Consider the following 71,678-nt stretch of genomic DNA (forward strand, 5'->3'; position numbering starts at 1 on the left):
AGGCATGACGCAAGAGGAGAGAGTGATGAGGAGGGAAGAGGAAAAGTGGATCAACTCAGTTCTTAAAAGTTAAGTACTGCTTCCAGTGATCAGCTGGAGTGGAAAAGGTGGCTTGTGTAGCCTACTATGTAAGTGCTATGTCTTTCCGAAGGAAGGGCCATTTAACACACCTTTCCAAAAAGCCGGTGAGTTATTTATTTCTCGCGGCCAACGTCAGTGGACGGGCAACGAAATAAATGCCCAGTTCCATAACGATGACGAGGTGGGGTTATATGGAGTCTTAGATCAGGGGAGGGGAACTTGCAGGCCTCCAGATGTTGGATCCAAACTCCCATCAACCTTGACCAGTGATGGGAGAAGAAGCTGCAGGGAGTTTGCTTTACTCCTCCAGCCAACAGTTCCTCCCTGGGACTGCAGACACTGGGCTCATCCATTGGCCAGAGAACCAAGGGATTTTTGGAGGCTGCTTCCCAGGATACAAAACACGGTGAGGGGGACCCCCATACATCAATCCTGAGTTTGGCGGCTTCTTTCCTCCTCCCTCCCAATTCCTTTTCCTTTTGTGTCATGCCTTTTAGATTTTAAGCCTTGAGACCTTCATGATTAATCTTTGTAAGCCACCCTGGGAGTCTATTTTGACAGAACAGCGGAGTCACCACACTGTGAAGAAATACAATACAATGAAATAAAAGATGGAGTCCAGCCACACCTGCAGGCCACCAGGTTCCCTGTCTTAGGTAGGGACGCCCATCATTTAGGGTGGATTCCTGCATTGAACAGGGGGTTGGACTCGATGGCCTTATAGGGCCCTTCCAACTCTACTATTCTATGATTGGGAAATCCAGCCCTTCTGGGGCTCACTGGATTTCCATAGCGCCAGCTTGCCTTGCATTTGCGAGCTGAGCCACACACACACCTCCGAAATCCGGGGACATTTTCAGGGTGCTGTCTTCTTTTATTGGCGTAAATAAACATTTGCACAAATTGCAGCGGTGATCTCGAGTTATTGTAGCTGTGATCCCCTCCTCCAATCAGAGAGTGCTCGTGGTCGGATTCGCGTGTGCCATGAGCGTTGTACCAGGAAAAGATGTGTTGAGGTTTCTGTAATGGGTGAACCTATAGCCCTTTCCCCACAAATGCTCTGTGCTGGGAATGCACACAGGGCCATGCACCTCTTGGATTTAAAAATGAGAATCAGGAGGTTTGTGGCTCACAGGGAAGGATCAATGCGTTTACAGATGTGCATAGAATCATAGAGTTGGAAGGGGCCTATAAGGCCATTGAGTCCAACCCCCTGCTCAATGCAGGAATCCACCTTAAAGCATTCCTGACAGGTGTCTGTCCAGCTGCCTCAAATGGAGTGTGGGGCGAAAGAGCCGGCAAGCGTGATTCTTCACACTGCCGCTCTGCGCGGCATATTCAGGAGAAGGGGCCTTAAGCAGAAAGGGAGTTCTTCAAGGTGGGAAGTTTGTAGTCCAGCACGAGGGAGACCTGACTCTACATAACTAGGGTCCCGGGTTCAATTCCCGACTTCTCCGGGTAGGCCTGCGAAAGAGTCCTGCCTGAAACCCGGCCACCGCACTTTGGAAGGATATTGTGGAGTTGGGGGGAAAAAATTCCTGGAGCAACTCCCGTGTGAGGAAAGGATGCAACAGCTTAGAGAAAAGGCAAGTGGGGAAACACGATAGAGGTGCACCACGCAAGGCAAGGGGTGGAGAACGTGGACAGGGAGACATTTTTTTCTCCCTTTTTCCGTAGCGCTAGAAGCCACGGGGGTCATCCCAGGAAGCCGAACGGTGGGAGATTCAGGGACAGATCAAAGGAAGGACTTCTAAACGCGACACAGTTAAACCTAGGGGAATCGCCGCCACAAGATGCAGCGATGGCCACCGATTTGGATGGTTTTAAAAGGGGGGTGGACAAATTCCTGGAGGCTCTGTGGTACCTCCAGTATCAGAGGCAGTAAGCCTGTGTGCACCAGTTGCTGGGGAACATGGGTGAGAGGGTGCTGTTGCACTCATGTCCTGCTTGTGGGTTTTTCCATGGGTAATAATAATAATAATAATAATAATAATAATAATAATAATAATATAATTTATTTCTTACCCGCCTTTCCAATTGGATTGAGGTAGGGAACAGCAGCAAACATACAATACATAAAAGACTGATTACAAACGTCGTATCCACAGTTAAAAACATCCTAAAAGCATACTAAAAGCATCCTAAAATTCCGCTGGCTAGGCCTGCCGGAAGAGATCAGTCTCGATAGCTTTCTTGAATGCTAAAAGACTGTCAAACCTGACGAGTCTCCTCCGGCAGGCCGTTCCACAGTCAGGGAGCGGCCGAAGAGAAGGTCCTCTGGGTAATAGTTGTTAGCCTAATTTTGGCAGACTGAAGCAGATTCTTCCCAGAGGACCAGAGTGTGCGGAGCAGATTGTACGGGAGAAGGCGATCCCGCAGGTAGCCTGGACCCGAACCATGTAGGGCTTTAAAGGTGATAACCAACTCTTTGTACTTCGCCCGGAAACTAATTGGCAGCCAGTCAAAAGATTTTAAGACTGATAGCTTTTTGGCCAGTGGGTGAACAGAGTGTTGAACTAATTGGACCCTTGGTCTTGATCCAGCAGGGCAATTCTTATGTTCTAAAACCCCAGAGAGCTACTGCTAGCCAGGGCGTAGACGATTCTGAAGCACTGGGAGCAATGGACCGACTCCATATACGACAGCTTCCTAGATTCCTATTAAATCTGCACTTCATTGGGAATCGTGAGGACTGAGGTTTTACTTTCTGGTTTAGGGGAAGGATTAGCTCACAGGTAGCGCCCAAGGGCTTCAAGAAACCCATCCATCCATCCATCCAAAGGTTGGCTAAAGGAGATCCAATTGAATCAACCGATAATTCTTTTAAATGGCTAATAGCTCCAGCTAAAACTCAAACCTTGCTAGAGTTATTAAATAGTTAACAGTCTCTCTCTCTCTCTCTCCCCCCCCCCCAGCCTCTCCGCCCTGCCAACCCCTTACTAAATAACTATCTTGCATTCCTCGAAAACTATGTAGCAGCCCATACTTTGTTAATAATATTTAACTTGCTTCGGCGTCTACTCGTACTTTACGTCCCTGTTCAGGTTAGCTGCAGACTGGCTGAGATTCTGTAAGTGTACTTGATGACATGTTAATAGCAAAATCTGTCATATCGCAGCTCAACAGCCCAGACAGTACCGCAGACGGTGGCGGGGTTCGGGGTTCTTGATGCTGCGCGTCCCCCCCTCTCTGGCACCCACCCATACGCCTACCTGTCTTGCATCTCTCCACCACTGGGAATCTGTGTACGGCCTTCCCTTCTGCGGGTCCAGAGCTGAACGCGTGCGTATTTCGGCACCGAAACATAGAATCATAGAATAGCAGTGTTGGAAGGGGCCTACAAGGCCATCGAGTCCAACCCCCTGCTCAATGCAGGAATCCACCCTAAAGCATCCCTGACAGAGGGTTGTCCAGCTGCCTCTTGAAGGCCTCTAGTGGGGGAGAGCCCACCACCTCCCTAGGTAACTGGTTCCATTGTCGCACTGCTCTAACAATCAGGACGTTTTTCCTGCTGTCCAGCTGGAATCTGGCTTCCTTTAACTTCAGCCCGTTATTCCGTGTCCTGCCCTCTGGGAGGATCGAGAAGAGATCCTGGCCCTCCTCTGTGTGACAACCTTTTAAGTATTTGAAGAGTGCTCTCATGTCTCCCCTCTATCTTCTCTTCTCCAGGCTAAACATGCCCAGTTCTTTCAGTCTCTCTTCATAGGGCTTTGTTTCCAGACCCCTGATCATCCTGGTTGCCCTCCTCTGAACACGCTCCAGCTTGTCTGCGTCCTTCTTGAATTGTGGAGCCCAGAACTGGACGCAATACTCTAGATGAGGCCTAACCAGGGCTCAAATTGCCCTTCTTGGTGTCAATTTAACATCACGGCAACTAATGACAGTGGAAACCAAAATATTTAGGCCTAAATGTATTTAGAAATTGTTATTAGTCTATTATTATTATTATTATTATTATTATTATTATTATTATTATTGTTGTTGTTGTTGTTGCTCTTTCCAGGCTTTGCCAAGTCATGCTGTTTTTTACTGGTTCAGGAATTTCCTGACAATTGAGCCTGTGTTAAGTATGACGCCTTTCTGGGTGTCGGAGTGGATGTATTTTGGTAGGCCCCATTTCTGAAGGTTTTCCGTACAGTTTTTTGATGTCACGTCTGTGACTGATACGATTAATGAAATAATTGTGGTGTTTTCCTATTGCCATGGCTCTTTGACTTCCATGGGCAGTTATCATTATTAATAATTGTTTATTATTATTGATTATTTATTAAATTTATGCATTGCTTTCCACTTTAAAAAGCAGTCTCAAAACAACTTATACACATAATACGGAAACGCATGATGAATTTAACAGAGAAAAACAAAAAACAAAATCAATTTAAACCATAATCAGCAGGAATAAATAAAAATAAATACCATAAATACGTACCCTAAAAGCAACGCAATACGAGAAGTCACAAAATCTTCCTCTGTTCACAGCCTAGAACAAGCAGCACAGTATTCTTATTTAAGAGACACTGTGGTGCAATGGTTAGAGTGTTTGACTGGGCCTCAGGAGATCTTGGCCATGAAGGTCGCTGGGTGACCAGATGCAAAAGAGGGCAGGGCTCCTGCAGCTTTAACTGTGATGATGAAGGAATTTCAGCAGGGGCTGCATGCATACAAATGGCACCTGCTGAAATCCCCTTTACTATGCAGCTAGTTAAGATACAGGAGCCCGGTCCTCCTTTCCAAAGGGCCACCCTACAGACGCCGAACCAGAGATGGGCAATCTATGGTTCTATCTTTAAACCACAACTGGACAGGACAGCCCTTTAAATAGAGGATGGTCTTCCAGAAAAGAGCACTCATGGCCGCCCTAGGAGTGGGCAGGCTTGAGGCTTAATTCGTTGTTGCTTCCACAAGATCCACTCATGGGATCCGGGGTGGGTGGGTGGATGATTGGCTTTGGGGCACCCTGCAAATTAAGAAACAGGCGATCTTTGAGCACCGGAACTGAGCTCAGTACTCTCTCTCTTTCACACACCCACTCCCAATGCTGGGTCTAGGTTTTGAGGGCCCTTCGTCAAGACACCCTCAATGGACTCCCTCCTTAAAGCCACCAGTGCTCCCTCCTCATCCTCCTCTTCCTCCTCATTGCCAATGCTTGCTTGCTTGACCGGCAGAGAGCCAGGGATCAAGGAGGCCACAGTGTCCCTTGCTCCTCCTCCTCACCACTGCCATTGTCTGGGCCAGAGGGAGAGGCAGGCGGCCATTGGCGACGAGGAGGAACAAGTCAGGTCCACAGGTTCTTGCCAGTGAGGATGGTAGGAGCTGTTCAACAATGGAACAGACTATCTTGGGCTCTCCTACCGTAGGCGTTTTTCAGCAGAGGATGAATGGCCGCCAATCAGGGATGCTGTAGCGAAAGATGGACACGTCAGTCAGCTTGTGCTCTGTGTCAGTTACACATCTCCATTCATAAATCCATTCCATCCCATTTTCACATCAATCGTCAACTAAAAAAAGGGCATGGAAATTTGTATGGTTTTTATGTGCATTTTATCCCAAACTGCACTCTTTTTTTTCTGTATTCATTGTATCCTGAACTGCACATTTTTTCCTGTATGCATTTTATCCCAAACTACACATTTCCCCCCCGGTATGCATTCACATTTTTTTCTGTATGTACTTTATCCGAAACTTCACATTTTTTTCTGTGTGCACTTTATCTCAAACTGCACATTTTTTCTCTATGCACTTTATCGCAAACTGCACATTTTTTTCTGTATGGATTTTGTCCCAAACTGCCATGCTTTCTCATTCAAAACGTGCAGTTTAGAATAAAATGCACACACAAAATGTGCATTTTGGGATAAAATGCATGCAGAAGTGTGTATCCAGGGATAAAATTGTTATACCCCCCCCCCAAAAAAAAAGTTATCCCAAATTACACATTGCCCCTTCCCCAAACTGCACATTTGCACATACTTTGAATGGTTTTAACTTTTGTGAACCGCCCAGAGAACTCCGGCTATTGGGTGGTATAGAAATGTAATAAATAAATAAGTAATTTTTTGTACACATTTTGAGCCAAGAAGTGTGTCACGAAAGGGCAAAAGCTGGAGAATAACTGCATTATGATTTATGCATTGGTTTGGGTAGCTTAAAAAAAAATACAGACTTTGAGAAATCCCCCCTAGCTGAAGCAGTAGATTTTTTGCACAGGGTGGGCGCATGGGTTGGACTACTTGACCTCTGAGGCCCATTCCAACTTTAATTCAAGCATAGCTTTGGAAGAAGGCTATTAATTCATGGCTAGATAAACTGATGGATATTATTACTATTTATTTATTTATTTATTTATTTTATTTTATTTAAGGATTTTTATGCCGCCATTCAGCCAAAAAAGGCTCTCACGGCGGCTTACAAAAGTATTTCTTGACAGTCCCTGCCCACAGGCTTACAATCTAAAAAATTATTTATTACATTTCTATACCATCCCATAGCCAAAGCTCTCTGGGTAGTTTACAAAAGATTAGGATAGGTGTATAAGTGGCAATTCGCCCTGGAACCTCTGTGGGCCAGTGCTACAGGGAAACTCAAGAAGACTTTATACCTTGTCCGAATCCAGAGGGATTTGCCAGGCCAAAGTTGGAAACAGGATACAGGGGCCTCACTTCTGATTCAGCGCAGCTGAAAGGAAAGCGTGCATCCCCCCTCCTCACACACGCACACACTTTTCGCAACAAATCTATGGGACTCCCTGCCATAGGATATTAGGATTACTGCAGACTTAGATGGCTTTAAGAGGGCGTTAGCCATAGGTGACCCTATGGAAAGGAGGACAGAGCTCCTGCATCTTTTGTATAGGAAAGGCAATTTCAGCAGGTGTCCTTTGTATGCACGCAGCACCTGGTGAAACCCCCCTCTTCATCCCAACAGTTAAAGCTGCAGGAGCCCTGCCCTCTTTTGTAGCTGGTCAGCTTCAACGGTCGGAATGAAGAGGGGATTTCACCAGGTGCTGCGTGCATTAAACGACACCTGCTGAAATCTCCTTTCCTATACAGCTGTTAAAGATACAGGAGCCCGGTCCTCCTTTCCGTATGGTCACCCCACCCCTGCTGGATGTCGGCCCTCGGCAGGCGCCCGACCGTGCCTCCCCTTGACCCTGGTGCCGTTAGCCAACTTCGTGGAAGAAGACAGCTCTGTCGAAACACTCGCAAACCAAGCTTGAATGGCTCCCCGGGAAAAGCGCTTGGTTGCCTTGTCTCCAGCCCAGCCCCAGAGGACCGGCGCCCCTCCACTGGGAAGCCCGGAGGCCAAGGAATGTACGTCTCTTACGGCACCGTTCGTAGAGAATCCGTCGAACAATTCACAATGCATCCGTAAGGCCTTTGGAAAGAGGGATCTAGGAGGGATGGAAAGACCGAGAGAGGAAAGGCAGGAGAGAGAGTTAATTTTTTTTTAAAATTTAAATCTCTTTGGCACAGGGAAAAGATTCTATTTCGCCACCAGTCTCCCCTTAATAGGAGTGTGAAAAGACTAGTTTTGACAGCTCATTAGAATGTGGTCCCACCCTCTCCAGACGCCCCCCTTCTCCTTTCCTCCTCCTTCTCTTCCTCCCTCACGTCCTGCCTCCCACCCCTTTCAAGTTGATGGAAAACTCTCCCGCGAAACCAGTATTTATTTGCCGAGGGACCAGCCGTCGAGGCTTCTGCCAACCTGTGGCCCGAGGGAAAGCAACCGGAGCGACACCCCACCCCGGAGGCCATCGGAGCAAATAAGAAAGAATTCCAGAAAGACCTCCGAGAGGAAAGGTGAGAACGAGGAATCTGACCACTTGGCCAGAACAGCAGGGAGAAAAAGAGAGAGGATCCCAAATTGAACGTTCGGTTCAGGCGTGCCGGAGAAATTCGAGCTGCCGGCCGAAACCGGGGAGTTGGTTCGGAGCGCTCCGGCGTGTGGCCTGTCATTCGGTTGGCGTTTCTTCACACATCCATGGAGGCGACGTTTGGCTTGTAGGAAGGAAGGCATCTTTTTCTGAGCTCCAGGCGGGCTTGAGTGGACAACCTCGGAGTTTTGTGTCTGGGTGCGTGGAGAGGAGGCGAACTTTGTCACGGAAACTAAGCAGTGCATCTTGCAACAGCTGGGTTTGTGTGTCTTCTTCTTCTTCTTCTTCTTCTTCTTCTTCTTCTTCTTCTTCTTCTTCTTCTTCTTCTTCTTCTTCTTCTTCTTCTTCTTCTTCTTCTTCTTCTTCTCCTCCTCCTCCTCCTCCTCCTCCTCCTTCTCCTCCTTCTCCTTTCCATCCCTGCTGTCAGTTCCTTGACAGGTTTTCTTTCCTTGATTCCTCATTTTCTGCCACTTTGACACTTGATGCTTGAACACCGTTTTTCCCCTTAACCTGAGATGCTGGCCGGCTGGCCATTCACACCACCTGAAGGGTTCGATTTTGGATTTTCACCTTGAGCTGCAAGCGACCAGGAGAAATCCCTCCGAGCACGCATGGCTTTGGGGCGTCTTGCCTGATCGGACACCCACCCAGGGACGAGACACCGAAGAAGCTCATGATGGTTGGTCGTTGTCTGCAGACGCGACTCTGACGGCGCGGACGGGAATAAATCCTCCCCGCTTCCAGAGAATAAGGAAGTAAACAAGATCTCTCAGAGACTTTGTAAACATTTGATTTCCATCCCTGGAGGGCGTTTTGCTTTTCTCCGCTGCCTCGTCTTTCTGTCCAGAAGATGTCCAATAAAGCCAAAATACGATGTTGGAGTTGGGTTGTCTTGGCAGCGTTGGTGTGCCACGAGTTTTCTCATTTCCGAGTCGCGTTGGCGAAGAAAGAGCGAAAGAAGTTGAAAGAGCCCAACCAGTACACTGAACCGCTCAACACGACGCTTTCCAACAGTGAAGAACTCCATGGCCACTCCAAGGTTGGTGGCAAAATAAGTGCATTTATGTGGGTCCCCCCCCCGCCCGCCCCCGATTCCATCCCCTAACTATCCCCAAGGCTCAGGCCAAGCGGTAACCCTTCCACTTCTCTTTCATGGCAGCCTTGTCGGGTCGCTTGCTGGGTTTCCCATTTCACAGGTGGGGAAAACTGAGGTGAAGGGAAAGAGATTTGCCAGGGTTTGAACACAGAGCCTAAAAAGCAGACTACTCCCAGGCCTGTTGGATGAGCTCTTTCAACAAACCCTGGGCAAGTTTGGGTTTTAGGAGGTCTGGATTTATGGAATTTAGGAACTTACGTTGAGTCGGACCACGTAGCCCAGTATTGTCAGCACTGACTGGCAGCAACGGCTCTCTTGGAATTCAGGCAAGAATGTTTCATGCCTTACCTGGAGATGCCGAGGATCGAAGCTGGGACCTTCTGAATGCCAAACGGGGGCTTTCCCCACTGAGCTACAGTCCCTCCCACTGTTGCAGCATGATGGTTGTCTGGGTTAGATAGCTTTACAAGGAAAGAATGAGAGGACAGAGGCACAGGTGACTTGCAGCCAGGCGACCTTCCATTTTCAGAGACAGTATACTGGGCATTGGAGACCATCTCCATGATGTCCTGTTTGTGCTTTTCCCAGGGGCCGGCCATAATGGGACTGCTGGAGCAAAACGGGCCAATGAGCAAAGCCACAATCAAATTCCTAGGGTTCGAACGCCGTGGGTCAGGAGAGCGTTGTCTGCTTCTTGTACCGCGCGATGCCTTCTCAAGTTCTATTCTCCCAACTTTGGGGTCTGTGTGCTTTTCTTAAAGAGGAATAGCTAGCCCAAGGAGGATTGGGGGTGGGGGGAGGAGGCTACAACTCCCATCATCCCTGATCATTGGCCATGCTGGCTGGGACTAGAGCAGTGCGACGGTGGAGTCAGTTACCTAGGGAGGTCATGGGCTCTCCCACACTAGAGGCATTCAAGAGGCAGCTGGACAACCCTCTGTCGGGGATGCTTTAGGGTGGATTCCTGCATTGAGCAGGGGGTTGGACTCGATGGCCTTGTAGGCCCCTTCCAACTCTGCTATTCTATGATTCTATGATTCTATGACTCATGGGAGTTGTAGTCCGGCAACACGTGGGCTGGAAAACATTACAATTGGAAGAGGAAGCTGGGTTCAGAAGCTCTCAGCTTCTGGGAACCTACCTTGACGGATCGGATCAGGCATAAATCCAGAATAGCGCCACTGGTTCCCTACCCCTTGGGTTTTTCCAGATGACTTGGACTCCAATTCCTATCAGTGGGAGGTGCTCAGTGACCCCACCCCGGCCCACTCCATCGCATTCCCAGTGGCCTATTCCGGCAGCCCACCGCACCTGCAATGGAATGTCCACTGTACCCCCTGTAGCAGGGATGTTGTTACATCTAGGCCTTACAGGGCCGGGGCCCTGGTTCTATTCCACAGAGCCCCAAGTGTCCTTTGGTGGCAAGTGGTTTTATTTTCTCAGCTTAGTTGCCATGCAAGGCAGGGCGGGGGTCATCTGCAAAGGGTTAACTCCCCCTTCCCCATGTGATGTTACACCCCCCACTCCGCAAAACGTCCCCCTGCAAGGCGATTAAGCAAAGTAGAAGATGTTTTCTATCGGTTTGGGATGATCTGGGGTGGAGTGCAAATTAGCTGAAGGATTGAGGAATGAGAAATGAATCGCTTGTGAACTTTATATAAATCCTTGTGAGTTCTTTCTCACTTTGCGCCTGCAGATAGAAATTAGCACGTGCCGTTCTCAAGCAGATTTATGACCTATGGGCCTGCCCCCCCCCTCAGCAATCTTTTAAGGGCCTGCACAACACCCCTGCAGGGTAGGCTCCTCACAAGATTGAGAACACTGCGCAGTCCCTGCCATTGGGTTGACTTGAGGTTTTTTTTTGAGATGGAACGAGAGAGACGAAATCCTGTACCCCTTTTTGTCTTTTTTTTTTCCTTCACTGAAATCATTTATCACCTGGCTTTCTTCTTAAAACGTCCAATGGGCCAGAGAAATTTTAAACACCGTAAAGCGATTGAAGGAAAGCAACACAAGGCAGCAAGCAATGACCCCCTCCTATCCCGGAAAAAAAAGAGAATTAAGAACAGGAGCTTGAGTTGTTTAAAACGTTGTGTAGTTGTTTGAAGTATGCTGCTCCTTAGCCGAAAAAGCCCCTGGAGCTGATAGCATATAGGCTCCATTCAGAAGTCAACTTAAACCATCGCTTTAAACACAGTGAACAAGGTTTTTTGCTTTATTCACTATGGTTAAAGCCATGGTTTAAGGTGTCTTCTGAACACAGCCCAGCTTTCTGCCTAAACCCCCGTGGTTAAAGCCATGGTTTAAGGCAGTGGTTCCCAAACTTTTTCAGGTCACCGCCCCCTTGGTTCCACAAACTCATGCCCAGTGCCCCCCTACCCTACCCTATAAAAATCATTATTCAGAATTGCGGCTTTCAACAACCCACTAAGGAAGAGAATAACAATAAAATGCAAAACAGTAACAATTAATTTAATATTTATTCAAAATCCAAAGCACCTGCTGCAGGCTTGCCGAGGGAGGGAGGGAAAAGAGAGCGAATGCCTCTGTTTTGCAGCCGGCGTGGCAGGGCACACCAAGCAGGGTATGTCTCTTCATTATGGTTTTGGTGCCCCCTGCGCATGGCCCCTTTAAATGGGAAGCACCCGCCACAGGTTTGCTGAGGGAAGGAGGGAAAAGAGAGCCAACACCTCTGTTTTGCAGCCGGCGTGGCAGGGCACACCAAGCAGGGTATATCTCTTCAGTAGTGTTTTGGTGCTTTTGAAACATTTCAATTCACCGTTAAAAGGACTCTTCTTAAACGGTATTAAAACATGTGTGGATTCTTCCCCTATATGGCTTGGGACCAAACTACCTTCTCCCATAAAAATGTCGCTGGGTTTTCAGACCTTCTGGAGAGGCGCTTCTCGGAAAAGACCACCTCGAGCGCCCCCCTGCTGCCCCCTTGCCTCTTAATGCCCCCCTATGCAATCCCACCGCCCCCAAGGGGGCGGTACCGCCCCCTTTGGAAACCACTGGTTTAAGGTGTCTTCTGAACACAGCCCAGCTTTCTGACTTAACCCCGTGGTTAAAGCCATGGTTTAAGGTGTCTTCTGAACAGGGCCACGTAAGGAAAAAGGGAGTTTCAGGACAGAGAAAAGGAAGGACTCTTTCACACAGTGCATACCAAACGAAGTAGTGGTATTTGGATGGCTTGGATTAATTCCTGGAGGAGAAGGCTATCAAGGCTTACTAGTCCTGAGGGTTATGTGCTACCTCCAGTATCAGAGGCAGTAAGCCTGTGTGCACCAGTTGCTGGGGAACATGGGTGGGAGAGTGCTGTTGCAGCATGTCCTGCTTGAAGGTCCCTGGTCAACAGCTGGTTGGCCACCATGAGAACAGAGCGCTGGAGTAGTGGGACCCTTGGTCTGATCCAGCAGGGCTCATCTATCTATCATCTATCTATCAATCAATCAATCAATCACATTTATATCCCACCTTTTTTCCTACAAGGAACCCAAGGCGGCGTACATAATCCTCCTCCTCCTCTCCCTTTTATCCTCACAACAACCCTGTGAGGTAGGCTGGCCTGAGAGTCTGCGACTGGCCCAAAGTCACCCAGTCAGCTTCCATGACCGAGTGGGGGCTAGAACCCGGATCTCCCGACTCCCAGTCCAACCCCCTAACCACTGGCGGGCTTGGGGAATTTTAAGACTCTGGATACAGGGGTGTTGCTAGGGCTGGTCCGTTGGGGGCACGAGCCCCGAATGTATTTCCCCAGAGCCCTGCGTGTTTCCACATCTCTTGGGCAACCTGGCCTACTTAATAAGGATTGATGGGCAATACTTATTAAGGTTCTTAAATTTAACATGGAATTGGATGGGATGTCTTTGAGCAGAGGACTGTTCCCTGTAAAAAAAAGAAAGGTGTGGGGTTAAGACACTTGACCAGCCTGCTTATTTTTCTCATGCACAGTTCACCCAATAGAATCATAGAATAGTAGAGTTGAAAGGGGCCTATAAGGCAATTGAGTCCAACCCCCTGCTCAGTGTAGGAATCCACCTTAAAGCATCCCTGACAGCTGCCTCTTGAAGGCCTCTGGTGTGGGATAGCCCACCACCTCCCTAGGTCATGGGTTACATTGTCGTACTGCTCTAACAGGCAGGAAGTTTTTCCTGATGTCCCGCCAGAATCTGGCTTCCTGTAACTTGAGCCCGTTATTCCGTGTCCTGCACTCTGGGAGGATCGAGAAGAGATCCTGGCCTTATGACTGGCCATGCTTGCAAGGACTTCTGGGAACTGAAGTCCAACCATCTGGAACTCTACCTTCTGTCCACCCTTGTTGTAGGGCATCTAATACACACACACACACGCACACACACACACGCACACGATACAGTTGTGGCCATCTACCCCAAATATCCATGCCTGCAAGGTGAACGGAACCACAGCCAGTACTGTCTCCTCCATCCATTGGACCGCACCGCCTCTTCCTGCAGAAGCAATCTCCCTTCCAGTAAGCAAATTACTCAGACAAAAAGAAAAAAAGAAAAAGAAAAATTTCCCCTGGCAGATTTAGACAAAAGCAGTGTTTATTCCGTCATAAAACCGTGGCCTTCCCAGCTAATTGACACGCACTCCTAATTGCAGAGGTAGAGAGCAGCAATTGTCTTTCGCCACTGTCTGCAGGGAAAATCTGTCTCTCCTTCCCCCCGCCGGGGAAAGGTAATTAGCCCCTGTTAGGTAATTAACCACTCCGGGGTAATTACCCGCTCCTAAGCTGCTGTGCAGACAGCCACAGATTAAAGAAAATGACACTTTGAAATATTTTAAGTCTCTAATAGGAGCAAAACGCCGAAGGGGGATTAGGGATTGTGCCGTCGTGGTCACGCCCCTATTCACTGTGGATTACCAATTCCACTTGCCTCCCCCCCCCAACCTGGAGGCAATCATGCCCCAAGCTGCTGCATCCATCCTCACATTGCATGCTCGTGCGCTTTGTAATTAAAGACGGCAGTGGCAGCGTTTGCAAAAGGGGGGCAGCGGAAAATGCAGGAGCCTCTCCCTTCCTGGAGGGATAGGTGCTCAGTGGGCAGAGCGGCCGCGTCGCGTGCCCAAGGTTGCAGGTTCGAATCCTGACAGCTCCAGTTAGAAAAGGCGCGCCGGGGGGGGGTGCGGAGGCAGAAAGACCCCTCTCTCTGCTAGTCAGAATAAACCACACGGTGCTAATCTCCTGTTTGATAGTTTGATGGTTTTGTATTTCAATCTTCTATGGGTGCTGTCAGCCACCCAGAGAGCATTTGTATTGGGCCAGGATCTCTTCTCGATCCTCCCAGAGTGCAGGACACGGAATCACGGGCTCAAGTTACAGGAAGCCAGATTCCGGCTGGGCATCAGGAAAAACTTCCTGACTGTTAGAGCAGTACGACAATGGAATCAGTTACCTAGGGAGGTTGTGGGCTCTCCCACACTAGAGGTCTTCAAGAGGCAGCTGGACAACCCTCTGTCAGGGATGCTTTAGGGTGGATTCCTGCATTGAGCAGGGGGTTGGACTCGATGGCCTTAGAGGCCCCTTCCAACTCTACTAATCTATGATTCTATGAATGCCGGGAGTTGAGCTTCAAACCATCTGGAGACCTATCTTCTGCCTCACCCAAGTCTACGATGCTGTGTACCCAGCCTCAGTCTGTAAAATGGGAATAAAATAGCTGAGTTGCTCAAGCACTACGGCGCTGGAAGAGAGCCAAAGGTCTAACGTCTTCAACTCCCTGATGGTTAGCTGGTTTGTTTATTTTATGACATTGTTATCCTGCCTTCCTTCCATTGTGGAACTCAATGTAGTTCCCAGACCGTCTCCCCTCCAAGTGCTGAACAGTCCCAGACCTGTGTGCCTCCAGACCATAACCTGGGGTAGATGTAGTGATTACTGTTCAGGTCTTTGTTTAACGTTTATTATTACACATCATGATGGAGAATTGGTTCATTAGAACTTAGAAGAGCCTTCTTATATCAACCCAAAGTTCCCTTATGTCCAGGGACTTGTATTCAACAGAGGGCACCCCGATATCTCTAGGAGGCCCCCAAAGACAGGGTATGAAAGCAGCAGCTGTCTCAACATCTGGTTTTGACAGGTCAACTGTCCCTGAACATCGAATTCCTGATCCTATATACTCATTCTCAGACTGCTGATCCATTACGCAGCCAAAACGGCATGACCCACGGACAACAGGTTTGGAGGCGCCCCGATGTTTACGGAAGGGTGGGCACGGAACGGAGTACCTTGTAAAAGGGCATAGCTGACTGGCTGGCTGGGACCTGAACAGGAGTACTTCACACTCCAACATTTTGTTGGTTAATAGCTATCAAGAGATCTAATCTCCTCCGTCTGGTTCGGGGCTGCCACCACATCCCTTTTACGAGAACTCCATTCCTGCCCTTGAACAAGAAGAGCTGTGTGTCTGACGTGGGGAAGGAGTTTGCTGGATCTGTCAAGTGGTCTCCCCTTCCCCAACCCCCCACCACCCGTAATCCTGTTTTTAAGAGAAAAGGTTAAATGTTTCTTGCCATCACACTCTCCCTTTGCCTTGGTGTTGCTGTTTCGTTTGGAGGCGGTCTACCTCTGGATAAGAATTTCTGGGGGACAACCTATCAGGGAGGGTGATGGTCTTTGTGCCCAGCTAGTCAACGTCCCAAGGTCATACAGCCGGCCACTCTAAGGAGCGCTGGAATAGACATGGACTTTCCTCTGATCCACTAGTTCAGGGCTCAGGTATGTTGTACATCAGGGGTGGGAAAACTCAGGACAGGGGCCCAAATCCCTCCCAATGTCCCCAATTGCTCCAACAGGATTCCCTAGATGGCTACACCTCCCAGACCCTGATAGTTTGGGTTTTGTGCAGCCCTTCCCCACATGAAAAAGTTGAAATGAGGGGGGGGGGAGAGAGAGAGTATTTGGGGGCAGCCCTCCTTTGCCTTTCGCTCTGTCCACCACTGGAATATGGTCCCTGAGAGCTTTGGGCCCTGAGAGTTTAGTCCCTATGCACCACTGGAATGAAGGCCCTGAGACCTTTGAGCCTTGAGAGTTTTGGCCCTGTGCACCTCTGGAATGAGGACCCTGAGAACTTTGGGCCCTGGGAGCTTTGGACTTCCACCCTGCTGGAATGAGGGCCCTGAGAGCTTTGACTCCTGAGAGCTTTGGCCCTGTGCACCACTGGGAATCATAGAATCATAGAATAGCAGAGTTGGAAGGGGCCTACAAGGCCATCGAGTCCAACCCCCTGCTCAAGGCAGGAATCCACCCTAAAGCATCCCCAACAGATGCTTGTCCAGCTGCCTCTTGAAGGCCTCTAGGGTGGGAGAGCCCACAACCTCCCTAGGTAACTGATTCCACCGTCGCACTGCTCTAACCGTCAGGAAGTTTTTCCTGATGTCCAGCTGGAATCTGGCTTCCTTTAACTTGAGCCCATTATTCCGTGTCTGGGGAGGCGACCCCAGAGTCCTTTTCTGAAACTGAATTTGGCTCACAGAGTGAAGGAGGTTCCTCCCCTCAGCCATCAGAGGTTTGTTTCCCAACGGAGGATGCTTTGGGCTCCTTGTTTGCCTCGGTGGCGCAAATGTGGGTCTTGGCCTGTCCCTTGCGCCGGCTACAAGCATCCCTCGTCGGCTGCCGGAGCCAACCCCTGCCAAGATAAACAGAGAGGCTTACATGCTTATTCCTCCGATTGCTCATGCATGCCGTAGTAATTAAATAATAATACCACAAGGACAGAACATTCATTTTAACCGTCAATCACTCCGGCTGGTGGGGGAATCGGGGGAGCGGCCCGGCTGCCTTTCCCGAGAGGGATTTGTAATTTAAGGAAGCCAAGTGGCAGCAGACGCGGCCGTGGCCAGCCGTGCGCGGTTTCTCTGCCACTGGCCCGAGACGGCGGCGGAGAAGAGCGCTTCTCGGTGGCTCCGCTCTCCGATTCGGTTTCCCCGAAGCGGGGCACGAGAGGACGGCTTTGCTCGCTTCTGCATTCTTTCCCATGGTGGCGGCGCACTGAGCCGCGTTGCGCAAGGCTAAGCGCTGTTGCTTTTTGGCGGGTCGGGTCGGGTCTTTGCACGCTTTGAACAACCTGGTAAATAAGGCCACAGAAGTTACTAGCACGGAGAACAGAGTCCTCCTTTCCGTTTCTGCATTGAGCAAGGGGTTGGTCTTGGTGGCCTATTATTATTATTATTAGGTTATTAGTATTATTAGGTTATTATTAGGTAATAATAATAATAATAATAATAATAATAATAATAATAATAATAATAATAATATATTTATTACCAACCTCTCCCTTTGGATTGAGGCGGGGAACAACATTAGTACAACAATACACCATAAATCAAATACATAAAATGAATTAAAAGAGCATATAAAACCAATACAATATCAAAATAGCAATCAAGACAACTTTTGAAGTTCTTGGTTTAAGATTCATCTGGGTAGGCCTGCCGGAAGAGACTAGTCTTTATAGCTGTTTTAAACTCAGAGAAGTTGATGAATCTCCTCCGGCAGGTCATTCCATAGTCTGGGAGCAGCAGAAGAGAAGGTCCTATGGGTAATACTTGTCAGCCTTGTTTTGGCTGGCTAAAGGAAGTTCTTCCCAGAGGACCTGAGTGTGTGGGGCGGATTGTATGGGAGAAGGCGATCCCGCAGGTAGCCTGGACCCGAACCATGTAGGGCTTTAAAGGTGATAACCAACACTTTGTACTTGTAGGCCCCACCCAACTCTACTATTCTATGATTCTACCACCTGAATTCTGGATCAACCAGGTAAATCTCTAAAATTCTGGATTCACATGGAACGTGTGTAGTTCCCAACCCCGAATGGGAGCACAATTTTTTGGGAGAAGTTCACGCATCCCTGAACTTGCAACCAAATCTGGCGCATTTCCACGCTTTAGGCAACGGAGGTAGAGTGCAAACTTTTGAAATATGCAAACAGAATATGCACGTTCCCCGTTTGAGCTGTGAACCTCCTGTTCAATTTGCACACTTTATCTGCGGGGACGAAAAGAAAAAAGTCCAAGTTTGCTTGCAAACGGAGTTTGGAGAGTTCTCCAGTTCTGGTTCTTCCATCCCTGCACTGAGATCCTTTTTGTAGGGTGTTTTCCCCATGGGCAGATCACTTTTTTGTAGGGTGTCTCACTGTGCATTAATAAAGCATCACATAAAAAGAAAATTGAGGCAACTGATCATACAATTGCATCAAATTGTTTTGTGTGTGTGTGTGTGTGTGTGTGGTGTTTCATCAGTACCCACAATTGCATCAAGATTGCTTTTTTATGCAGGGATTTATCAATGTGCATCATTAACTGTGTGCATTGGTGTGTGTGTGTTGGCGGACACACACACACAAATACATCGGAGAAACTGTCTACCACACAAACAGTGCATGTCTATTGCTTTGTATAGGAAGATGTTCGACTGAGAATTTTGGAAGCTCTCGTAATCTGCTTTGGAAAATCTGCCGATTTAAAATTGGTTTATACTGACCCCGTTCGGATGACGCGCTTAGCCACGGTTAGGATGCTAACCCTTTTGCAACAAATAGTTAGTGAGCTTGTTTATAGTGTGGTTATGTAGCTACCGGGGTTAGGAATAGTTCACACGACACTCCAAGCCATAATGCTCAGCTCAAAATGATTAACCGCTGTAGCTTAGCATGTCATCTGAACAGGGTCAAAGTCACACTGTGGGAAGGGGCTCTTGGTGCCATCTAGTCTGACCCCCTGCTCAATGCAGGAAATCCAGAATTAAAGCCTCACTGACAAATGATTTGTCCAGCCTCTGCTTGAAGACTTCCAGTGATGGAGAACCCACCATCCACTCCAGGACATTGGTTCAACTGTTGAATTGCTCTCCTAACCCTCACCCAAAATTTACCCTCCTGTAACTTTAGCCTAGTAGGCCTTCTGTGGAGAGAGAGAGGAGATCAAGCAGCCAAGAGACATCCCTCAAAATGGCAGAATCTGGAGCATGGATGAAGGGGGAGGAAGGATTTTCAAGCCAGGGAGGGGTGGTGAAATTTGGCTGCACCCTTTCCCATGACTTCCAGTCAGAGCTGGGCCAAGGCCTTTTGCTCCCTGAGGCAAAGAACAAAATGGTGCCCCTCCAATTCCATGTACAAAACCCTTCCTTCAAGACTGAACATTCTTCTTCGACATCAGGGATGAGACAGCATCCTTTGCCACACCTGAAGGTAGCAGGGAAAGCCACATGGGATGCAATCTTCTCCTCCGTCACCTTGCTGCCGCCTCCAAGCATTTTCCGCCTGAGGCAAGTGCCTCATTTTGCCTAACGGTAGGGCCGGCCCCCTCCGCCAATCCCAACTTTTTTGGCGGCTTGTCCACCCATTCTGAGAGATTGAAAATGCCTCTTTTTAGGCTCATCTGCTGGTAGCAAAACCTGTAAGCTAAAATATGCCAGTATTTGGCTCATTTGCTCTCCTGTTTTTTTGCCTTTGCACCCACACCATTGAAATATGGCCCCCAAGTTCTTTGCCAGAATTGATTTCGGCCCCCGGGGGATGGATTCGACACCCACCCACCCATCCCGCTTGTGGGACTCCAGCTTCCATCCGGGAGAATAAATGGCTGGATTTCGGTGGGCAAATCTGAGGAGAGAGAAGGAAAGGAAAGGAACCTCTCGTGCAAGCACTGAGTCATTACTGACTCTTGGAGGGATGCCAGCTTTCGCTGACGTTTTCTTGGCAGGCCTTAGAGCGGGGTGGTTTGCCGTTGCCTTCCCTGACCATGATTACCTTTCCCCCAGCTAACTGGGTACTCATTTTACCGACCTCGGGAGGATGGAAGGCTGAGTCAACCCGAGCCGGCTGCCTGAAACCAGTTTCTGCTGGGATCGAACTCAGGCCGTGGGGAGAGTTTCAGCTGCAGAAACTGCTGCTTTACCGCTCTGCGCCACATGAGGCTCTTGCAATCCCCCCTCCCCCTCCATCTTCCTCCCCCTGCCCCCAAATAATAATTAAAAAGTTCATTTCTGCAGTAGCAATTTGGGGTCCTGGAGAAGAGTTGACTTCTCCTGATTCCGTTCCAGGGATGTCTGCTCGACTCGAGGGTGTGCTTGACAGATCTAACCTTGACACTAATTACTCAATTACCATGGAATGCGCCAACGCTCTATCAGAAGGGACTCAGGGTCCCCCCCCTTTTTTTGGCTAGCGCTGCAGACAGCTGCTATCCCACTAGCACCCGCCTGGGGCAGGAGAGGATGGAATGGAGACAGGGCATGTCCGGCAGCGGCCCCCCGACCAGTCCTGGCCCACAAAGCAATTTTATTTGGCCCCCGGGCCCATGTGAAAAATCCCTTTTTTACTTCCCCCAAATCTTATACTTAACCACTGCATCTGTTTTGTATGTAACACACACACACACACATGCAATGATAGATAATAATAATTAACAATAATAAATTATTTCTTACCTGCCTCTCCCTCTGGATCGAGGCGGGGAACAACCAAAGTATAAAATGCAGAAAACTGAATTAAAAACATAGCATGCATTATTAAAACATTCTAAAAACATCCTACATTATACATTACACACCTACATTATATGCTTTTAGACGCCAGGTGAAGACCTTTTTATTCTCCCAGCATTTTAACAGTCTATAAATAAATTTTAACTTGGGGGGGGGAATCTACACTACTGCTTTTAAAGCGCTTTAAAGGGCTCTCTGGGCGGTTTACAGAAATTCTAAAATTGAGGTAAAAACAAGTATACAAAATTTAAAACTCTAAAACACAGAACATACACACATAAAGCATTAAAAACCGATTAAAAACTAAACATGTTGGTAATTAAGATGTGCCGCCATATGCCTGGGCAAAGAGGAAAGTCTTAACCTGGCGCTGGAAAGATAGCAGCGTTGGTGCCAGGCGAACCTCATCAGGGAGATCATTCCACAGTCTGGGGACCACCACCGAAAAGGCCCTGTCCCTTGTTGCCACACTCCGAGCCTCTCTCGGAGTAGGCACCCGGAGGAGGACCTTAGATGTTGAACGTAGTGACCGGGTATATTCACGTCGGGAGAGGCGTTCCATCAGGTATTGTGGTCCCAAGCCGTGTAAGGCTTTATAGGTCAAAACCAGCACCTTGAATTGGGCTCGGAAACATACAGGCAGCCAGTGCAAGCGGACCAGAGCAGGTGTTATATGGTCGAACCTTCTGGTTCCCGAAATCAGTCTGGCCGCTGCATTTTGCACGAGCTGCAGCTTCCGAACCGTCTTCAAGGGCAGCCCTACGTAGAGCGCATTGCAGTAATCTAACTTGGAGGTTACCAGAGCATGGACAACTGAAACCAGGTTATCCCTGTCCAGATAGGGGCGTAGCTGGGCCACCAACCGGAGTTTGTAGAAGGCACTCCATGCCACTGAGGTCACCTGAGGCTCAAGTGACAATGCTCATATTGTTTTTTCCTGGAATATGGGGAGAACTTTGCAAATTTGGGGAAATAGTTTCTCCAAACCCGGCTGAAGCCAAATTCTCATCCATCGCTACTGTGGCAGGGAGTGGGGGTTTGGGAGGAGGTGCTTGAAATTTTTTTTGAGAAGCTGGGGAGTATTTAAAAAACAATAAAGCTGTCGGATAAAGTGCAACCAGCCGAGAGAGAAGTGTTTAGAAAGGAGGAGAGTTTTCGGAGTCGGCCTTGAAATTCCCAACAGAGCCAAACAGAGCTTGGCCTTTGCTAGTTATGGCACTGGGAAAACGAAAACATCAACAACTCCTTTTTTTCCGAGGCTTGGGTGAAGGGGACTTAGAGCTGAGGTAAAAGTTCTCAGAGGAAGTTTTCTGGAGAAAATACCTCAGGTTTTTATTTTTTATTTTTTGCTCACCTCCTTAGAGCAGGGCTGCCCTCTGTTTTTTCTCAGGTGGTCACTCCGAGTAGGGTGGCCCTATGGAAAGGAGGACTGGACTCTTGTATCTTTAACAGTTGCATAGAAAAGGGAATTTCAGCAGGTGTCATTTGTATATATGGAGAACCTGGTGAAATTCCCTCTTCATCCCAACAGTTAAAGCTGCAGGAGTTATACTAGAGTGACCAGATACAAAAGTGGGCAGGGCTCCTGCAGCTTTAACTGTTGTGATGAAGAGGAAATTTCACCAGGTTCTCCATATATACAAATAAAACCTGCTGAAATTTCCTTTTTAATACAACTGTTAAAGATACAGGAGCCCTGTCCTCCTTTCCATAGGGTCACCCTAATTTTGCTCCACCCCTTTTTTCCTTTGGACTCACCCAACACTGGAATGCAGCCTTCGAAACATGGAAGATGGCCCTTGGTTAAAATAACAACAACAACGTAGAGAAAGGAGGGCACTCTGCAAAATGTTGTCTAGATATTTTCTGCCATTTTGGCCAGCCCTGTGGGGTCCACCATTTCCTCTCACAATTCCTCTTGCATTGAGCAGGGGGTTGGACTGGATGGCCTTACAGACCCCTTCCAACCTTACTATTCTATGATTCTACCCTGTTGGAGGATTTTTCCGCTCCCTTCCCTGGGAAAAATTTGGTGACGTTGTCATCCGTCCAACCCCCTGCCCCCTAATTTATCTCCTCACGATAGGGTGGAGGATTTGGAGAGAACATTTGCGCAAAACTCTTAAAAACACCGCAACAGTCCTCGGGAGGGGGGGGCTGTTACATTTCCCCCATCTAGTCATTCTGGTTTGGGCGTTTCTGATTTCCTGTTCAAAATGTTTTGCCCACACCCTAATCTGAGAAGGATCCAACACCACCCACCCCCCCGCGCGCACCACCGCCCCAGAGAAATCCCAACCCGCGCCGATGCGCATTCCTGTTTTCCGATTTTGATACATTCTTTCTAAGGTTTTGTTCACGAGCCCAGATTCCAGGAGGTGATTCATGAAAGCGTCTGAGCTGACAGCTCTTTCGGCGGAGGGGTTTGCCCCTTGAGGGCTTGTCTCATGGCCCCTGCCAGATGATAGAAATTTGGCAAGCGAGGGTGTGAATGGAAGGGAGCCGCACTCATCCAAAGATTTCTATTTAACAAGCGGGGGACGGTGGGATGGGAAGAATTAGGGCTGTGCACACACACCCGAACCGGTTCGTGGCCCAATCCGGAACTTCCGGATCGGGCCCGAACCGGTTCGGGTCAATCCGACCCCCCCCCATCCGCTCCAGAACCAGATCCGGAGTGAGATCTGGAGGGCCGGATCAAGATTTTGCCCCCCCTTCCCCACTTATTTGCCTCCACGGTGGATGGCGGAGGCAGGTAAGTGAGGAAGGGGGGACAAAATGGGGGCCAAATAGGTCCCCCTCCCCCACTTACCTGGCACTGCTGTTGCCGTCGCTGCACGGAAGTGGCAGCGCCAGGTAAGCCTCCCCCCCCACTTACCTGCGTCCGTCGCGGTCCGGGCGGCGGCTTCAACTGCATCACAGGCCTCAAGACGGAAACAGGCCTCGGCCTGCTTCCGGCTTGAGACCTGGGCCTCAGTTGAAGCCACCACGCGGACCGCAATGGACGCAGGTAAGCCCCCTCTCCCCTGCCCCCTTATCTGGCTCCGCTGCCATCACTGCACGGTCTGCAGTGCTGGTGCCAGGTAAGCTCCGCTCCCCCCCACACACTTTCCTGTGTCCGGAGCTTCGGACCGTTCTGAACCGATCCGCGCCGATCCGCTTCGGAACCGGGCTTTAGAGGTGCGGTTCGGCCCGCTCCGCTTTGGATTCGGGGATCCGAAACAGAGCAGAGCACAGCCCTAGTAGGAATGAGTAGGTTCGATACCATTGTTGTTTCAATGGGGGCAATTCCCGTAAAAGTATTGCCCCGGATTTCGGTCAATTAAGGTCTAGTTCAGAGAGAGCAGAAGCAGCAATTCTGTTCCCCCCGCCCTTCTTGTGAACACCGGAGCCCATCAGTTCCTTATTCTAAGGAGCAGTTCCTTATTTATATGTGAGATGCATCATCACCACTGCAAAAAGCAACTTTGAATGAACCACTTTCAAGGACGGTCTGCTCTATTAAATCACTGAAAGTTTTCTGGCGCGCCTAGGGCGTTGTTTTCTCGCAGTTTCACACAAAGCGCCCCTTTCTTCCGGAGGGCTTCGGGTGGCCATTCCCAAAGTGCAAGCTGCAAGAAATCGTTGGATCCATATCGTTGGATCAACTCAAAGGCGGCTGCCGTTTAATTTGGCAGAAGACAAGTAGTTGTAAGAAATGTAGATGCAGACAGGAAGCACTATCCTAGAAGAGGCAACCCTCTTTGCTGTCATGCACACAGCACCATCTTTGAAGAGGCATCTCTTTCCCCTCTCTCTGTCACAGGAGGAAACGCCTCTTCCAAAACCATCTTAGAAGAGGCACCCCCCTTTTGGTCCATACACACAGGAAGGAATTGTTGTGTTTCTCAGAACACTCCTGCTTTCAATGGGAGGCAAATGACGAGGCTTGCTAAGTCATCTACAAAGCTTTTATTAAGCAACAAACTCCTCTTCTACCTGAGTAGAGTCTAACCTCTTGGAAATGTCCCCCGAGGCAAAACTATGCAAACTAAGCAAGACAATTGTCCGTTCAAGAAGAATAGGAAGCCCTTTCCCAAACGCCCGTAACTTCAGAGAGCCTGGTGAGGAGGCAGGTTCTGGCGTAATCGAACTGACTTTCTCACGCCTTCCTTCCGCCCCGTGCGTTTGAGCTTCCAGCGGACCCTAGCATCAGCTAGCTTGTCGGGATGCTCAACTCCGGAAGAAGGCTCACTTCCCACTGAGTGTGTAGGATTTGGCCTTTAGGAGATAAGCTCTGGAGGGGGCTGACTCCCAGCTGGGGCATCGCCCGTGAGAGCTTACTCCCCCACTGGTCCAGGCTGGCTGGTGTCTGGTGCTGCGTCGTCTAGTTCTGAATCTGATTCTGACTGATTACCTGAAACATATTTTATTTATTTATTTAATTTATTTATTACATTTTTATACCGCCCAATAGCCGAAGCTCTCTGGGTGGTTCACAAAAATTAAAACCATCATAAAACAACCAACAAGTTAAAAATACAAATACAAAATACAATATAAAAAGCACAACCAGGATAAAACCACGCAGCAAAATTGATATAAGGTTAAAATACAGAGTTAAAACAGTATAATTTAGATTTAAGTTAAAATTAAGTGTTAAAATACTGAGTGAATAAAAAGGTCTTCAGCTGGCGACGAAAGGAGTACAGTGTAGGCGCCAGGCGGACCTCTCTGGGGAGCTCATTCCACAACCGGGGTGCCACAGCTGAGAAAGCCCTCCAAAAACAGGGGCAGTAGGGTTAGACGTGACAGGAATGCCTCTTCCAGTGCCATCTTAAAAGTGGCATTTCCCTTCTCTCATCCCCTCCTCTCTCTGGAGGAAATGTATCTTCCAACACCATCTTAGAAGAGGCATCTCTCATTCTCTCACATGGGAGGGAACATCCGTTGTAAGAAAATGCTTTCTGTGCCAGAGGTGCGCATCATCTAAAACCTGTACGCACTCTTTTCCCTATCATTTTTAGTCCTATGCGAACTTAATCCATGGATTGATTAATCAGTTACAACTCCTCCAATACCTGAAGTAAGATTACTTTAGTCTGCTCCAAGCTGCTGGTTTTATCAAAAGGCCGTTTTTGTAGAGCTGCAGCAAGAGGGACAGCAGTAATCCGACTGGTTCAATTGCCTACCTGCAACTTGTCATGAAAGTCAGAGATTCGAGTCTGTGCATAGAGCAGCCTCCCCCCAACCTAGGTCTCTCTAGATGCTGGGTTGGGATGGATGACCTCCAACACCCCTTCCAGCTCTCAATGTTCTATGATTCTATGATCCTTCAGTCCTTCAGAGCAGAATACTCCTTGCCTCCCTGCATGACTCACATCTCTGGGCTAGTTACCTTGCAGCCGAGAGGCATGCCTCAGTGTTCCCCATCTGTAAAATGGGATTTTATACTTAAGGTGTGCTGGCCCAAACTGCAAGTAAGACCTGGGTGAGGGTGCTTCTCCACGTGTGGGTAGCCACTAAAAGTAAACCTCTGTGCATGTACAACTGAGGTCTACTCCCAAATTTAATCCAGAAAAACCACAGCAACAAGTGTTACATGGAGGTGGTGGGCTCTCCCATACTAGAGGCATTTAAGAGGCAGCTGGACAACCATCTGTCAGGGATGCTTTAGGGTGGATTCCTGCATTGAGCAGGGGGTTGGACTAGATGGCCTTGTAGGCCCCTTCCAACTCTGCTATTCTATGATTCTATGATTCTATGCCTGGACAGCTATTTAGTACAAGCCAATGCATGTGTTTTCAGACCTAAGTCCCATCGATTTCCACGGGACTCACACCCAGGTAAGGTGGACTGGGATCTATTGGCAGATCTCAAGTGGATCCATGAGGATTTCTGGTTCCGCATTGTTTCGCAATCTTAGCAATGAACAGGCTGCGATCCCATGCTCCCTTTCAGTGCAATCCAATGCCTTTTTACTCAGAAGTAAATCCCACTATATTCAACGGGGTTCACACATACCTAAGTGTGCATAGGATTCCAGCCTTCCTTGCCTGATCCATAGGCAACTAGTAGAGCATTCTGAGCCTCAGTTTTCCCCAGCTGTAAAATGGGAGCGTAGGCCTAAGAGCAGTGCCACGATTGGCTGTGACTACGACACACACAGAGGGAGAGAAAACTCTGCCAAATTGCACTAATTCCTTATTTCTCAGCCTCAGTTGTAGGAAGGGTGGGTGGTTCCCACACTGCATGTTGTCGTTAATTTGGGTAAATGGAAAATGGAAAGCACCCCATCCCCTGTGAGCTGGGTGGGAGGAAGACCTTGAGAACTTCTGAACTGCAAATTTTAGTTTTCAACTTGGAGATTCCTCTAGAGCAGGGTGGAAAACCCAGGGTTCTTCTCGGACGTCAGCTTCTATCAGGCCAAGCCAGACTGGGCAATAGTGCTAGGGTGACCATATTTGGGAAACCAAAAAAGAGGACACCTAGTGTGTGTGGGGGGGAAGCAGCTTTCTGAGTCCTGCAGAAAGTACGTTATTCCCCCGCCACCTTAAAGAACCCGATTGGAGTGGAGGAGGGGAAAGGATTTCATTCTGCACCACCACCATCCACTCCAATTGGGGCCTTTTCTATAATGTCCACGAATGACCCACTTTCCCCTTTAAGACCTCAATTGGAGCGTGGGGGAATGATGTGCCTCAAGCAAGCATGTCACTCCCTCCTGCCATTCTAATGGCAGCCTTAAAGGGGAAGGTGTGTCATTCCAGGACATTATTGAAAATTATAGAAAATCCGCCCTGACACCATGGAAAGAACAAAAACCAGGACAAATCTGGGGAAACCCTGACAGTTGGTCACCCTAAATAGTGCGGCATTATGGGAATAATCGTTCACCAAGATCTGGACGGCTCGTACGGTTCTCCAGCCCTGCGCTAAGGGAAATTGGAGCGCCTGGCTGAGAAGCGTCGGCCCAAAAAGTCACAGCCTCTCATTTTGGATCTTAGGGGCAGTGGAGGCTGGTGGCTCCGATGTCTGTAGGGCGGTGAATCCGCTCCGGATGGCAGCCAGAACTGTAAAGGAGCTTTTGAGCAACCTGGACAGGCCCTTTTCGAGCTCTGACTGAAACGCAGCACGGATTCACCACCCCACTGACATCACAGCTACCAACCTCCACTAGATGTTTTGGACTACAACTCCCATCAGCCTCAGCCAATGATCAGGGGCGGCGGGAGCAGTAGTAACCCCCCACCCCTAAATCCAGAGGATGCAAAGCCCTGCTCTTCTGAATCATAGGAGTGTGTTCAGAGGAGGGCAACTGGGATGATCAGGGGTCTGGAAACAAAGCCCTATGAAGAGAGACTGAAAGAACTGGGCCTGTTTAGTCTGGAGAAGAGGAGATTGAGGAGAGACATGAGAGCACTCTTCAAATACTTAAAAGGTTGTCACACAGAGGAGGGCCAGGATCTCTTCTCGATCCTCCCAGAGTGCAGGACACGGATTAATGGGCTCAAGTTAAAGGAAGCCAGATTCCAGCTGGACATCAGGAAAAAACTTCCTGACTGTTAGAGCAGTGCGACAATGGAACCAGTTACCTAGGGAGGTTGTGGGTTCTCCCACACTAGAGGCATTCAAGAGGCAGCTGGACAGCCCTCTGTCAGGGATGCTTTAGGGTGGATTCCTGCATTGCGCAGGGGGTTGGACTAGATGGCCTTATAGTCCCCTCCCAACTCTACTATTCTATGATTCTATAGGAGAAGAAGGGGGGATATGGAATGTGGGGAGGTCTGTGAATCGCAACGCCTCTCAATGCTTGTTCTTCTCTCCTTAGATGCTAGAATCCCCCGACCCCCGCATCACCGACCCGCGTCGGACGTGGATCTCATTTGTACAGCGTCCCGGTGACGGCAGCAGCTCCAAAAAGAAATGCAAGGGGAAAGATAAGAAATTAGTAGGTTGTTCCTGGAAAGCATTAGCGGGCCGTAAATAGCACATAATAAGAAGAACAATCCTAATCATGAATAACGTGTGGACCTAGCATCAGAGTTTTGAGGGTCCTTGGGGAAGACACCCTCCATGGGTCCCCCTCCCTAGGCAAGTCCCCCTCCTCACCCCTATGGTCACTGGCTCCTCTTCCTCTTCCTCCTCTTCCTCATCAAGGTTCCCACTTGCTTGCTGGGGAGGCAGATTGCCAGGAGCGAGGAGGCCGTGGTGTCTTCTGCTCCTCCTTCTCCACCACCGTTGTCTGGGCCAGAGCGAGAGGCCAGTGAACAAGCAGGTTGCTATGGGGAAGAGGAAGAGTAACCCCAAGGGGGCTGGTGAGTGGCCCCCTACTGGAGTATGGATGCTTGGCAAGCGCCCAACCATCCCCACCCTTGACGCTGGTCCTGCCTGCAACAGAATGTTGCAGCGTGGAGCACTCCTATTCAGGGTTTTCAACCAGTGTCTTCATCCAAGATACTCTATTCCATTTCCTTCCCCCTGGTTTTCCATTCCCCCCCCTTCCACAACACTCACTCAGCATTCTTCTGAGCATGCTTCGTCCTTTTCACCGCAACAGCTAGAGCTGCGGGAGCCCTGCCCGCTTTTTGTATTGCGTCGCTCTTGCTAAAGAGGGCAGGGCTCCCGCGGCTCTAACCGTGGTGATGAAGAGGGGATTTCCCCAAGTGCTGCCTGCATACAAAAGACGCCTGCTGAAACCCCCTGTTCTATACAACTGTTAAAGGGGCAGGAGCCCTGCCCTCCTTTCCATAGGGTCACCCTAAGTCTGGATCTGCCCACGGGAATGGCCTCAAATGACAAACAGGAAGTTGAGGCAAAGGGGAGAAAGGATATGCAGAGACTGAAAGTACTGGGCCTGTTTAGCCTGGAGAAGAGCAGATTGAGGGGAGACATGAGAGCACTCTTCAAATACTTAAAAGGTTGTCACACAGAGGAGGGCCAGGATCTCTTCTCGATCCTCCCAGAGTGCAGGACACGGAATAACGGGCTCAAGTGACAGGAAGCCAGATTCCGGCTAAACAACAGGAAAAACATCCTGACTGTTAGAGCGGTACGACAATGGAACCAATAACCTAGGGAGGTTGTGGGCTCTCCCACCCTAGAGGCCTTCAAGAGGCAGCTGGACAACCCTCTGTCAGGGATCCTTTAAGGTGGATTCCTGCGTTGAGCATGGGGTTGGACTCAATGACCTTATAGGCCCCTTCCAACTGTACGATTCTATGATTGGAAAGAGATATTGGACAAGAGACACCATTCCGTCTCTGTTTCCTTTTCCCTTTCCCTTTCTTCTCTTCCCTTTCCTCTTCCTCTTCTTTTTGTTATAGTACTACTTCTACTACCACCAATATGATACATGCCATGAATGTAGTCTACATAACTCCAGTTATGGGGGGAGCCTCAGAAACAATGAACCAATAGATAGGTCTCACCTGTCGGGAAGAGTGTTGCCCAAATTCATACCGCCAACAGCTGTAGCTCTCTGGGTGGTTTACGGAGATGAAAAGCTCGCCAACACATCCCCCAAACGATTCCCGCAGAAACGTATAAACAGAGACCGCACCCAGAGACCCGCCTAGCTCTCAAACGGTTTTAAACAATTGACAATAAGGAAAATTCAGGACCAGATTCAAACCTCGTCGTGCGTTGCCAAACGCCTGAGAGCCGGAAGTGGTGCTCCTGTTTGCACCAAGCCCAACGCTCTCTTCCCAGCTCACGTTGCAGGCTCCAAGGTTTGAAAGCTGATGGGGCAGTGGAGATGAACTCCCCTAGGCAGGTTCCAGCGGAAGGGCAGTAAATTCACTGGCTCTGTTCAGATGACACTCTAAGCATTTTGAGCTAAACCTTATGGCTCAACATATCACGTGAACCTTCCTAACCATGGTGGCTCCATAACCACGGTTTAAACATGCTCACTAACCATTTCCGGCTTAACCGTGGCTTAGCGTGTTGTCGGAACAATCCCACTTCTGCCACCAGTTCCTCCCAAATGCTCCCACCTTCTGAGGAAAGGGGCTTCCTTTCAGGAGTGCAGGAGAAGATTTAAGGCTGAAACGTTTACTCCCTCGGGTATTTTTTGTTTCACATGGCATTGCATGAAAGCGAATTTTATTTCTAAAAGCGTTTTCCGGGGTACCTTTTGCAGAGGAAGGTCAGAGAAATCCTCAAGGGCATCAAATGAGTTCAGATTTGGATGAATCTGACCTGCAGGTTTATTTATTTTATTTATTTATTTATTTATTACATTTTTATACCGCCCAATAGCCGAAGCTCTCTGGGCGGTTCTGTAGCAGACCTGCTATTCCAGAATTGCATGGTCTCTGTGGATTTGCGGGCCAGTTTTCATATATACTTTCTGGATTTCCCCCACAAATATTGCTGTAGAAAAATGGGTAAAATATTTTTTTTTAAAAAAAATCAGACAAGAATGCAGATTCCCCCTATAGGCTTAACGTATGAAAATGTCCTTTTAGGTTCTTGGATTTTTTGCAAATTTTGGGGGGGGGGATTTTCACATTTCGGGAGGGAGGGTTTGCACATTTGCACAAGTGTGAATTTGTTGAAATTCAGGAAATGGTGTGTTGGGGGGGATGGATTCTGCCACTAAACGGGCGATGGAACAAAAGGCAATGAAAATCCACAAAATGGAACAGATTCTACCAACGCCACACATTCCTCCTTATTTATTTATTTATTTATTTATTTATTGCATTTGTATACCGCCCCATAGCTGAAGCTCTCTGGGCGGTTCCCATAAGATAAAAACACTTAAAAACAATATACAAAGATTAAAAACCACAAACCCCAGCAAAATACACATACATTTAAAACCACTGTATACAACTTTAGAAACGATGAGCCAAAAAAAACAGACTCATGGTCATTACATATTGCTAAATGCCTGGAAGAAGAGGAAAGTCTTGACCTGGCGCTGAAAAGATGACAATGTCGGCGCCAGGCGGGCCTCGTCAGGGAGATTGTTCCACAGTTCGGGGGGGCCACCACAGAGAAGGCCCTGTCTCTTGTCGCCCCGCCTCTGAGCTTCCCTCGGAGTAGGCACCCGGAGGAGGACCTTAGATGTTGAACGTAGTGTTTGGGTAGGTTCATGTCGGGAGAGGCGTTCCGTCAGGTATTGTGGTCCCAAGCCGTGTAGGGCTTTATAGGTTAAAACCAGCACCTTGAATTGGGCTTGGAATTCAAGGTGCTGGTTTTGCATGACTTGCAATAACTCAGGAAAGGATAGGTACATGTCAGAGTTATTTCTCCATAAGCAGCACCAGATGTGGCTGGATCGTTTTCCCAGGTGGGCTGGATTTGTTCTGAGGTTCAACGCTGCCTGCTCTAGAGGAAGCACAAGGATCCTAATGTGGATTGGGACCCTAGCATGGGCGGGTAGGGTGGCTCTAACTCTCCCTAAATATAAATGTTGTCCCAGCAGATGTGTGGCCACCATAATGCCTAATGAAGTTTCTGAATGTCTTCTATTTCTCCTCCCCAACCCACTTTTTATTTTTTAGCGAGGGCTCATCGGGCCTCCAGGTCCCCCAGGCCCTCCTGGACCCCCCGGCGCTCCTGGTGCTGCAGTCACCCAAGAAGTCTTATTGCAGGAATTTAAAGAGATGTTAAAAGGTAAGCAGGCTCAAGTACGGCGTATACATTCTCTCCCCTACTCGTCCTCTCACGCTCTTCTCCCCTTCTCAGATGTCATAGAATCATACAATCATAGAATAGTAGAGTTGGAAGGGGCTTATAAGGCCATCAAGTCCAACCCCTTGCTCAAGGCAGGAATCTTAAAGCATCCCTGACAGATGGTTGTCCAGCTGCCTCTTGAAGATCTCTAGTGTGGGAGAGCCCACCACCTCCCTAGGTAACTGGCTCCACTGTCGCACTGCTCTAACAGTCAGGAAGTTGTTCCTGATGTCCAGCCGCAATCTGGCTTCCTGTAACTTGAGCCCGTTATTCCGCGTCCTGCACTCTGGGAGGATCGAGAAGAGATCCTGGCCCTCCTCTGTGTGACAACCTTTTAAGTCTTTGAAGAGGGCTCTCATGTCTTCCCTCAATCTCCTCTTCCCCAGGCTAAACCTGCCCAGTTCTTTCAGTCTCTCTTCATAGGGCTTTGTTTCCAGACCCCTGATCATCCTGGTTGCCCTCCTCTGAACACGCTCCAGCTTGTCATACATGACTTTGGACTGTGTTAAAAGCCCAGACCTCTTTCAATAAAGCCATGTTTTGAAATCAAATAAATCATCCAAATAAATGTTCCAGCCTTTCCAACAGAAAATGGCGCTGAAGGCAGCTAACAATACAATCTAGGTTTAAAAAGCAAAATCTGAGTTAAAGTATAAGATAAAAACAAACAAGCCAAAACCCAGTTGAAAACCCAGTGGTCAAACAGATAAACATCATTGCTGCCTAGGGTGTTTTGTATGTAGGCAGGATATAAATTGAATACGTAATAATAATAAAATAATAATAATGATCACCAAAACAGTTTTTTTAAAGTGCTTCATAGAATCATAGAATAGTAGAGTTGGAAGGGGCCTATAAGGCCATCAAGTCCAACCCTCTGCTCAAGGCAGGAATCCACCCTAAAGCGACAGTCCGGCTTGTATGCCAAAGGCCTGCCTCAATAAAAAGGCTTTGCGTATTGGCAGAAGGGCAACAGGAAGTGGGCCAACTTAACTTCCCACAGTAGGGAGTACCAGAGCCTGGGAGCAGCCACCAAGAGAGCCCCCTCAATTGTACTTCCTATGGTAATGGGACCGAAAGAAGGTCTCCCTCTAAAGATCTTTAAACCTGTACAGGCTCATATGGGAGAAGGTGTTCTTTCAGTACGAGCCAAGAGAGGGAATGAGGATGATCAGGGGTCTGGAAACAAAGCCCTATGAAGAGAGACTGAAAGAACTGGGCCTGTTTAGCCTGGAGAAGAGAAGATTAAGGGGAGACATGAGAGCACTCTTCAAATACTTAAAAGGTTGTCACGCAGAGGAGGACCAGGATCTCTTCTCGATCCTCCCAGAGTGCAGGACGCGGAATCATGAGCTCAAGTGACAGGAAGCCAGGTTCCAGCTGGACATCAGGAAAAGCTTCCTAACTGTTAGAGCAGCACGACAATGGAACCCGTGAATTAGGGAGGTCGTGCCCTCTCCCACACTAAAGAGGCACTGGACAACCATCTGTCAGGGATGCTTTAAGGTGGATTCATGCCTTGAGCAGGGGGTTGGACTCGATGGCCTTGTAGGCCCCTTCCAACTCTACTGTTCTATGATTCTGTGAGATGATTCTGTGAGATGACCTCCTACATTATTCCTTTTCTTTCAGAAGCCACTGAACGGAGGTCCGTTCCGGCTCTGCCAGCCCAACCCAGCGAGGTCCCCCCTCTGCTGCTCTCCTTGGAGGAGCTGTCCCCCGAAAGGCAGGCGGAGGAGCTGAGCCCCTACAAGCGGGTGGAGGAGGCCTTCCACTGCAAACTCAAGGGGCAGATAGTGGTGGACAAGAAAACCTTGATGGAACTCCAGAACTTCCAGATGGTGAGGAAACCACTGAACTTCCAGTAGCTGTGCATGTCTTGTTTTGAGAAGGCAGGAGGCCTTGCTACGCCGAAGAAGTGGATGGATTTGGTGTGTGCTCATTAAAAAGAAAAGTCACAGTGATTTTGGCCCAGCGTGGCCTGCCTGGAAGTGTCCCCTCTATTTTGTGCAAGGCTCACCTCTGCCGGAGAGCCACGGCGAGTCAGAAAAGACAAGACTGTGCCAAACGGGCAACTAGTCTGGTATAAGGCAGCTTCCTTTGTTCACATCTAGGGATGGCGAACAAGCCATGTTCGAGACCACCAGAATGGGAAAACTGCACAAATTGAGAAGCAGTCCAACGTGAAATTGACACAGCCTTTCCCCGCTCAATTTGCACAGATGCCCTAAATTTTATTTTATTTATTTATTTATTTATTTATTTATTTATTTATTTATTTATTTATTGCACTTATATACCACTCCCATAGCCAGGGCTCTCTAGGCAGTTTACAGAAATTCTAAAATTAAGATAAAAACAAGTATACAAAATTTAAAATTCTAAAACACAGAACATACACACATCAAGCATTAAAAACGGTAAAAAAAACCCCTAAACGTGTGTGTGATTAAGATGTGCCGCCATATTGCCTGGGCAAAGAGGAAAGTCTTAACCTGGCGCCGGAAAGATAGCAGCGTTGGCGCCAGGCGAGCCTCATCAGGGAGATCGTTCCACAGTCTGGGGGCCACCACCGAAAAGGCCCTGTCCCTCGTTGCCACACTCCGAGCCTGTCTCGGAGTAGACACCCGGAGGAGGGCCTTAGATGTTGAACATAGTGACCGGGTATATTTACGTCGGGAGAGGCGTTCCATCAGGTATTGTGGTCCCTAGCCGTGTGTACATTCCCTACATTTACGCAAATGTCCTAAATTTGTGCACGTTTTCCAGTTCCTCCATAGGCCAAAGTACTCTTGACTTCAGTCTACCGGGGAAATTTGTGTAAATCAGACGTGAGCATCTGTTTAGAAATTTGCTGACATTGTTGACAGACGTGTGCTCGCTGTCAGAGTTGAGAGTGTGCGTCCATGTTCTCAACTCCGATTTCTCATCCATCCCTATTCACAGCTTCTTCAGTCATGTGCAGTGACAAGGCAGTGGTGACCTCAACCAGTTATTCGTGATGTGAAGAACGAGCGAAAAGGGGTCATCTCCAGATTGGAGGACTTCCTGGGCAAAGTTTCCTCTGGTGGGGTTCCGTCAGGGCCGGCCCTCCCATTAGTCAGAGTGAGGCAGTTGCTTTAGGCGGCAGATGCTTGGGGGCGGCAGGAAAATATTGGAGAACAGATCTGTGGGCTACATGTCTTGCTCTGTGCCCCCTAGGCTAGCCAGCCGCCTTCAGATCCATTGGAGGAAGATGTTCATCCCCAGTATTGAAGTAAGATTTATCTGCTAGTCAAACGGGCCTTTGTACTTGGAATGGGAGTGGGTGCCATCTTGTTCGTTGCCTCAGGCAGCAAAATATCTTGGGTCTCACTCTCTGTCAGTGGGGCCGGGTAGCCTTCCCTGGCTGTCAGCACTGGGCAGCTGGGTTTGGCTACCCTTATAAATCCTCACAATGCCCCAGAGTAATGATAAGATAGAGGCATTGTGGGAAATCATAAGAGCAGCTAGATCCAGCCACCTGGCATGGCTGACAGAAAATAATAAGGGGGTCCAAGGTAGGCATTAGCAGCCCTACAAGGCCCCCGGCAATTTCCCAAGGAGTCCGGATGCTGGTGCCGGTTGTAGAACTGCACGGCCTGGGAGCCTCAGGTTTCCCAGAATGCATTGTACCTGTGTGTACCTGGGAGGGGTGTGTGTGAGTGAACATGATGGTTCCTTGGAGCGTAGACACTATGTTTTGGACGGATAATCCTGGTGCCAGTCTAATAGGGCACCGAGAAGGAGACTCAAGACATCTTAATAGCCATCGGTTTCCAGGCAGGGGCTTTACTCGAGGGTGTCTGTTTCTCCCTAATTATGCTTGGCAGACGCCTGGCACTTCCCCATGCCAACGGGCACATTGGTGCCAGCTCTCGAAGGCCTGACTGGGACTCGTTCGGCGCATTGAGGCAGGCTGCGTCTGCCGCTGCGCTGACGGAGAGGGCTGTCTCGGGGCGTTGAAAGGGAAAATAGGCCCGTGGCATGGCAATGTTTCAACACCCTCATTTTGGGGTGCGTCCGCAGACATCTCTTCATCCAGGGCTTAATGGGCACTGAGCGTCTTTCAGTGCATTAAGTACTATTAGACGAAAACACTCTGCATTAGTAACAGATCGCTTATTTTATGGCATTTTGAATGTCTGATTGCACTGCGCGGATTGCTGGGCACCTTTCGTTCTGCTCATTGGCGGAATCAGATTCTTTTCTCCAATTTCCCTAATTTGCACAAATTCGCGAAGATGTGCAAAACCCCCAAATGTGCAAAAAAACAAAAAAACAAAATGTGCATTTTAAAGCTTTAGCCTATAGGGCAAATGCAGATTTTTGACTGGTTTTGTTTTTTAACTCCACATATTTTTCTATAATTACATTTGTGTAAAAACTTCCCCTCGATTTTCCCCCCCCTTTAAAGTCCACAGGTCTGTGGAATCCACGTGGCTTGGGAAAAGCCAGCCTGCTACAGAATCTATAGGTTGAATTCTTAGGAATCTGAATTCATTTGATAACTTGGCAGATTTCCTTCACGTCTGTAATCTCGAGTTTGAATTTCTCCCCCACTCTTATGATCCTAGAATAATAATAATAATAATAATAATAATAATAATAATAATAATATCTGAACAAAATTGGTTTTCCGTCTTGCCTGTCACCAAGGATTAGATCCAAAACCATTCAGCCCAGTCGCTCCAATCTTAAACCTGGAGGACTCAACACTCCAGTTATGCCTGCACATGAAACTATAGGTTGTCAGGTATGGCTTGATTGAAGCAAGAGATGCTAGAGCATTGCCTTTGGGAGAAAGGACAGGGCTGAGAATCAATGATTTGCTCATTCGGGGGTGGTCCTTGCCAGCATTTCCTGAGAACAGCTGTAAACATCTCTGAGATGCACGTCCCTCCACATCTCAGCAACTGAGGCCTTAGCTAGACCGGGCTTTATCACGGGGCCAACCCCGGGATCATCCCTGTGCATCCACATGATGCACAGGGGATCCTGGGATCAGGGAGGGATGAACCCTCCTTTGCCCCGGGATGGAGCCCTCCCCTTCGGGCCCGCTTTTTCCACGGTCCTGGGCTGAATGTGTGGCCCGTTGCTGCAGTTTGACCTGGCTCTGTGCGATTACTCACACGAAGCCAGGAGCCGCCCATAGGGGTTAGGGTGAGGAGAGCGGGGAAACTAAATTAATTTTTTTTAAAAAAAACTACCTTCAGCGCACGAACGTTCGTGCGCTGCTTCTCCTTTTTTTAAAAATGGCGGGCATGAGGTCATTGCGCCTCACGTGAAAACGGAGGAGGGATCTCGCATTAAACACAACGTGAGATCTTCCCTCCTCTGTCCTATAAGGTAGGATTATAAGGTAGGTCTAGCTAAGGCCTAAATCAGATTGGTCTGCCATTAAATCAGATCGGTCATTCTCCGGGTTTAAGGTTGTGTCAGGCAGCTTCCCCCCTTGTAGAGATCCCATTATCCCCAGCCCAACAGGGTGCTGGATGATGGGAGCAGCAGTCCGGGTTGGAGAAGGCTGGTGTAAGTCATCCGGCAGAGAGTCTAATTGGTGAAGGGGTTAACCAATTAGACCATCACTCCAACGCTGTTTTCCTCCTTCTTGGAACTTCACGCTGACTCTTTTTCTTTGTTGCATGTGTGTGGGAGCGGGAGAAGGGAGGAGACAGTCTACGACTTGGGATGTTTGAGCTCACTCGGGTTCAAGGGCCTCCACTTCGAAGCTCAATTCGCCTTGCTGTCTTTTTCGTTTGTACATTTTGAAGGGGGAAAGTGTGTGTTTCCAATGGGGGAAAAAGAGCATTTTGAATGGGAAAAGTGCGCATGTGCGCATTTCCAATGGGAAACATGTGCACTTCCAATGGGAATAGTGTGCATTTTGAACGGGGAAGTTTGCATTTTGAATGGGAAAAGTGTGCATGTGTGCATTTCCAATGGGAAAAGTGGTTATTTCCATTGGGAAAAAGGTGCATTTTGAACGGGGAAAGTTTGCATTTTGAATGGGAAAGGTGCACATGTGTGCATTTCCAATGGGAAAAGTGGGTATTTCCATTGGGAAGAAGGTGCATTTTGAATGGGGAAAGTTTGCATTTTGAATGGGAAAGGTGCGCATGTGTGCATTTCCAATGGGGAAAAGTGTGCATTTTGAATGGGAAAAGTGCACATGCGCGCATTTCCAATGGGAAAAGTGGATATTTCCATTGGGGGGAAAAGGCACATTTCCAACATGAAAAGTGTGCATTTCCAATGGGGAAAAGTGTGCATTTTCAATGGGAAAAGTGCACATTTCCAACAGGAAAAGTGTGCCTTTCCATGAGCATTTTTTCAAAAGAGCCTACTTTCTCCCCATTGACTAAAGCATGAAAAAGTGTGGGTTGTTCTTTTTTAAAAATGCACATTTTAAATTGCCCGTGTTTTGAACAAGTTTGCAAGTTCAGAAATGTGTAAATGCCTTCTGAATGATGTGCTCCCACTAGGGAAGTCAGCTGCCAGGAAATCCAGCCTCTTTGGAGAATAATAATAATAATAATAATAATAATAATAATAATAATAATAATAATAATAATAATTCTTACCCACCTCTCCACTTGGCTTGCAGTTGCTGTAATCTGGGAAACTTTTTCAAATCTTTTTTTATTTGCATAAATAGCAATTGTGCAAACTGCAGCCGCGATTTGCACAGATGATGCCAATTTTGGCCCCAATTTGTGCGAATTGCTATTTACGCATTGGAAACCCAAAAACGTGAAAAACTGCGAGAGGATCAAGTTGGGCTAGCACGTGAGAAAGGGAGTCAAATTCCAGAGGGCCAAACGGATGAATATCCGGTGAGTTTCACCTCCTGGATGGAGTCTTCTGACATCCATAGTAGGGATGTGCTCTGCTTCTCCTCGGACCGGAGAAGCAGGAGTGGATTGGGGGGCTTCGCCTCCCATTAAGGCAGAGGCTAAGAGGATTGGGGGGAGCCGCGGAGCATTGCAGAGCGGATCGAGGTGAAAGCGGATCCTTCGCCTCTATCCTGAGCTCTGCAAAAAACGTAAGGGGGGGTTATTTGGCCCTGCCACTGTTGCTGCAGCCCATGGTCCCACGGCTGCTTCAACTGAGCCCGAGGGCAGCCTAGTCTTCCTGGTTGAGTCCTCGGGCTCAGTTGAAGCAGCCGTGGGACTGTGGACGGATGCAGGTAAGGGAGAGGAGGGAGGGGGGTTTACCTGGCCCTGCTGCCACTGCTGCCCATGTGGCGACGGTGGCAGAGCCAGGTAAGGGGGCAAGGGGGAGGGGGGTCTTACCTGTGTCTAGGGTGACCATATTTGGGAAACCGAAAAAGAGGACACCTAGTGTGTGTGTGGGGGGAAGCAGCTTTCTGAGTCCTGCAGAAAGTACGTTATTCCCCCGCCACCTTAAAGAACCCGATTGGAGTGGAGGAGGGGAAAGGATTTCATTCTGCACCACCACCATCCACTCCAATTGGGGCCTTTTCTATAATGTCCACGAATGACCCACTTTCCCCTTTAAGACCTCAATTGGAGCTCGGGGTGGGGGAATGATGTGCCTCAAGAACGCATGTCACTCCCTCCTGCCATGCTAATGGCAGCCTTAAAGGGGGAGGTGTGTCATTCCAGGACATTATTGAAAATGATAGAAAATCCCCCCTGACACCATGGAAAGAACAAAAACCAGGACAAATCCGGGGAAATCCTGACAGTTGGTCACCCTACCTGTGTCCATCCTGGCCCATCCCAGCTTCACTAGAGCCCATGGCTCAACCAGGAAGTGTAGGCCGCAATTGGGGTCTACAGTTCCTGGTTGAGCCGCGGGCTCTAGTGAAGCTGGGATGGGCCGGGACAGACACAGGTAAGAGGGAGGAGGGAGAGGGGCCTTACCTGGCACCACTCCCCGCCACTGCGGAGCTCTGATTCAGAGCCGGAGCTCCGCAGCCGAGCGGAGTGGCCCCTAGGCGGATCGAGGTGGGGCGGAGCGGGCCCGATCTGCAATTTGCGGATCAGGCGCGAAGAGGATTGGGGTGGGTGGGTCCGTGCACAGCCCTAATCCATAGTACCCACTCGTGTTCACATGGGGTTGTGGGGGTGTGAACAGAGCAAGTTCCAACGATTTGCAAACTCAAATGAAGTTCTCATGCATCTCTAGTCTAGAGAGAGAAAGGGGAGCGAGAGACAGAGAGACGTGAACAAACAAGACCACTTTTATCCAGCAGTAATTTACTAGCGCTGGGAAACTGTCTCCCATTTCAAGTCCGCGGTTTCGGGGGAATTAAGCCGCCACCTCCGTTTTCGTTTAATTGCTTTTAATGAAGCAGGCGAGGAATGGAGTTGTCAGAGAGTGCTGGCAGTTCCCTTTAATGCTGGGGGTAAATCTGGAAGGGAAATCAAAGGCTCCCGGCAGCCCACCGAGAGAGCGACGCAGAAGCGCAAAGCTGCCATATGCCGGGCCTTTGGCCGTGTTGATTTCCCCAACTCCTGATCAGCGCAGTGGCTGAGTTCCGCAATAGACTCATGACGTGAGGGTGTGGCATTCATGACGTTCGTTGGATGCCACCCTAGGGGTCGTACACCGCCCAGAGACTGGGCAGCTTAAAATGACAGCAAGAGAGCAACCCTATGGGCCCGAGACTGAGTTTGGAGGGGCATGAAATTGTCTGGATTGCCAACAGTGCTATAACCTTGGAGCTGGGAACTAGAGTATGACAATGGAACAGTTCCCTAGGGAGGTGGTGGGCTCTCCCACACTAGAGGCCTTCAAGAGGCAGATGGACTGCCCTCTGTCAGGGATGCTTTAGGGTGGATTCCTGCACTGAGCAGGGGGTTGGACTCGATGGCCTTGTAGGCCCCTTCCAACTCTGCTATTCTATGATTCAGGAAAAGCTTCCCGACTGTTAGAGCAGTATGACAATGGAACCAATGACCTAGGGAGGTGGTGGGCTCTCCCACACTAGAGGCCTTCAAGAGGCAGCTCGACAACCATCTTTCGGGGATGCTTTAAGGAGGATTCCTGCATTGAGCAAGGGGTTGGACTCGATGGCCTTATAGGGCCCTTCCAACTCTACTATTCTATGATTCAGGAAAAGCTTCCTGACTGTTAGAGCAGTATGACAATGGAACCAGTTCCCTAGGGAGGTGGTGGGCTCTCCCACACTAGAGGCCTTCAAGAGGCAGCTGGACAACCATCTGTCAGGGATGCTTTAGGGTGGATTCCTGCACTGAGCAGGGGGTTTATTTATTTATTTATTTATTTATTACATTTTTATACCGCCCGATAGCCGAAGCTCTCTGGGCGGTTCACAAAAATTAAAACCATCATAAAACAACCAACAAGTTAAAAACACAAATACAAAATACGATATAAAAAGCACAACCAGGATAAAACCACGCATTGGACTCGATGGCCTTGTAGGCCCCTTCCAACTCTGCTATTCTATGATTCTATGATCCCCTCAGAGCCAGCATGGAGAGAATTGAACTAATTGGCTCTATGAAGATGCAAATGAATGGAACCAATGACAATGGAAGCCATGACCTAGGGAGGTGGTGGGTTCTCCCACACTAGAGGCCATCAAGAGGCAGCTGGACAACCATCTATCAGGGATGCTTTAGGGTGGATTTCCTGCAATGGGCAGGAGGTTGGACTTGATGGCCTTCAAACTCTATTATTCTATGGCCATGGCTAGACCAGGCCTATATCCTGGGATCATCCCTGTGCATCCAAATGACACACAAGGGATCCCAGGAGCAGGCAGAGGCGACCCCTCCATTTGCCTGGGATAATCCTTAGGTCTAGGTAAGGCCTACGATTCTAAGTTCTCTCTCCTTAAAATCCGAAAGCAGCCGCAGTAGAACCGCCAATTAGAGGATTTTTTTACACACACACACCCCAAAATTGGCGTATTAAAGTTAATTTTCTCCTTCTCCCTAACGTGAGCCAAACCCACACCGCAAGAGCCAAAGACAACGAACACGGAGTTTATCTTAGCCTAAGTCTGCTAATCTCTCCTGTGAGCTGTATGACTGGAGACGTCTCCCTGGCTTGGGAAATGCCACTCGGGGGTGGGGTGGAGTGGGAGGCTTAGGGTCTGTTTGTTTCCCCGATGAAATTTAGAAACGACGATGAAGGAAAACAAAAGGCCCCTAAGGTCTTCCTCAGCAGAAGAAAGCAGTTAGGCAGCCAGTGTGGTGTAGTGGCTAAAGTGTCAGACTGGGAGTTGGGAGATCCGGGTTCTAGTCCCCACTCGGCCACGGAAACCCACTGGGTGACTTCAAGCCAGTCACAGGCTCTCAGCCCAACCTACCTCACAGGGTTGTTGTTGTTGTGAGGATAAAATGGAGAGGAGGATTATATATGCCGCCTTGGGTTCTTCGGAGGAAAAAAGGCGGGATAGAAATGCAATAATAAATAAAATAAATCTCGGGATGTGTGAAAGCCACCCACGCCAGTCCTTTTCCAGCTTCATTGGCTGCCAGTCCAGGTCCGGGCCCGATTCAAAGTGCTGGTATTAACATTTAAAGCCCTAAACGGCTTGGGGCCAGGCTATCTGAAGGAACGCCTCCTCCCATATGTACCTGCCTGGACCCTAAGGTCATCCTCAGGGGTCCTTCTCCGCGAGCACCTGCCAAAGGAAGTGAGGCAGGTGGCTCCCAGGAGGAGGGCCTTCTCTGCTGTGGCACCCTGGCTGTGGAATGAGCTCCCTAAGGAGGTTCGCTTGGCACCTACATTATGTGCTTTTAGACACCAAGTGAAGCCCTTTTTATTCTCCCAGCATTTTAACAGTCTATAAATAAATTTTAACTTGGTGTTTTAAATTCGTAATTTTGCATTGCTGCTGTTTTTATCTGGTTGAGCTTTTATATTGTATTTTATATTATGGTTTTATACTGTGGTTTTATACTTTGAATGTTTTTAATTTTTGTGAACTGCCCAGAGAGCTCTGGCTATTGGGTGGTACAGAAATATAATAAATAAATAAATAAATAAATAAAGAAAGAAAGAAAGAAAGAAAGAAAGAAAGCCACCCCGGGAAGTTGGGCTACCCGTCTTTAAACGTGTTTGGCTCCTTTGGAAACCCTTTCTGAAAGAGCTGCCGTTGTACATCTAAGCCAGTATTACCTGCTCTGGCTGGTAGCATCTCTCCCAGGTCTCAGGCAGAGAATGGTCTTTACCATAACCTCATCCTAGGAATGGAAGAGAATTCTGCAATGGAATCAAATGACTTCAGGTTTTTATTGATCTGACCTGGGGATTCCGCAGTGCACCAGCTTCTCTCCACTTGGGCAGATTCCACAGAGTTGGGTTGGATCTACACAACCACTTTGAAATGGTTTATAATGGTATTGACAACCGTTGGGGCCCAGGACATATTCCATACACTGTTTTCAAACAGTTTTCAAAGTGTTATATCTTGCTTAGTGTAGATCTGGCCCTGCGGACTGTTAGTCTAACTTTCTGGCATTTTGTGCAAATGTAGTAATAGAAAAATACACTTAAAAAAAGAAAAAGAAGAAGGCCCAAAATTCATATTTTCCTCATAGGTTAAAGTGTGAAAATGCATTTTGGTGCATTTTGGCGAGCACAAATTTGCACAAGGGCGAATTTGCGCAAATGTGAATGTGTGCACATTTAGAAACTTAAAAACAAAACTCGGATTGTGTGGATGAGCAGAGGGCAGAATTACACAATCTATACGTCTCTCCCCCATTTCCCCCTGGAGAGGCCTGGCATTGAACCTGAAACCTTTAGGATGCATAGCTGGGACCCAAACCATGTGTTGCTTCCTTTGAGGAATAAATCCGATACTAGCCTAGAGGGCTGTGCGTCCCCTTTCCACCAGGGCTGACTCAGGAATAAGGAAGAGTGAAGGAATCGCCTCAGACAACAGATGCTGAGGGGTGGCAGTGCCATCCCCCCTGCTGTTTCAGGAGGGAGTTTTTCCAGCTGTACCTGGAGAAGCAGGACATTGAACCTGAGACCTTCTGCATGGAAAGCAGATTCTCTACCACTGAGCTATGACCTTTGTAGTCTAGCATCCTGTGGCCGGATGCTTGAAAAAAACAGCCCTCTCATTAGGTTGGGGTGGGGTGGGGTGGGACTCGTAAGGGCGGGTCCCCGTGGTTCGCTGAGTGGTGGTCACAGACTCTCAAGACACAATTTCTCTCTCTTTAGAAGGTTTATTACGAGCAGCCTGCAGTGCTGCAAGGTGACAGTCCCAGAAGACCTGAGGAACTGCCCAATAATTTCAGGAAAGGTTAACATATTTATAGGGTCAGTTCTCCTCAGATACAATGGCAGAACCTTCCCACCAATCATTATACAGCTCTGCAATACACTAACCAATGAGAAGCAAAGCAGTTGGGCATGTACTTCCCTGACTAGAATACCATAAATGGATATTGCAATAGTTCCAGGAAATACAGCTCCATCTGTTTCCTTTTTTTGGTTAGCTTGCCTTAAAAATATCTCACTCCACCCTCTATTTGTCTAACCGTCTGTCTTGTGACATGGCATTTATGCATGTGCAAAGTGCAGATAATTCTAAGACGAGATGGGTATTGCAATCCTGGAACATCTGTTCCTTTGTGGTTACTACTCTTCCTGTCCTTGCTAGGAGGCTCGCACTCTGACTAATGTGTCAACACTTCTTGTTGGTTGAGCAAGTGTTGCTCAATATATTTTCAGCTACAGTTTGCATCAAATTGCTATAGAACTTAATTTCTAATAGAAAGGGCTTACATCAAAACAGGGTGGGCACAGACAAAACAGCCCATCCGCACATTTCCTCGACGGGGGAGAGTAACGTGGTAGGAATCTCCTTTGATTCAAAACCAGTGTCCTTTTTCTCTTCACAGCCCTTAGCCAAAGGAGCATTCCTCCGAGGATCTGGATTAAACTTAACAACGGGGAGATTTATAGCATCCATCTCCGGCATTTATCAGTTTTCAGCCAACGTCCACATTGGTGAGTGGGAGCATCTGCGAATGTTACGGGTGGGGTTAAATGTCCCGTATTTGTTTTTAATGTTCACTGTTTTTAACTTTTGTAAACCGCCTAGAGAGCTTCAGCTATGGGGCAGTATATAAATGAAATAAATAAATACATAAATAAAAGCTTGTGGGGTTTTCCTCCTCTTTTAGGCCACAATGTCTAATATAGGTATGGTGAGAGGAGGAGGAGGAGGAGGAGGAGGAGGAGGAGGAGGAGGAGGAGGAGGAAGAAGAATTTATTTTTATTTATTTATTTATTTATTTATTACATTTTTATACCGCTCAATAGCCGAAGCTCTCTGGGCGGTTCACAAAAATTAAAACCACAGTAAAACACCCAACAGTTTAAAACACAATTACGAAATACAGTATAAAAAGCGCAACCAGGATAAAACCACGCAGCAAAGTTGATATAGGATTAAAATACAGAGTTAAAACAGTAAAATTTAAATTTAAGTTAAAATTAAGTGTTAAAATACTGAGTGAATAAAAAGGTCTTCAGCTGGCGACGAAAGCAGTACAGTGTAGGCGCCAAGCGGACCTCTCTGGGGAGCTCGTTCCACAACCGGGGTGCCACAGCGGAGAAAGCCCCCCAGAAGAAGAGGAAGACCAGTTAGTTGGCACCATTGGCATCTGCCTTGACCAAAAGTGTGGTCTCAGGGTTGTTTAGTCAAGTAGATAGGTAGACAGGGAGGTTGTGGGCTCTCCCACACTAGAGGCATTCAAGGGACAGCTGGACAGCCATCTGTCAGGGATGCTTTAGGGTGGTTTCCTGCCTTGAGCAGGGGGTTGGACTAGATGGCCTTGTAGGACCCTTCCAAGTCTACTATGATTCTGTGATTCATTGCGCTGAAGCTGCAGTACCTTGGACAGTTCCAACCAACTGGCTTCAGCAATGTCAGGAGCTTGATTGAGGCCTGTTATCCCTCGCCGCCCCTCGTGGAAGAGTGAAGGGCCTTAAAGGGACAGTCCTCTAGCATCGATCCGAGAACTGCACTCATCTCAGTCAGCAACCTGCTTGTTCATTGGCGGCGTTATCAAGAAGGCCTCTGTTGTAAAGAAGGCCAGTTCCTCAGGGGAATCTTGCTGTCTTCGGGGATCCCAGTTCAAGGGGCTCCCAGCTGTCAAGACTCCCAGCTCCGGACTGGAGTCAGGATCTGAGGCTGGTTTCAAGCACTTTCACACCTGGCTTGTTCCTCCACTTCGGTGTCAGCATTTTGGCTATTGCTCATGGCCATGATAATTCACTAGCAACTTTCAAAGACTACCGTAGTTCTTCGATTCTAAGACACACTTCCCCCCCCCCATATAAACATCTCTAAAAACGGGGTGCGTCTTAGTATCGCGGGTGCATTTATCATTTCTTAGAATCAAAGCTTTTTTTCCTGTTGGTGGTACTGAAATTAGAGTGCGTCTTGCAATCGATAATTTGAAAGACCGTATTCTCCCTTTGAGATCTTCTGGAGAAGCCCTTCTTTCAGTCCCACCATCTTCACAGGCACGTTCGGTGGGAACATGGGAGAGGGCCTCCTCGGTGGCTGCTCCGGTGCTCTGGAACTCTCTTCCCGGGGAAGCTAGGCTGGCTCCCTCCTTGATGGGCTTTCGGAAGCAGGCTAAAACTTTTTCGTTCCAGCAGGCCTTTGGAGAATAATCTGATACGGTAATTTCAAAGGGGACGTAGCCCGGCTGCCTTAAATGGATCAGCGAGTCATCTTACAATTTTAGAGGCCATTTTTTGGTGGGTTTTTTTTTTAAGCATGCCTGAAATTATGCAATAGAAGTTTACAAACGCAGTATTCTGGTTTCTGAAGGGTCGGCACATCTCTGCAAAAATCTTTTGTTTCATCTCAACATTTCCTTCCCCTCCCCTTCTCTTCAAGACCACAGCGAGCTGAAAAGTAAACTGCAGCTTCGAGCAAGAGACAACGTTCGGGTACTGATCTGCATCGAATCCCTTTGTCATCGATACACGTGAGTTGCCTGGGTGCTTTATGTAGTGGACTACTGGGACCTGCAACAAAATGTTTTGGAGTGGAGTGCTCCTGCTCAGGGTTCCAGCCGTTCCATTCCCCTTACCCTGTGATTTTCTCAGCATAAACCAGAAACAGACCTATCCAGACAATGAGATAGTTCTCTCTACACTTTTTATGTCTATGTGTCTCTTTCATAGAATCATAGAATCACAGAATAGCAGAGTTGGAAGGGGGCTATAAGGCCATCGAGTCCAACCCCCTGCTCAATGCAGGAATCCACCCTAAAGCATCCCTGACAGAGGGTTGTCCAGCTGCCTCTTGAAGGCCTCCTTTCCCAGTCACTCCATTCCAGTCTCCTTTCCCTCTTTTTTTAATTTTTACATAAACCAGAAACAGACTTATCCAGACAACATGATGGTTCTCTCCACGCTTTTTACAACAATGTGTCAGGATTTTGTTCATCTCTCTCTCTCTCTCTCTCTCTCTCTCTCTCTCTCTCTCTCTCTCTCTCTCTCTCTGTGTGTGACATTTTGACACCCTAGGTGGTTGCCTAGTTTGCTTCTATTGCTGGGCCAGCCTTGGGTATAGAAGACTCAAGGATTGGGATTCCTGAAATTGTGGTTTCAGCTCTCTGTGTGTGTATTAGTGCTTTTACTCCAAATTTGAGAGGACCTTGTGCTAAATGTCCTCTGGTGAGTCCCTTCCAATGATGATAGCCCTGCTCATGTTCATGGAGGCCCTGAGAGCCTCACTTTACCTCAGAGGAGGACTCAAAGAGGAAGGCGGCTTCATCCGTAACCCATCATCTGCTACTCCAGGACCTTCCAGGCAAGAAGACATGGCCTTAGCAGATTCCGTGGACTCAGATGACAGCTCTCTGGTGCAGTCCTCACCACCTCCATTCCGTAGGAACTACCAGCTGCAGAATCTTTAAGAGGTAGACAGAAGGGCTGGAGTTAACACAGAAGGCTTCAGAAGGCCTCTGTGAGTTGCTAAGACAACAGCTCTTGCCAAGTGAGTTTCAGCCAGCATAGATTTGTCCAGGGTCCTGAAAGGTTGGATCTGTCCTCGGCTTTAGATTGGCTCCCCTGGGAACCTTGAGATCACCTAGACAGGACAGCACAAGGATCACCCAGCCAACATTTCAGCTTCTGAAAACTCTCTGGTAGTTGAGTGGTTCCAGAGCATGTGTGGAGAATGGCTGTTACCACAAAACGTGGAGTTTTCAAATGGCTGGAGTTTGGTTCAGGGCCTTTTCAGGCAGGCTCACGAGGGTTTGTCTCGCCTAGTAACCATCTGTACCTCTTCAAATGGTCTGCCATGTTGTGTAAAAGCCAAGGGATCTGTAATTCGTCCAGCAGAGGGCAGCAGTGTTCACTCAGGTCCTTTCCAAGATGTCTTCTTTGTTTCCCTTGCACAAGAATTTCCATTTTGGACTTTCTCCCGGTTGATTGTTCTTCATCCCTCACACCTGGCACTATTAGCAATAACTCGGCCGAAATGACGAAATAAAACTGTAACCGGATGGTTCTGCTGGCAGCCCTCAAAACCCCAGAGAGGCCATAAAGCAGAGTTGTGTTTGGGAACGTGGGCATGCCATATTACCACCACCCCTTCCTCGTGACTCAAATGGAACCAATCCCTCTGTTAAAAATTCTAATTTAAACCTTTTATTGGAGTACGGAGCAGAAGACGTGGAGCCTTGGGGAATAAATACCAGGTATTGTTCCTAGTGTTTTATTAGCTGGCAGAGAAGCCCTTGGGTAGGTTAAGGAGTTCTTATTTGTAGCAGGAAAGATGGCGGATGGCAAAACACCTGCCATTCCAATGACTTGGCCTTAGTGTGGGATGGTTGTGGCATCCATCTCACACTCAAAAGGATGGAATGGTGAGCATCTTTTCAGTTTGGGTATATACCTACAAGGATGCCTTCTTTTATTGCATCAGGCTGTTGGTCCATCTAGTCTAGAGCTACTATCATGGAATCGTAGAGTTGGAAGGGGCCTATAAGGCCATTGGGTCCAACTCCCTGCTCAATGCAGGAATCCGCCTTAAAGCATGCCTGACAGATGGCTGTCCAGCTGCCTCTAGTGTGGGAGAGCCCACGACCTTCCTAGGTCATGGGTTCTATTGTCATACTGCTCGAACAGTCAGGACGTTTTTCCTGCTGTCCAGCTGGAATCTGGCTCGCTGTAACTTGAGCCCATTATTCTGTGTCCTACACTCCGGGATGATCGAGAAGAGATCCTGGCCCTCCTCTGTGTGACAAGCTTCCAAGGACTTGAAGAGTTCGATCATGTCTTCTCTTCGTCCGCCAACTCTGACTGGTTGACATTCACTCTAGTTCTTTTCAAAACCTCAGTGTTTCTCTTCCATAAGAATGTTCATCTTGTTCCTTCCCTCAGTTGCTTCAGCTTATAAGGAAAATGGTGCATTAGGAATGGGCAGCATGAATTTGTCCATTTCGGTTCCCCCCAGTTTTAGGGATGTATGACTCCCCAAATTTCAAACTTACCAAAAGGTCTCCGAATTCTATCTTGAAGCTCTTTCGAACTTGAGTCCATATTAGATTGCAATCTTTGGTGTGTGTGTTTTTGGCATGACAACCCATGCATAATTTTGCGCCTATTTCCCCAAATGCATGCATCAGTTGCACACATGTTTGAGATGTATGCATTCTTCGCCTATTCTTCAAAGCCTGCGTATGTGCATTTTTTCAAAAATTATGCAATTTTTCATGCACATTTTTCACATATTTGAAAAGGCAAAGGCAACCATTTCACTGGTATTTTTCAGATACTGTGGACTGCTATTTTCTTGATACGCAAATCACATTGCAAGTGCAAAATGTAAGAACTTTGACCACGGATTGCATCTGAGTTCATGTCCACACCGGAAGATATAAACTGGGTAAATCCTGATCAAAAATAAACAGAAATGAATATTTCATACATCCCTACTCAGTTCCTTGGTTTTTCCATTTGAGCTGGATTTCTCCTGTTTCCACATCATTTTGATCCTTTTGTTTTAATTTAAAGTTTGTATAGAAATTCATAAACGCCCCCCCCCACATTTCTCTTAATGCAAACATTTTTGTATACCACTTTTGCCAAAGTTAGCAATTTTCACAAGCAAACTGCCCCGCTAATACAACGGGTTTTTGAACATCACTTCTCCTGATTCGTGCGTGTACACTTTCCCACGCTGTTCGAAGAAGCGCAAATTTTAAAAGGTAACCTTTTAAATAACTCTTTTAGCCTGTTGAACAAAAGACTGTGATTTTATGGTTTTAAATTAATGATTGTTGGTATTGCTTTTATTGGGTCTGTGACCGCATAATAAAAATCTGATCTGATCTGAAAAGGTAACCAAATTTCGGTTCACGGATAGGCTCAAAAGTGCAAAATCCGGCGGAGTCCAAACTGAGTAGATTTCTCCCCTATGCCTCTTTTGAGGCCATGACATTCTCTGGCTCCTGGCATGACTCTACCATCTGCCCAGTCTGGCTCTACCTCTTTATTAGGGCTTCACTGCACCTGCTAGGTGTGGCCATCTGGCCTTGTATGATACAAGGCCTGTCGCAATGTTGATTCACAAACATGTCCAAACCAGCCATGGGCTGGCAATAGGCAAAATTCTAATGTGCGTCTGTATATGTGTTGTTTGCCAATCATATGCAGTGTTGATGAGATTGTTGAGGGTTGAAGAGTGATTGATGAACACACCCCCATACTTCTACGGTATTCCTGTCAGGATGAGGCCCTGGGCTATTCTTATACAGGTGTGCAAATGGCTTCTTACAATTCTCCACATTATCAGAGCGCAGATGAATTGTGGAGACGGGGACCCATTTCACCACGTTTCTCCAGAAGGCAGTGAAAATCTCCTTTATAGTTTCTTGCACGGGCCGGGTAGGGGGGCACCATTAATAGGATAGAAGCTTAGTTTCTTTCTTTGGGGGCAGGGATTTTGGGTGCCAGAGGGCAGATAAACCTCCCACGAATACGTCTCCGCCCTGATAAGCCCTATGAAGAGAGACTGAAAGAACTGGGCATGTTTAGCCTGGAGAAGAGAAGATTGAGGGGAGACATGATAGGACTCTTCAAAGACTTGAAAGCTTGTCACACAGAGGAGGGCCAGGATCTCTTCTCGATCCTCCCAGAGTGCAGCACACGGAATAACAGGCTCAAGTTAAAGGAAGCCAGATTCCAGCTGGACATCGGGAAAAACTTCCTGACTGTTAGAGCAGTACGACAATGGAATCAGTTACCTAGGGAGGTTGTGGGCTCTCCCACACTAGAGGCCTTCAAGAGGCAGCTGGATAACCATCTGTCAGGGATGCTTTAGGGTGGATTCCTGCATTGAGCAGGGGGTTGGACTTGATGGCCTACAGGCCCCTTCCAACTCTACGATTCTAAGATTCTATATTTCTATGAATTCCTTTCCACAAGTGGTTGGTCCTGCCATTCCTTCTGTGCTACTTACAATAGGGAGATTCAATGCTTCCTAGGGGAAGCCCCGAAATGTGCAGAAATGCTAGTTTCTGGAAGGATGCAAGTCAGTGGACCTCCTTTATGCGATCTCTGCCAACCTGCCTCCTTCCAGAAATGAGCATTTCTGCACATATCAGGTTGCCCCAGGCCCACATGCACAACGGAACTGGTGATGCAGAAGAAAATCGATGGGAACAGAACCACCCCATTGGATTTGCCCCAGAATAAGGATATTATAAAGCCGGGGGTCTTTTATCCAAGTTTATTCTTATATGGGAAGTTATTTATGAAGATACTGGAAAAATATGTTTCTTCTTCTTCTTCTTCTTCTTCTTCTTCTTCTTCTTCTTCTTCTTCTTCTTCTTCTTCTTCTCCTCCTCCTCCTCCTCCTCCTCCTCCTCCTCCTCCTCCTCCTCCTCCCCCTTCTTCTTGGATAATGGACCGAATTGGTAGTACCTGCTTGTTTTTAGCTACAATAAAACAAGTTAAAACAAAACATTTTTTTTTACAATAGTATCAAATAAAGGCAAGAAAGACCCAAGCATGCCCTTTTCTTCATTTATGAAATGATTTGGGATGCACCAGAATGCAGAACATTCTGGTTTAGAGTTTGGCTCTTAGCCACTGGGAAGAATTTACCATGGTCAGCCAAAATTAGGCTGACAACTGCTACCCAGAGGACCTATTCTTCTGTCGCCCCCAGACTGTGGAATGGCCTGCCGGGAGAGTTTCGTCAACTTAATAGCCTTTCTGAGTTTAAGAAAGCCATAAAGACGGATCTCTTCTGGCAGTCCTACCCAGATGAATTTTAAATGTCCGGTTGTTATTTTAATATTGTATTAGTTTTATATGTTTTTCATCCATCTTATGAATGTTATGGTATTTTTGTATTTAATGATGTTTCCCGCCTCGATCCAGAGGGAGAGGCGGGTAAGAAATAAATAAATGGTGGTGATGTTATCATCAACAGTGCATAGTTAAATTATGAAACTCCATTTTGTAAGGGAGAGTCCTTATGGATTTCACAGCTTCATGACAGGTGAAGCTTTCTCCCATTTTCTGGATGCGTGCCAGTATGTGAGGGGCTAAGGGCAAAGGAACCTTCAACCATGAAAAAGTTGGCAACCCAACCAAGGTTTGGCATCTTTGCACCCGCTGTTCCCCTTCAGATTAGTTGCATCAGGGCTGTTCGAACCTTTTTCAGCATGAGGGTCAAATGACATTTTAGAGAAGTTCTTCAAGGCTGCATTATTGGGGCAGGGCCGAAAAAAGGCAGCACATTATAGCTTAAGTAGGATGACCCGATGGAAAGGAGGACAGGGCTCCTGTATCTTTAACAGTTGTATAGAAAAGGACATTTCAACAGGGGTCATTTGTATGCATGCAGCACTGGGTGAAATTCCCTCTTCATCACAACTGTTAAAGCTGCAGGAGCCCTGCCCTCTTTTGTGTCTGGTCAAGAGGGCAGGGCTCCTGCAGCTTTAAGAGACATTGCAGCTAGTTTTGTGAACCGCCCAGAGAGCTCCGGCTATTGGGCGGTATAGAAATGTAATAAATAAATAAATAAATAAATAGTTGTTTACCTCTGATGCAAGTCTGGCTTTCTCCCATTTGTACAACAGATTTACTTTCTATCAAGTTAACAAAATATGATGACGAGGGGATTTCACCAGGTGGTGGTGCCTGCATACAAAGGACACCGGCTGAAATTCCCTTTTCTATACAACTGTTAAAGATACAGGAGCCCGGTCCTCCTTTCCATAGGGTCACCCTAGCTTAAGACTCTTACCGCCAGTAGCTCTGCTCAAAGGGAGGCATTTCCACCTCTTAGAACGGGGTTAAAAGGTGCAAAAGGAGCCAGTGTGGTGTAGTGGCTAAAGTGTCGGACTTGGAGTCAGGAGACGCCCAGTTGCTGGGGAGCATGGGTGGGAGGGTGCTGTTGCACCATGTCCTGCTTGTTCATCCCTGGCCGATGGCTGGTTGGCCACTGTGTGAACAGAGTGCTGGACTAGATGGACCCTTGGTCTGATCCAGCATCAGGGTGCTTCTGATGCTCTGATGTTCTTATATTACGGCCAGTGAATGCCCATTTCCTTTTGCCTTAGGTCTTTGGAAGTTATTGCTGGCTTGGAGAGTAATAGCAAGATCTTCACTGTTTACGTCCATGGACTGTTGCAGCTGCAGGTAAAGTCTCATATCCTACAGAGCTCCTGGTAATGCAGTGGGAATGGGGTACATCAATTCATTGCAACAGGACCCTGCAAACCCGCCATTTTGAAAGAGCTTCCAACTGGTGGATCCCATAACCCTTTGCCTAAAAATCAACCCTCTGAGATCCACTATCCTCCTACCTCTGTCCATATTTGTTTTCACATTTCTTCACTCTTAACGTTCGTTTCGTCCCACACATTGGGAGTTTACCCAATCTCGTGGTTGGTTATTTCCCCCCAACGCTGAGAACGTTCTCAGTCTTTAAGTTTGATGCATTCTGAACTGCAAGAGAATGGTTTTTTAAAAAAATAAATAAATTAAAGATCGCATGAAAACCTGGACACGTTTTTGGTGTGCGTTTCTCGGAACGCATGTTTTGAATGCAACTTTACATAGAAAGGAAAGGAACCTCTCGTGCAAGCACTGAGTCATTGCTGACTCTTGGAGGAACGCCAGCTTTCGCTGACGTTTTCTTGGCAGGCCTTATAGCGGGGTGGTTTGCCGTTGCCTTCCCCGGCCGTGATTACCTTTCCCCCTGCTAACTGGGTACTCATTTTATCGACCTCGGGAGGATGGAAGGCTGAGTCGACCCGAGCCGGCTGCCTGAAACCAGCTTCCGCTGGGATCGAACTCAGGCCATGGGGAGAGTTTCAGCTGCAGAAACTGCTGCTTTATCGCTCTGCGCCACACGAGGCACATAAACTTTACATAACATATTTATTTATTTATTTATTTATTTATTTATTGCAAGCCATCTCATGAATGTCATGTACTTTGGAATGCAATTTCCCCTAATAGACACCTTTTCGTTTGCATTTTCTCACCGGGGAACTCTGTTACAAAATCTGGTCTAGCATATTATTATTATTTTACTTTTTTTGTTATGTTTTGTTATTTTGTTATTTTTATTTTAAACATCACAAACACCCAGTCTTTACACCATGTATAACACGTACAAACAAGGGTATACACAAAACAACTCCCCTCAAATACAATTAAAAAGACATTTAAGGATAAAGTTAAAGTATATTTTTTGCCCTCTTCATGCCAGAAATGCTGAGTAACTTCTCATTTACTATTTTATTTATTTATTTATTTATTTATTACATTTTTATACCGCCCAATAGCCGAAGCTCTCTGGGCGGTTCACAAAAATTAAAACCGTAGTAAAACAACCAACAGGTTAAAAGCACAAATACAAAATACAATATAAAAAGCACAACCAGGATAAAAACCACGCAGCAAAATTGATATAAGATTAAAATACAAACAGCAAAATTCAAATTCAAGTTAAAAATAAGTGTTAAAATACTGAGAGAATAAAAAGGTCTTCGGCTGGTGATGAAAGGAGTACGGTGTAGGCGCCAGGCGGACCTCTCTGGGGAGCCCATTCCACAACCGGGGTGCCACAGCGGAGAAGGCCCTATGAATAGTACGAATAGGGTCTCGCATAAATTTTGAAGGAGAGCTGCGTTTCGATCTATGCGTTGGTTTGGAAGTGCAAAATGAAGTGCGTTTCCCCTTAAAATGCGATCAGAAAAATTCTTTCGTCGGCCCTTATCAGGATGGGAGATGGTTGCAGTAGACCATTTCTGGTGTCTGGGTTGAAATAGAATCATAGAATCGTAGAGTTGAAAGGGGCCTATAAGGCCATCCAGTCCAACCCACTGCTCAATGCAGGAATCCACCCTAAAGCATCCCTGACATTGATCTTTTGATTAAACTGATATGTGGTCATAACCTCCTACTTTTCACTTCTGTTTCTTCTCCTCCTCCTCCCAATGGCATCTACGCTACAGGCTGGACAGTACACCTCGATCTTTGTAGACAACAGTGCCGGTGCGCCCGTCACCATTCAGAACGGGTCCGATTTCATGGGGATGTTCGTGGGCGTCTAATCCCAGATGACCCGCGGCGCAGGGTGGCAGGAGACTGCGTCTGAAGACTGACTTCCTTGTCTGGACTTGGAAACTCCATACCCGGAAGACCGCCACCTTCTTGCCGTTAGTGTCTCGTAGCTAAATGAAGCAAACATACTTTTCCCTTCTTCCAGGCGGGATGTGTAACGATGCTCCAAAGTATGGGGGAAGAGAATGGCTCGACGAACTGAATCGAAACCCAGATTTATTGGCAGATTTGTAGGGCACTTCCCCTTCCTCGGAGGCTGCCTTGCCATTTCGGTTCTGAGCCCACAAACTTGGCTCGCTCCAGGTAGAGCTTAAGACCCAGCTTCCGAAGGAAACGGCTCTCTTCTAGTCTGATCAAAGCCGCCCGGAGGGATGTGGCTACAGTGGGCATTGTAGAGGCAAAGGTAACTCAGTGGTAGAGCACATGCTGAATGCAAGATATCCGAAGGTCAGTCCCAGACTTCTCCAGCTAGTGAGAGAATCATAGAATCATAGAATAGTAGAGTTGGAAGAGGCCTATAAGCCATCGAGTCCAACCCCCTGCTCAATGCAGGAATCCACCTTAAAGCATCTCTGACAGTGTCCAGCTGCCTCTTGAAGGCCTCTAGGGTGGGAGAGCCCACAACCTCCATAGGTAACTGGTTCCATTGTCATACTGCTCTAACAGTCAGGATGTTTTTCCTGATGTCCAGCTGGAATCTGGCTTCCTGTAACTTCAGCCCATTATTCTGTGTCCTGTACTCTGGGATGATCGAGAAGAGATCCTGGCCCTCCTCTGTGTGACAACCTTTCAAGGACTTGAAGAGGGCTATCATGTGTCCCATCAGTCTTCTCTTCTCCAGGCTAAACCTGCCCAGTTCTTTCAGTCTCTCTTCATAGGGCTTTGTTTCCAGACCCCTGATCAACCTGGTTGCCCTCCTCTGAACCCCCTCCAGCTTGTCTCGCCCTTTGTAGAAATCCCCAAAGAGCCTCTGCCAATCAGAACAGACTTTTTGAAAAACATGCACGAAAATACCGACAATACTTGTGTGAATCAGCCAAACTGAGCTCCCTGAAGTTTCCCGAATTCCATCTCCAAACTTGTCCTGGCTCCAATCCTTATCCGATTGAGAGGGTTGTTTGTTTTCCAAACGAACAAATCTTTATTGTTAAAAGCGGAAAGCCGTCTCAATTTGATCTAATTAGAGCAGAACAAAATGCAGGTAGGAGGACGGGCTAAAATAAAACACAATAGGAACGGTGAGTTTAAAATACAGTCAAAATAGTAAACAAAGATGCGAGAGGGCAAAATTGCAAGATCACATTAGCCTAGGGTGACCATATGACCGGATTTGTCCGGGTTTCTGATGATAAATCCAGGAGTGGGAGGGGAAATCCGGATTTTCTCCAAAGAGCAGCTCTAATGGGAATTAACAAAAATGCTTATAACTCCGTCATTTTTTTAAGATAAAGACATGAAACTTGGCACAATGGTAGCTCTTAGGAGGGCTTTAGTCATACCAAATTTGAAACAGGTCTGTTCATCTGTTGATTTTTAGGAATTTTTTAAAATGTGAGGATTTAAAAAAAAATGTTATTTTTAAAGATAAAGAGATGAAACTTGGCACCATGATTGCTCTTAACAAGGACTTTAGCTATGCCAAGTTTGAAACAGATCTCTCCATCCATTGAGCTTTAGGATTTTTTAAAAAAAGTTTGAGGTTTTAAAATTATTATTTTTAAAAATAATTTTAACATGTTGACCATGTTGTCCTCCTTTTTGGTTTCCAAAATATGGTCACCCTACATTAGCCTGCATCAATAGCTCCCCAATGGGGTACTTTTTTTCATTTTGCATCAAAATCTGTGCGTATTAGTTAATCAGTACAGCTGATTCCTACACATTTTTCAAAAGCACACATTTTTTTTCATGAACGTTTTTCAAACTGATGCCTGCTGTCCAATGCATGGTTTGGAGGCCCGCCGATCGCACTGCAATCTGGGAAATGTAGGGACGTTGACTGCAGCTTGCCTCTGGGTCCACATTAGGTCTGGAGGGTGCAAAAAATGATCAAAAATGAACTGAAACCAGTTCCTCATATTTCCCCAGTTATAAGATCGTTTCCTTGGGCCAATGTCCTATTTCCTGAAATCTCCTTTGGCTCCCTGAATGCAGACGCTGCGTATAGCACTAGCATCCCTCCTCCATCCAAATTCAATTTATAACATTTTCATTCTACCCTCCACCCCCCACCCACTTTGTTTCAGTGCCTTGGAGATTTTTGAAATGTTTTTGATGATAAATGCTACTTCTATTTAACTCACGGGAGAGGTGGTGCGGCACAGTGGTTTGAGTGTTGGGCTGAGGAGATCTGGGGTTTAGTCCTCACTGGGCCATGAAGCTCACCAGCTGACTTTGGGTCAGGGTTGTTGTGAGGATAAAATGGAGGACCATGGAAGCCACCCTGGGTTCCTTGAAGAGAGGGAAAGGATCCTTTATCCTTGCCTGGAGATGCTGGGAATTGAACCTGGGACCTTCTGAGTGCAAAGTAGATGTTCTACCACTGAGCTGCGCCCTCTCATATATATATATATCAGAGGCAGGAAGCCTGTATACACCAGTTGCTGGAGAACATGAGCGGGAGGGTGCTATTGCCCCATGTCCTACTTATGGGCTTCTGGGTGACAGCTGATTGTCCACTGTATGAACAGAGTGCTGGACTAGACGGGCCCTTGGTCTGATCCATCAGGGCTCTTCTGATGTTCTTATCACAGAACCTGATAACCAGGTTAGTTTCACTCTCCCAGGGTGTTTTGAAATGGATTTGGCCTCTCAGTCCATTTCTGGATTGGAACACAGTCTCCTGTAAGCCATGGTTCCTTGACAAGGAACTTGAAGGAACCATGGCTTCAAGGAACTTGAAGGAACCATGGCGTCTATCATAGAATCATAGAATAGTAGAGTTGGAAGGGGCCTACAAGGCCATCAAGTCCAACCCCCTGCTCAGTGCAGGAATCCACCCTAAAGTATCCCTGACAGGTGGTTGTCCAGCTGCCTCTTGAAGGCCTCTAGTGTGGGGGAGCCCACAACCTCCCTAGGTCATGGGTTCCATTGTCGTACTGCTCTAACAAGCAGGAAGTTTTTCCTGATGTCCAGCCGGAATCTGGCTTCCTGTCACTTGAGCCCGTTATTCCATGTCCTGCACTCTGGGAGGATCGAGAAGAGATCCTGGCCCTCCTCTGCGTGACAACCTTTTAAGTATTTGAATCATACCTTAAAATGAAATCATTGCAAAGCTTGCTGGACAAGACAGATTGAGAGTCAGGGCTCCCAAATAAGCGAAAGCCAATGAATAAGGGAGAAACCCCCTTCACCCCAGTTTAAGAGGGGGAGGTTGTCCCTCACCCCCTCCCACTTCGCTACACCCCTGATTTCTGCTGACATTCCAAATCTGCCAGCTAGGGATTGCCAATCTTTCTGAACCCTCCTGAACTCAGCAGCTCAGGGTTTTCATGATGGCTCTCTGTGTGCGTCTTTGTAAAAAATAATAATAGTTTAATAATTATTATAACTGAAAGAATGGTATATTATTTAAATTATCCGTGCTTGAATGCAAGCTCCCAGTCTCCCAATACGAAGGCCGAGGAACATACAACTGGACTGGTTTGGATTGGTGCAACGCCGTGGAATTGCTGGTGGTGTTGTGCTCATTGCAAGAGGGGAACAGACGGCAATCCTGAAAACAAGATGGATATGTTTTGGGCACAAGAACCACAGGACCGGCTAGTAAACGTGGCTAAATTCCTTCACTTTGGAAAGGCTGAAATCTGACATAGAATTGCTCTGTCACTGCTGCTCCGGATGCGAAAGACATCGCAGACTTTGGTTGGATTTGAACGCAGGTCTCTTAGGGACGGACCAAACGTTGCATGAACGATGGGGTGGCCTTCCTTCAGCCATCCAACTTCTGCTGTTCATTATGACCTGCGTTCCCCACGGTCAGCCCACGCACCCGGAAGAGGTTGAAATGGCGCAGGGGTGGAGAAACGGCCCTCTTCCATCATCTCTGGGAAGGGAAGATGTCTACAGTGGTCCCAGCGGAAGTGAAGCTGGCTTCCAACAGAAGGCAGAGCTGAACGTAGCAAAGTTATGGCAGGAGCTCTATCGCTGAGCTGTTGCACCAGCAATTGCCAGACAGAGAATGACACCTCTTGCAGACCTGGGTTCAGAAGGACCCCGATCCAGAGCATACAGGTGTGCACAACCTGAGGCCCTCCCTGTGTGCCCCCTGAAGGTGGCAAGACCCCCTACTTTTCCCTGCAGCCTAGCTGATCAAGAGAGAGAGAGAGAGAGAGAGAGAGTGGCGTAGTGCTTAGAGTGTTGGACTGGAACTCAGGAGACTTGAGTTCTAACCCCCAATTTGTGCCAGTTGCTCTCAGCCTAACCTACCTCGCAGGGTTGTTGTGAGGAGAAAAGGGGAGGAGGAGGAGGAGGAGGAGGAGGATCATGTAAATTGTCTTGAAGGAAAAATGGTGGGATATAAATGTAATGATAAAATAAATGAATAATAAAGTAAATAAACGTTGTTGCCTAGCTTGCAAGATTGCTGCCTTCCTGCCGCTGGTTGCAATGGAGAAACAGCAAACTCGGGGGTGATCATACCTTAACATTAATGGAATGCAATAAGGTGAATGCATACCGTTATCCATTTTGTGGTTAAGCAGCGTGGCTTAGCGTGTTGTCTGAATGGGGCCACTGCGTCCGTTGTCTGAGCCAGAACGAGAGGCAAGTGAACAGGTGGGTTGCCATGGTGAAGAGGAGGAGCAACTTCATGGGTCTCTTGTCAGTGTGTTGTTGTGGGTCCTCAGCAGGTGCTGACCAGGCCTAACCTTGGTGCCGGCCCTGCCTCAAATTCATCTCTTCCAAATTACCCAAAATGCCACACTCACACACACACACACACACACACACACACCATTTTTGTGGCTGGAAAAATGTGGCCGTGGGGAAAATCTTGTACAGGCAAGGGAAAGATTTACATGTGGGAGCATTCCAAAAGATGAACTCTTCCTACAGCTTATTTTATTTATTTATTTCATTTATATACCACCCCATAGCCGAAGCTATGATATTATTACGAAGGATAGTTTTTGGATTGTAACTGCCGTCATTCCTCACTGCAGCCTATGCTGGGTAGGGTTGAAGGGACTTGCGGTCCAACAGTGTCTGGAAGGTCGTAAGCTGATGTCCACTCCTTCGTTATAGCAAGAGTCAGTGGTGGGTGATGCTCATTGGGACTTGATGGGGCAAAGGGTGGACCCAGAATTGGGTAGCCTCAGTATTGAGGAAAAGGTAAATCAACCACAACCACAATAAGGCAGGTACTCAAGATTCTACCGAGATTGTCGGAGGAGGGCAGGAACAGCTCAGGTGCAGCTATTGGCAGCTGTGTGCCATCCACTGAAGCAAACCCATCTGGGTCTGGGGGGATTTCTCTGCCACAAGTGGGTGAGGGAGGGACAGAGGGTCGCCACCCCATTTGCCCCAACTATAGAGCAACAGTCCAGAAGGTCCTTAGCACCTCTTTCAACAAAGCGGCAAGGACCCACGCTTTGGAACGGCTTCCGTCTTCATACGCCCGTGTCTCTAAGCACGCCTAGCTACTCCCATGAAAACGAAGCTCCTGGAGAGATTGCGTCTTGCATCTGGGCATGCGATGCAAAGGTCCCGGCTATGGTGGATTGTGTATCTGCCCCCGACATCTCTTTCTCTCCCTCGCCTCCCTTTCATAGCTGCTAAGACGGCCAATCCCTCTGGCACCTAGACAGCTCTGTGGCTCCGCTCTCATGCGGCCTTTGAATATTTTCCCTGGCAGGGCTTTGACAGGTTATGGGTTGTTTTTGTGTGTGTGTGTGTTTTTCAAGCCCTCTTCGGATTTCAGGTTTTTGTAAATGATTTTGATGCCACGCTCCAGACTGACTCCATGGGTATTTATGTTGGATTAACGGCGGCTCACTGCCTTCCCTCGCCCAAGAAAGATAAAAAGCCCGGCATATGTAAACTCCCTGTGAGTGGCAGGGCACTTAACCCTTTGCATAAGATCCTTTGCTTGACTTATTTTGTAACAGAAGCAAAACACCGTTTGGTGTTCCATGGGGGAGAGGGTTAGAAATAATGCCCTGGAAAGGGAACGCAGACTATTATGTGGCATTCAGCAATGGTGTAGTGGACGCAGGCTTTTTTATTATCAGGGACGTTGACCTCATCTGCCCCTATTAGAAACTATATAACTCTGTTAGGAGTTGTATGTGACATATCACTTCGCGTTTTGTGGGAGATTTATCACTTTTATTTAGCAGAGAAAAAGATAGCAGCAACAGAATACTTGACCAGATGTTATATATTAAACTGTTTCTTTATGATGAGCTTGAAGAAAGTAGTAAATAATACATCATCAAATAACGTGAGGGACTACAAAAACTGTCTGTCCTTTTCTTAATACAGACGACAGAGAGAAGAGCAGTTAACTGCCTTTTTACAACCGCAGTGGAATAGAGCAGAAATCTCCCTTCCCACTTTATACTGGTAGAACGTCGCTCTATCTAGAATCAGACTATGCATAACGCATCATCAATATTTCTAACACCCCCACTCTCAGACCTCCCTGTTCCTTCTAAGGTGAGCTGCAATCCTCACAGTAGCTGGGGTGTGGGGGAATGAATTTCCATCGTAACAATCTATTGTTCCTTGCAGAGCATTTTGGGGTGGCCATTAAGACCATTAGCTTTACAAGAGAGCCTCGGCTATGGGATGGTATATAAATATAATAATAATAATAATAATAATAATAATAATAATAATAATAATAGACCTACTCCCAGTGGAGATGAAACCGGCAAGAGTGGTTTTGTTGATATGGATTTGCCTGGATTTTTGGACACCGCTTGGGTGTGTGGCTAAGGGCGCTGTCATGATGAGGGCATGCACATCAACATTTCCTGTGACACCACTGTTGATGGGGGGAATTCTCAAAGCCCCTTGGTGGAACTGGGGAGATAATCGGTTGGGAACATGGCTCACATCAGCACTGTGAAAGGCAGTTGTTTAGACAGGCGAAGTCAGGAGAAGCCAGGAACTAGGGTGACCATATGAAAAGAAGGACAAGGCTCGGGTATCTTTAACAGTTCTATTGAAAAAGAATTCCAGCAGGTGTCATTTGTATATATGGAGAACCTGGTGAAATTTCCTCTTCATCACACCAGTGAAAGTTGCAGGTGCCCTGCCCTCTTTTAAATCTGGTCACTCTAGTATAGCTCCTGCAGCTTTAACTGTGGTGATGAAGAGGGAATTTCACCAGGTTCTCCATATATTCAAATGACACCTGCTGAAATTCCCCCTACATCATCTGTTCGTTGACAGAATCGGATTTTTCTCCATTTCCCGAATTTGCGCAAATTTGCATTTGCGCAAATTTGCACTTGCGCAAATGCGCCAATTCCCTGACAATGCACCTTTCTCATGCATTAGCCTCTGTGGAAATGTGCAATTTTGGACAGTGTTTTGTTTTTGTTTTTAAAAAATTACCATTCCACTTAATTCTTGGAGGACATTTGTTGAAAATTCTGGAAAGTAAAAAAATAAATTAATTTTTTTAAAAAATAATCGGCAAGTCCATGGAATCTGTGTGGCTTGGGAAAAGCTGGTCCGCTGGCAATTCACTGGTCATAGTCATAGAACTCTAAACTCATGTGATTCTGGTGTGCGTTTCTCTGACATCTCTACACATTATGCTGAGAGCAGGGACGGACGGACTTACCCGCATCTGATTCATCAGCCACTCACGCCTCTGTTGCCACCGTCCGCCGTGAGCCTGTACCTCCTGTCCGGAGCCCCCACTGTGCGCAACAATGGAACCTCCAGAAATTATACATTTTCCCCAGTCAATGGTGGCCGTAAAGTTCCCACTTATGCAATAATAAAGGCACAACTGGGCCAGTGAACATGCCATGGGCACCCAACTTGGTGCAGTAGGGGTGAACACTGGGCAGTATGTCAGACTCCCAGACCCAGTTGGGGGACCAAGACAACCATAATAATAATAATAATAATAATAATAATAATAATAATAATAATAATAATAATAATAGTAATAATATTTCTTACCCACCTCTCCATTTTGATCAAGGCTGGGAACAGCAGTAAGTATAAAATACATAAAATACTGATTAAAAACATAGTATACATTGTTAAAACATCCTAAAAGCATCCTAAAATTCCACTGGATAGGCCTGCCAGAAGAGATCAGTCTTTATAGCGTTCTTAAATGCTAAAAGACTGTTAAGTTGACGAATCTCCTCCGGCAAGCCATTCCACAGTCTGGGAGCAGCAGAAGAGAAGGTCCTCTGGGTAATGTCTTTCAGCCTTGTTTTTGTTGACTGGAGTAAATTCTTCCCAGAGGACCTGAGTGTGCGGGGCGGATTGTACGGGAGAAGGCCATCCCGCAGGTAGCCTGGACCCAAACCATGTAGGGCTTTAAAGCTGATAACCAACACTTTATACTTCGCCTGGAAAGTAATTGGCAGCCAGTGAAGAGATTTTAGAACTGCTGACAGACTGCTGGAGGCGGAGAAAAGAAGAAGGACCTAGAAGCTTCTGTGATGGTTAAGAGGGTGGAGAGAAGGCTTTGACTATAAAATCATTGTTAGTTTGGGAGTCTTGTTGTTTCTGGGTTGGGCCAGATATTAGGATAATTTGCTGTAGGAGGTAATATTTCCTAAGATCTAGCTGGAGGCTACCTCTAACTCATCAGCTGCAGTATAATTGAGCAATATCATAATTGGAGCGCTCAATCTATCCCATCGAATTTGGCTCAGCAGCGAAAACGTAGCAATAAGATATGGTGCTGCCCGCTTTCCCACCCCCGCGTTCGGCCTGAAATCCAGAGCTCGCGTTAAAAGAATGAAAGGCGAGACTTTAAAATCTGGAGCTGACACATGTCCCCCCCCCATTAGGGATCAGCGTCTCTTCCAAGTCCTCTCCTGTTATTCTTCCAAGGCTTGGCTTGGCCTCGTCGCCCACTCGGCGTTTGTCCTGGCTTTCACTTCGAGGATCTCTAAGACGTTCTGTGGGAATTGGCGAAGACAGGGCCGGTGCCAGACTATTTTGCGCCCTAGGCAGGTGAGCTGCTTTCACCCATTCCCACCCCAGCGTACCTGGGCACAGGGTGCCATCTCGCCCGCCCAGCCGAAGCGAAGCCAAGATGCTGGAGTGGGGGGTGGGCGGCTTCAGAACGGTGCCCCCTGCCGGAAGCCGCTCTGGGAGAGCGACTTCCGGGCGCGCCATTCTGAAGCCGCCGCCCCGCCCCAGCGTTCTGGCTTCACTTCGGCGCCCACCCAGCTGAAGCGAAGCAAGGACGCTGGGGCAGGCAGGTGGCTTCAGAACACTGCACCTGGAAGCTGCCCTCTCAGAGCCATTGTGGGAGAGCGACTTCCGGGCGCGCCATTCCGAAGCCACCGCCCTGCCCCCCTACCCCAGCTTTCTGGCTTCACTTTGGCACCCACCCAGCCGAAGCAAAGCCAGGACGCTGGAGTGGGGTGTGTGTGTGGCTTTGCTTCAACTGGGTGGGCGCCCAGCCAAAGCGAAGCCAGGATGCTGGGGCAGGCAGGCGGCGTCGGAACGGCACACCCGGAAACTGTCCTCTCAGATCCATTGTGGGAGAGTGGCTTCTGGGTGCAGCGTTCGGCGCCCCCCTTACCTTGGCGCCCTAGGCGGCCACCTGAGTGGCCTCTATTGTAGCACCGGCCCTGGGCGTAGACGCCGTTTGACGCAGCTATCAGCTCGCGTATCATTGCCACCACCTCAGGTTACCGGGGTGTATGTATATATATATATATATATACACACACACACACACACACACACACACAGATGTGTGCCTGGATTGAAACGCTGGCGAGGTCTTGATTCAATCAAATACATTTCAAAGCAGAGCAAGGGTGCGATCTTGGGCTTCCTGTTGGTCACTATGGGAGCAAGATGGTGGACAAGACAGGCCTTGGTTCTGACCCAGCAGGGCTCTTCTCATGTTCTTATGAACAAGGCTCAGCTTTTAGGTTTGCAGTCTAAATTGGATTAAACGAGTGCAGGACACGGAATCATGGGCTCAAGTGACAGGAAGCCTGATTCCGGCTGGACATCAGGAAAAACATCCTGACAATGAAACCCATGACCTAGGGAGGTTGTGGGCTCTCCCACCCTAGAGGCCTTCAAGAGGCAGCTGGACAACCCTCTGTCAGGGATGCTTTAGGGTGGATTCCTGCATTGAGCAGGGGGTTGGACTCGATGGCCTTGGAGGCCCCTTCCTACTCTGCTATTCTATGATTCTATGATCTCGGATTTGTTGCACCAAACATCGCTTGGATTTTGTATTTCTGGGTTAATCTTTCCTTTCCCTACTTTGCCATGAGTTTTGGTTGCAGACAATGAAGAAATGATGAACTGAGGACTCCCCTCCCCTCCTTTCCCTCCCCCACCAGCAACCCAGCTTACCCCTCCCCACAAAGCTTGGCTAGGTGTGAGTTTATGACGTAATACAAATGATTTTGGGGATTTGAGCCACACTCCCAAAAGGAGAGAAGGAGGGGAGGCAGGTTGAGGAAGGCCAAGTTTCAGCCTCTTACAGGACGGCGATTTTACATGGCCAAAACTGACCACAGTTTTTCTTGCAGATTTTTGTGGGTTGTCAGGCGGCCTCCCTCCAACGTTATAAAACACCTGCTTGTTTGTAGCCACTTCTGTTTCTGGTGAAATTTATTGCCATGTAGTTTGTCTGGCAAATAAAACGTATTTTTAAAATGAAAACACCTCCTCCCTGCCAGTGAGTGTGTGTGTGTTGTTTTTTAAAAGCGCAGTTGCTGTATTTTCTCTGGCTGTCATAAAGATGTAAGTCAGGAGGGTTGAACCATTCCCTGTTCCACTGGCTCTTACCCCCTTTCCCCCATTTTGTGCTTTCCTTGCTTTTATTTACTTTTATTTATTGCATTTATATCCCACCTTTTTACCTCCAAGGAACCCAAGGCGGCATACATAATCCTCTTCCTTTCCATTTTATCCTCACAACAACAACCCTGTGAGGTAGGTTGGGCTGAGAGGCTGTGACTGGCCCAAAGTCACCCAGTGGGTTTTCATGGCCGAGTGGGGACTCATAAGAACATAAGACGTGCCCTGCTAGATCGGACCAAGGGTCTATCTAGTCCAGCACTCTGTTCACAGTGGCCAACCAGCCATTGGCCAGGGATGAACAAGCAGGACATAGTGCAATAGCACTCTCCCACCCATGTTCCCCAGCAACTGGGCATCTCCTGACTCCAAGTCCGACACTTTAGCCACTACACCACACTGGCTCCTTTTGCACCTTTTAATCCCGTTCTAAGAGGTGGAAATGCCTCCCTTTGAGCAGAGCTACTGGCGGTAAGAGTCTTAAGCTAGGGTGACCCTATGGAAAGGAGGACCGGGCTCCTGTATCTTTAACAGTTGTATAGAAAAGGGAATTTCAGCCGGTGTCCTTTGTATGCAGGCACCACCACTTGGTGACATCCCCTCTTCATCATATTTGGTTACCTTGATAGAAAGTAAATCTGTTGTACAAATGGGAGAAAGCCAGACTTGCATCAGAGGTAAACAACTAGCTGCAATGTCTCTTAAAGCTGCAGGAGCCCTGCCTTCTTGACCAGACACAAAAGAGGGCAGGGCTCCTGCAGCTTTAACAGTTGTGATGAAGAGGGAATTTCACCCAGTGCTGCATGCATACAAATGACCCCTGTTGAAATGTCCTTTTCTAGACAACTGTTAAAGATACAGGAGCCCTGTCCTCCTTTCCATAGGGTCACCCTACTTAAGCTAAAATGTGCTGCCTTTTTTTGGCCCTGCCCCAATAATGCAGCCTTGAAGAACTTCTCTAAAATGTAATTTGACCCTCATGCTGAAAAAGGTTCGAACAGCCCTGATGCAACTAATCTGAAGGGGAACAGCGGGTGCAAAGATGCCAAATCTTGGTTGGGTTGCCACCTTTTTCATGGATGGAGTTTCCCTTGCCCTTAGCCCCTCACATACTGGCAGGCATCCAGAAAATGGGAGAAAGCTTCACCTGTCATGCAGCTGTGAAATGCATAGGGACTCTCCGTTACAAAATAATACATTGACAAACCTATATGGTAAGAAAGCCACTTGAAAATAATCCATCCCATGGCCATTATACTTACATGTATTCTTTCAATCGCGCCTATCCCTTGGGGGAAACCTACACCAGACAGTGGCAGAAAATGTATCTTTAAATATGTCCCAGTCCCATTGGATAGGAATCTGACTTGTATGGAATCAGACCCTTGGTCCTTCTAGTGCAGTATTGTTGACGCTGACTGGCAGCAATGGCTCCCCTTTCAGGCAGGATTTTTCCAGCCCTACCTGGAGATGCCGGGGATTGAACCTGCAACTTTTTGCATGCGAGGCAGCAGCTCTACCATTGAGCTATGGTCCGTTGCCCCTAAATAATATAGCTGCCTTATACCGAGTTAGACCATCAGCCTATCTTGATCAGTATTGTCTCCATGAACTGGTAGTGGTTCAACGGGGTTTTGGATGAGAGCCGCTTCCACTTTTACTCGGAGATGCTGCAAGTTGAATCTGGGACTTGTCCCTGCAACGCAGGTGCTCTAGCATTAAGCTATAGTCCTTCCCCTAAAGTCAGAATAAGATTCTAGTCCTCATAGTGCAGAGGTAAGAGCTGGCTTATTTTGGAATGGGTTTTATGCTGTATCAGTTCTTTGATCCATTTAGGGTGGATTCTTGCCTTGAGCAGGGGGTTGGACTCGATGGCCTTGTAGGCCCCTTCCAACTCTACTATTCTATGATTCTATGATCGACTGTGCTGACTGACAGCAACTCTCCAGGGTTTTTGACTTGGCACTTTTCCCTGTCCTCCCCGGAGATGCCAGGAATTGAATCTGGAGCCTTCTACATGCAAAGCCACTGAGATATGGGCCACGGAGGTGCATCCCAGAGTCTCACGAGACAGGGCAGCCACAAAGGAAGGGGGTTCACAGGAAGGGGTGTCCCTGGGCATGGATTGCTCCCCTCCCCTTTTCACCCATTTCTCTCCTCCAATTTTGGAAATGACTCCAGCTGGGGAAGGGTTGTGTATGTGTGCGTTGGGGAGGGGGGTTCCAGGGGAGGTCCCAGGACTAGGACTGGTGCCAAGGGTAGGTATGATCGAGCAGCTGCCAAGAGCCCACATCCCAGGAGGGGTCCACTGGCAAGTGCCCCCTGGACCTACCACTCACTTTGGCCCAGACAACAGTGGTGGTGAGAAGGACGAGCAAGCAGATGTCTCTATTAGGATTTCACATGGGGAAAACAAAGGCAGAGGTGAAAGCTGTGGAGAACAGCTTCATACAATGGCAATTGTGCCAACCTGTTCTCTTGCCGTGGCTTGTAGACAAGAGCTAGATTGTTACCTGAGATGATAAGTCTGTCTTCGTGCAACAAATCAAAATGTTTGTGTTGACAGTCATTTAATTCCTTCAGTATTGATTGGAAGGATTGGTTCCAAAACTGTAGCGTTCCATCCCTAGGGGTGGGGTGTGTATTCCCTTTTGCAGATGACAGTCCTCTCTTTGAAGGTATCCCTCTTTGAAGGACGCCCAGAAAAGCCGGACACAAGGCTGACCAGGAGTCCATTGGATGCTCCCTCCTAGCCACTCCCCCACTCCCTCCCCGCCCCTCCTCCCCGCTCCCAGCTGTGTTTATATATCCTGTTGCTTAGCAACACAAAGTTCTTCTCATAGCTCGGAACCTCCAGCAACTTCATAGCTCAGAACCTCTGTACCACCCACAGTATTAAGCATTTTATATAGAGAGAGATAATTTTGTAAATTTAAATGTACATATGTAAATTAGCATATGCAAATTTCATGTCAATGTATATCCTTTGCAGGGGTGATGCACTTCCTCTTTGGGGGGGATTCATAAGTGGCCACCCACAAAGCAGTGATGAAACGCAATGTGCAGCCCTGTCCAATTCTGTGTATTTATTTAATTAATTTATTATTGCATTTATATCCCGCCTTTTCCCCTACAATGTAGCCCCCCCCCAGCCTCTCCAAATTTGCCCAACCCTGGTGACTCCCCACATGCTCCCAGAGTGGGGAGGGGTAGAAATACGCCAGCTTTGGAACGGGCATAGTTCATTTCCCTGTCATTGGCATCAAAGGGAGGGGAACATTTTAAGCAAAAATGAAAAGTACATAAGGGAAGAAAATGCTTTGCAGAAGACATTTCTTCTTCCTTCATACCTCCTCACAGCCTCTGGAGAAGAGAAGATTGAGGGGAGACATGATAGCACTCTTCAAATACTTAAAAGGTTGTCGCACAGAGGAGGGCCGGGATCTCTTCTCGATCCTCCCAGAGTGCAGGACACGGAATAACGGGCTCAAGTTAAAGGAAGCCAGATGCTGGCTGGACATCAGGAAAAACTTCCTGATTGTTAGAGCAGTATGACAGTGGAATCAGTTACCTAGGGAGGTTGTGGGCTCTCCCACACTAGAGACATTCAAGAGGCAGCTGGACAACCATCTGTCAGGGATGCTTTAGGGTGGATTCCTGTATTGAGCAGGGGTTGATTATTATATTGTATTATATTATATTAATCCTCTTTCATAATTAAACTGGCATTATGTAAAGGAGAGAGTTGGATAAATTCCTGGAGGTGAAGGCTATCTATGGGTACCAGCCCTGATGGTTTTGTGCAGTCTCCAGTATTCGAGGCATTAAGCCTGCGTGCACCAGTTGCTGGGGAACATGGGTGGGAGGGTGCTGTTGCACCATGTCCTGCTTTGTTGGTCCCTGGCTGATGGCTGGTTGGCCACTGTGTGAACAGAGTGCTGGACTAGATGGACCCTTGGTCTGATTCAGCAACAGGGCTCTTCTGATGTTCCTCTGAAGTTTCTGTGGCACTAATTCTTCTTCTTTTGCTTTTTTTATTCTCTCCAATTCTAAAAAGATAAATGTCAAAGAGAGAGAGAGAGGGAGAGAGAGAGGTTGACTGACTGACTGACTGACTGACTGAGAGACTTTTGGTCTGAAGTGCTAGACATCTTAGTCTCAAATCTACAGCCCTCATTACAGCCCGCTCCAGCCATTCTCAATGGGACACATTCTTCAAGCTTTTCTTCCCGCCAATTTTAGCAAATTAAGGCCGAGCCTTAAGCTATATTAATGGGCGATAGCGATCTTTGCTGATAACAACCTCTCTCTCTCTCTCTCTCTCTCTCTCTCTCTCTCTCTCTCTCTCTCTCTCTCTCGGCTATGCTTCAAGACCCTATTAGCATAAGACTCACGAGGAAGGAGAATTTGATTTAAAAAAAAAAAGGCAAGGGAATGCGTTCAGGGCTGGCTCTGAGATGAAGGACAAAATGGCACCACTGCCCCCGTTCCACAAATCAAAGCAGGCCGGCCTGGGAGTCAGTGCTCCACCACACAGGATAGGTTAGGGGGCTCTGCACCCCACAACATCTGCTGTCTGGGGCAGCCATGTCACTCTGAGACTTCCTGGTTGGCCACTGTGTGAACAGAATGCTGGACGAGATGGACCCTTGGTCTGATCTATTTTATTGATTATTGCAGTTCTAGCCCACCTTTCTTTCTCTTGCAAGGAGCTCAAGCTGGCTTACATGTGGTCCTCTTCATTTTATCCTCACAACAACCCTGTGAGGTAGGCTAGGCTGAGGGTCAGCGACAAGACCAAACTCCTCCCGTGAGTCATATAGCTGAGTGGGGACTAGAACTTGGATCTGCCCGATCCCAGCCCAAAATTCTAA

At 47.7% G+C, this 71,678-nt stretch overlaps 1 protein-coding gene across 1 annotated transcript; it reads left to right on the forward strand.

Annotated features, from left to right (window-relative positions):
- Positions 1–8,683: 8,683 nt before the first annotated feature.
- C1QTNF12 (C1q and TNF related 12) lies at positions 8,684–55,817 on the forward strand. Its single transcript, XM_063145078.1, has 8 exons — positions 8,684–8,993; positions 28,373–28,492; positions 32,058–32,169; positions 33,862–34,070; positions 45,108–45,216; positions 47,123–47,213; positions 53,814–53,892; positions 55,719–55,817. The coding sequence occupies exons 1-8, from the start codon at positions 8,805–8,807 to the stop codon at positions 55,815–55,817; spliced, it is 1,008 nt and encodes a 335-aa protein (XP_063001148.1). The 5' UTR covers positions 8,684–8,804.
- Positions 55,818–71,678: the final 15,861 nt, after the last annotated feature.

Source organism: Elgaria multicarinata, chromosome 20 (assembly GCF_023053635.1).
Source record: "Elgaria multicarinata webbii isolate HBS135686 ecotype San Diego chromosome 20, rElgMul1.1.pri, whole genome shotgun sequence".
Classification (NCBI taxonomy): domain Eukaryota; kingdom Metazoa; phylum Chordata; class Lepidosauria; order Squamata; family Anguidae; genus Elgaria; species Elgaria multicarinata.

Bases quoted from the DNA above. Each gene is read 5' to 3' on its own strand.
- C1QTNF12 (XM_063145078.1), top strand. From the start codon at position 8,805: ATGTCCAATAAAGCCAAAATACGATGTTGGAGTTGGGTTGTCTTGGCA. The intron at 32,170-33,861 runs GTAAGCAGGCTC...CTTTTCTTTCAG, and splicing joins ATTTAAAGAGATGTTAAAAG to AAGCCACTGAACGGAGGTCC. The intron at 47,214-53,813 runs GTGAGTTGCCTG...CTTTTGCCTTAG, and splicing joins TCCCTTTGTCATCGATACAC to GTCTTTGGAAGTTATTGCTG.